A 70,877-nucleotide genomic window follows, 5' to 3' on the forward strand; every position below is an offset into this window, starting at 1 on the left:
GCCTCTGGCACCACTCACTGCAGCAAGCCAACTGGGCTGAAGAATAGTTTTAGATTTGGGGGGACCTCTTTGTGACAGCCTGCCTTCCCAAACTACATGCAGCCATGTCCCTTGTTATAGCTCAGAGACTTCGGTGTCCCCAGCTGTCATCTGCTGTGAGGATCTAGAGCCGGCCTGCCAGGATGGGGTGCTACCTTTCACTTACTAGCTCTGTGACCCTGGGTAAGTCACTTTCACCTGTCTGTGCCTATGTTTTCTTATCCCTAAGAGGGGACTCACAGTCACACTTCCCTTGTAGGTTGTCACATAGATGGTATGTCACTTAGATGGTAACTCACTTATGAGTTAATGTACGAGTTAACACAAATGTATGAATTCAAAATTTATATAAAAAGCGCCCCAACCAGTGCCTTGCACATAGTAAGACTAATTATAAGTGATGAATCATCATCATAATTATTATTATCCATTTTTTACCCCAGTTATTATTCTGGTCCCATTTCCGCGACTTTCTCACCATAGCCTCAGGGCCTGGCCCTATCTTCCCTAGGTTGCTACTGCCACGAACACCCCGAGACTCATGGAAGCAGGGGTGGAAGAGAAGTTGCCTAAAACAGGTTGGGATGGAGGACTGAGAAGGTGATGAGGCTGGGCTCAGGGAGGGTAGGGGAGCAGACAAAGGTCATAGAAAGAGGATGAGGGGACAATGCCTGGGCTAGCATCTCAGAGGCTGATGGCCCAATGCAGTAGCAGAGCATCTGTGGAATTGGTGCCATATCTAGGCTCCCCCAGCACCTGCCTTAATCTGACTTTTAGTAACGTGTGTACCACAGTGGTGTAGAAAAAATTCAACTCTCCAAATACTGAGCTCGTTGAGGGGAAGTCTCATCTTTGCCTTTCTTGTGTAAGGTGGGAACTCAATAAATGGCCCTTAAATTGAACTGTATTTGAAAGTTAGTGTATTCACCACACACCTCCTCCCTTGACTTAAGGTGGAAGGTTGAGATAACTGGGGCCTCTTGGTCCCAACCCCAGGCCTTTTCTTAGTGCTTCTGCTACTGTGCTGGACCTGCAAGGGAATCCAGAACCCCTGAGACACCCAAGCGAGCTGTGAGACTCATGCTAATGTGCCAAGGCCTACGCCACTTCCTGCTGTCACTTCTTACCCATCCTATGGCCCTGTGCAGGATCCGTGCCAGGTGAACCCAAGAGACTTGAAATCTCCTCAAACGATATCTCAGAAAAGCAAGGCCTGATTCAGATGTTTTTAGATCCCTCCAAACTCCCTCTAGATGTTGAAAACACCCCAATCCTCAAGATATGATGTCAAGGAAGGGGGGCAGGAAAGGCCTGGCTAGTCTAACTGCTGCCCCTCTTCCTCTCCCTCCTCTGCCTCTCCTCCTGACCCGGAAGAGCTTTCTGCTGTCCCCTCCCACCTGCGGGAACTTCCGTCAGGTTGCCTTCCATCTTTTCTGCACTGTAGCTTACAGTAAGTTCCGTTATCAGACCTCCTGGCTCTGCTCTTGTAATGGAAAAGGAAGACTTTAAAATTTACGATTCATCAAGAGTCAGCGTGGACCCTGGAGGCCGGGCCGTGGCCCATCGTCACAGACGGTGTCCCCTCCACAAGAAGAAGCCATAGCACAAGGTGACTCCCAGGGAAAGGAAAATACAACAGTTTAAGATGTTCATTGGTATTGCCCCAGCATACCTACGAAATAAAACAAGTATCATGATGCTACTTCTGTATAATTTGACATATCATTTCATACTTATGAATATCTATTTAAAATAAATGGGAAGGGCACACAGCAAACGAAAGTGGTCTTTCTTGAATGAGAGGAATAGACATAATTTTCACCTCTTTCTTTCGGCTCAAGCATGTTTCTGATTTTCTATAATTAATATATGTTACCTTAGAGTAAAAATAAAAAAACAAAATTGAGAATTTCTTAACATTTTATGTGAAATTTTATATAAACATGTAAGAATACATATAAAAAGGATTCTATATCCCTCTTCATTTATATAATTATATATTATGTAATATATAATACAGCATAATATAATATATATTACGTACAATATACTATATACTATGCATTGGTATATATTATACTATTCATATATAGGTGACTATTCATGAAGAAATATTGGAAAATAATACAACAAAAAACTATCAATAGTTTCCCAGTTGTGTTTTTTTCTGTATTTTCCAAGTTTTCTGCATTGGGCATTTATTGTTTTTGTAATTAGGAGGGAAAAAAAGTGTGTGCACATGTATGTGTATGTGTGTTTTGCTTTGGTGAAAACAAAAGTTTTCAAGTTATTTTTAGATCATTATTTTTGTTTGTTTTCCGGGTACAGGATATTTGCTTTCCTTTTTCTTTTTTCCTCCACTTATATAATGTTTTTTGTTTGTTTCTTTGCGCAGTTTTTGTTTGTTCTTGGCAATTGTACATTTTTTTTCATTTAAAAGAGAAGAAAGCAGAACTCGTATGCTTCATATCCCTCCATCATCATCACCAGTAAATCCATTTTTACCCCTTGACTAACCTAAATTTAGAGGATAAGTATTAACTAGATTTTTTCCCTTCCAGTTTTATTGAGATATAATTGACACACAGCACTGTGTAAGTTTAAGGTGTGCAGCATAATGACTTGACTTACAGACATCAGGAAATTATTATCACAGTAAGTTTAGAGAACATCCAGCATCTCACATAGATATGAAAAAATGAAATAGAAAAAAATATTTTTCCTTGTGTTGAGAACTCTTAGGATTTACTCTCTTAATGACTTTCATATATAACGTACAACAGGGCTATATATTTACCACGTTGCCGGGTATCAGCTTTTCTTGGCATGAAACAGGTACAACTTTTTTCCTGTTGGCTCGCTTCTGAAAGTCGGGCTTAGACTCTGAAGTCCAAGCAGGATCTGATGTTTCAATTTGGCCAGATCTGGCTGGTCCATAGTGCTGGTCAACATGGGGGGTGAGCATCCAGCATTGTTTACAAACAACGAAAAAACCACAGTCGAGAATGTTCTGGACTTAATTTCCAAGCATGAGGAGCTCTGTTTTGTAGGTGCTGCCTGTCTGGGGATGGGGGTGGGAGAATGTATGGATGATGAATCCGGAGCTCTTTTCACAGTCCAAAGCAAGAGAAAGGTGAAACACTCTCCGAAGGGGGATGGTGAAGCTGCATCCTGGCTGTCCAGGTCCCTGGGGAGACCAGCATGATGATCTCATGGTTATTTTCCATCCCCTATGATCTATGGGACTTCCCTAATGCTTGTGTAGCTGTTTGTAATTTGTTCTTTGGCTAGTACTTTCTAGATTGCTCTGAGGGAAAACACTGATTTCTCCATTTGTATTCTGGGCCATATAAATAGTAGTTTTAGGTTCCCACCCTCTGTTTATAGATTTTCCTCAGGAAATTTTATCCAATATAAAAATGGTCTCGAGAGAAAGAAAATTCTTAAATAGGTGGCTCTAGACATTCTGGACCCTCTGGGCTCAGATGGGTTCATCTGCAAACAAGGACTTACTGTTCCTACTTCCAGCCCCGTTGCCCTTGGAGTTCTCTGAGGGCAGAGAGGCCTTCCTCTCTGCCTAGAATTTTGAAATTCTCTGCTGGAAGTTTCGGTGTAATGGCAAATGTCATTTTGAGGCCTAAGAATGTTTTCCACTAATCACCAATCATCCTTCCACAAAGCAGTTTTTCAGTCCTTCCCTAGCACTCGTAAGGATTGAGAAACAATAGAGGTTTCATGCTCTTGTTCAAACTGCATGGAAAGTTCCAGGGGTTACAGGAGGGAAGGACGGGGAGGAGAATAAAAACAGAACGTCAGGGTCTCAGGATGTCCAGCTTAAAATATTAGCCTCTGGGACTCACTCACTGCTTCAAACATGTCACTGAGTCTATAAATACCTTTCTCATCACCTGGAGTTGTGAAGCTAACATTGCTCAGCTCTCTCCTTTGCATTTATGGTGCCCTTGTGTTGCAGAACACTGTTCACCCAACCACCACCTTCCATGGGCCTCTGTGGGATCCTAGGACTATCAGAGGTCAGCCTAAGCAGGACCACCTGGACCCACACTCAGTTTCACTGAATATTCTATCATTCTTCCAGCTTATGTATCTTTCTGATCACTTAAATTCCTTTTTGGATAACCAATCAAATCCCTAAGTATTGTCTAAGGCCCAACAGTGTTCAGAGCACTGGGGAGGTGTCCTTGGGGCAAGAATTTGGGGGCAAGACTGGGGACACACAGGGAGACAAAGGCCAACACATCTGAAAGAGAGAACATATGGGATGGTCATCCATGAAGAAGTCGACTGTGTAGAGTAGACAAAAAGTGCCACAAGCGGAGAAGGAGATGGGTGTGGGCTCCAGGCTTCTCTGAGGTTTGACCAAGGGTTGGGGTTTGGGGCGAGGGCAGGCTTGGAACAGGGCCTTAGAAGATGGGCAAAATCTAGATAGATATTGTGAGCAAAGGGAATGGAGGGGGCAAGGACAGAGAGCAGGAATGAGCAGGATGTAGGGTGGGTTTGTATGTCTGGCCAAGATGGAATTCAGGTGGGGGAAGGCCTTCAGAGCAGACTGGAGCTGTGGTGGGATGGGGTTACATCACGGAGGGCTTTAAAAGCTTCTTTTTCACTGTGTTCCTGTGTGCTGTTTTCCAGATAAAGACATGTTGCCAGCAATGAATGGCTTGTCCCCAGATCTGACACTTGCCCTGGACTTCTTCCTCCTACCTCCTTCCTTATACTGGCCCACTAGTAAACCCCCAAGCAATGACCAACCCAGGACAAGTGGTTTGCCCAGTTATCACCGGTGCATCATGGGCAGAGTCCAGGCTGACTTTTCTTCATCAGGGAATTTCATTTTGCCAGCAGATCTGGACTGGGAAGAGACTGGATCAAGGTTTTGGGCTGTGTCTCCCCAGGCTACCATCTTGGGAGGGCCAGTGGCAGATGCCAGGAGCTGGCTGGCATCAGGGTGCAATCTGGTAGCCACAGAAGAGACCCTCATCCTTGGAGGGTCTGTGAGCCCACAGACAGCTGCTTGGCTTGGCTCGACTTGGCTGGGAGCATTTCAGCAGAGATGAGCGGGAAACGGATGGCTGGTTGAGAGCAGACAGTGAGAGGGGGAAAAAAGGGTCTTCGGAGCTGAAATGAGATATGCGTGAGCCCCTATCTACAAAAGGGCAAGACTGGCTTTGGACAATGCTGCTGGCAAACTTGAATCAAGTTTCACTGTTGCCTGAAGCTCCAGGGGAAGATGAGGGTGGAAGGTACCTGCCAGTGCCGCTCTCCACGTGAGAGGGAAGATGAAAAGGAGCAAATGGCCGGGAGGGCCAGGTGGATGCTGTAATGAGACAGAGGATGTGAGGTCAGGATGTGAGAGGGAAAGTCACGGCTCGGGATGGCTCCCAAGGATGGGAACTATGGCAGCAGTTCTCGGGCCTTTTCTATGTCTGCGCTCCTGGCCCACTGTCCTCTACATGGATTCGTGAGATCAAGAAGCAAAAGTAAGGGAAGAAGGACTTTTCAGCAGAAATTCCCCATAAACCAAGACTTGCTCCCACCAGCAGAGGTGCAGCAGGCGGGGGCACTTGCCACTCCTCCCTGCCTCAGGACCATGACTTTCTCGCTCAGAGATGTCCATCTGTCCAGCCATTTCGCCAAGCCCTGGAGCCCCATGCTGATTTCCTTTGGAAGAGCCCCAGCTCCTGGGGTGACCTCAGCAGCAGCAGGGCCCACGGATGGCTCCGATTCCAAACCTCCCATCCTGGGCAAGGATCGGACTGGTCTGTGGAAGTTAAAATAACACACTGGCTGTTTATGAGCGAGAGCCCTCAGTAAAGTCATAGAGATGGTTCTCTCTGCAGCGTGTCTAATCTTCCCTGGCTGCCTTTCTGGGCCCTCGGCTCCCGATCTATTTTGGTCTCTCTCTTCTTTGACTCATTCTGGGACTTCCGTGCCATAAATCTGAGCCCCCTCCAGCGCTTGGTCCCAGCAGCAGGCAGACAACTCAGAATTAGCTGTGGTCATGGTTGTCCAAACTGACAGGCAGGGAAACTGAGGCACAGCAGGCTACAGGGCCTCATCCTGCCTCCCACAGTGACGCAGCGGCACAGCTGCCAGCAAGGCCCAGGGTTCTGGCTGGGGCTTTAACACTGGAGTTTGTGGGGAAGGCTGGGGGCCATGCGACCTGTTAGATGCTCTTCCTGGGCCACACTTGGACACAAATCCCAGGGCTGTGTGGCAAATGGGATTGCAGTGTGGTGTGTGTGTGTGTATGTGTGTGTGTGTGTGGTGTGTGTGTGTGTGTGTGTGGTGTGTGTGTGGTGTGTGTGTGTGTGTTTGTGTGTGTGTGTGTTTGTGTGTGTGTGTGTGTTTGTGTGTGTGTGTGTGGTGTGTGTGAGTTTGTGTGTGTGTGTGTGTGGTGTGTGTGTGTGTGTGTCTGTGTCTGTGTGTGTGTCTGTGTGTGTGTGTGTGTGTGTGTGTGAGGCTTGATGGTGCTGTTTGAAATCCTCCCCATGCCTGGAGTTTGACAAGCGAAGAGTAGAGAAGGACCAGAAAACCCGAAATAATGGGAATGAGAGAACAAAGAGCCTTCCCAAAGCCATGGTTCAAGTTGTGGGCAAAATATCTTCCTGTTTCTCATGCAAACCACGCCACCCCCACACCGGCCAAGGGCTGGCTGGGCTGGTTTGGGCAGTCCAAGGCCAGCGCTGAACTCCTGATTGCAAGCCCTCCTGCCTCTCCCAGGCCTCCCTGGGTGCAGGCCCTACATGCTCTGGAGAGGGGAGTTGTGGAGTGGGGGAGGAGGGGAGGCTGTCAGGGTTTCAGACACTTTCTAGGTGCCTCGGGGGACCTACGTATTTCCTATGTAAAGTTCAGTCTGTTTGCAATGAGGCCTCTCTTCTTTGCTTATTTCTGGAGAGATTAAAAATAGTGAAATCAGCTTAATCTGGGACTCTCTGAGATCAACAAGGCCACTGTTTCCAACAGTATGAAAATACCAAGCAGCCCCACCCACATGCATGGGTCATACGGCATGGCAGGCCTAGTAGGCTTTCTGTAACGGAGGAACTTTAAGTTGCATGAATTCTCAACAGATAAGACTGTTTTTAAACACCAGCAAGGATATCTTCAACTAAAATGGAAAGGATTCCACGCGGGTTAGGGCCTGAAGTCCTCTCTTTCTTTCCTTCTCACCGAGCTCAAAGCTGTGAAAGCCTTTTCAGGAGAGCCTACTGTGGTTCAATTACTTCACCAGTTTGAGACTTTCTGCAGGGATCTGGGCACAGAGTAGATCCTGGGCAGCTGTAGACACAAGGATGCTGCTCCTGACCTGCTACCATCAGCGCAGAAGACGTCCAAGGTTGTTCCCTCAGAGGTTGGGAGAGATGCTGGGGAACAGCCCCCATCTGTGAGATGGCTCCCTGTGCTGAGGAGGGCCGTGGGTCAGAGGAACACTCCTTCCTATGCTCTGCATTAGTCAACATGGGCAAGGCTGTGTTGCAGTAACAAACACACCCTCACATCTCAGTTGTTACGCCATCTGAAACTTGTGACATCAAGGTTGCTGTAGTCAGGGAAGACAGAACAGGAGGGTTCCTGGGATGCTTTTAAGGGCCTTTAAAGTGGCTGATATCACTTCTGTCCATGTCTCTTTGGCCAGAATCAGTCACGTGGCTTCGACCTAACTGCAAGGGAGTCTGGGAAATGTAAGATTTGGGATGAGCAGGCATCATTGGAGGCCTTGACCTGGTATCATCAGCCGTAGCACCAAAGCCTAAAGAACATCCTCAGAAAAACCTCTTACGAGGCTGTAGGCAGAGCAATACTGTGGACCGACAGGGCCTGCTGATTGCCCACCACCATTCCCTCCTGGTGTGGGAATATAGCTGCTTCAAGGAGACATCCTGGAGCATAAAGCAGGGCTGGATGCCAAGATGGAACCTAGAGCAGGTAACCGGAGAGAATAAAAATAAGTACCTGGCTTATAGTGTAAGTAGATGTATCCTAGACCTTCAGAAGGCAGGGTGAGGCCCTTTGGTTGAAAGCACAGGGATTTGTAGTAACTTGTGCTTATGGGGACCACAGGTCAGTTTCCCTAGCAGACCCAGGCCAGGTGAAATGTCTTCTTCATGTCTGCTTCACCTGAGGCTCTCCTACAGGCAGAACTCATGGGGCAAATGCTTTCTCCTGCTGGAGGTGCCTCATGCCAACACCCCAAGGCTGGGTTGCCTTCAACTAGGAAACAGCGGTCACATCCTCAGCCACTGGGGGGCCATGGGGCAGGGCTCAAGTGCTTTTCTGGGATGGTGTTAGGAAGGGAATTCTGCAAACAGTGAAAAGTAAACCAAGGGAGATTTAATAAATAAGAGCTAATTTACATACTTTAACAGCAACAGAAGTACTAAAGCATTCAGTCCAGACTGAACTGAGTGATCATTATGGATTTTCTATGCTGGGAACTAATAGAACTTGGACAAGAGCAAGTTATTTGTAGAGTCCACCTTGGTATTGGCTTGAGAATCCAGAGTTGAACCCTCACTAATATGTGGATGAGCCGGAAATATTGGCTCAATCTGGGTGTGATGGTTAATTTGATGGGTCAACTTGGCTAGGCTGTGGTGCCCAGCTATCTGGTCAAACACTAGTCTAGATATTTCTGTGAAGGTATTTTTTGGATGTGATTAACATTTACAATCAATTGATTTTAAGTAAAGCAGATGACCTTGCATAATGTTGGTGAGCCTCTTCCAGTCAGTTGAAGGCCTTAAGAGCAAAGGCTGAGGTTTCCTGAAGAAGAAGAAGGAATTCTGCCTCCAAATTGCAACATAGAAATTCTGCCTGAGTGTTCAACCTTTGGACTCAAGACTGTAACATCAACTCTTACCTGAATCCAGGCTGCCTGCTGCCAATTAAGAAAAAACTCTCACTCTCAATCTCTCTCTTGTCTTCTATCTCTATCTCTATCTCTACCTCCCGTTGGTTCTGTTTCTCTAAAGAACTCCGATAAGTACAATGAGGGAGAAGTCAGATTAAATTAGAAGTCATTTCATGGATTAATAGACATTTTTATTAATTCATAAAGAAGAGGAGTAAATTATAGGGAATTACAAGTTGTAACGATATAAACGGGGGAGTTTTACTAAAGTAGCAGTATTTACTATTGCGTTAAATACACAAAGTGGGGTGCAACACAGACTAAACTCAGTAGAAATGGTATGGTGTTTTAGTAATTTCAATTCTAAAGAGGTGGTGTTTGCTGGGGGAGCTTCCTGTCTGGGGCTCTTCCTCTTCCTGTCTGAGTACATCCTTGTGTGTTCTCCTCACATTAAAGCATGTGATAAGCCTCTGTCTGTGCACCTGAGCCACAGATTGTGCTTGCAAATTACAGGCCTAGTGCTGGCTCTGCCTCCTTTCTTTTGGTTCCATTTAAATCATATATGTCCTTTTAAACAACTGTCAACTAGGGCCAGAAAAATCTGCCTCAAACTGCTTTAGGAAAAGGAAATCTAATGGTCCCTGCAACCAAAAGATCCTGAGGGCTAGCATCAGACACAACTGGATTCAGGGCTAAAAGAATATGTTGTCAGGACTTGATTACTTTCCATCTCTCAGCTCTGCTCTCTGCTATGTTGGCTTCAGAATCAGTCTTCACATGACAGAAAAATAACTGCAGTTCCAGGCCCTACACCTCTGAGATTTGAGGTTCAAGGGAAAAGAGTGAGTCTCTTTCCCAGAAATCCTAGGGAAAACCTCAAGGGATCTTATTGAATCTGTCTGATCAGATGGCACTTCCTAAACTAATCACTATGCCCAGGAGAACGGGCTCCACTGATTGGCTTAGGCCTGGGTCATGTGCTTCATCTTGAGCTGCCCTGGAATCTCATAGACCGAGAACAGAGGACAGGGTGGGGTTCCCCAAGAAGAAAAGGGGGCTTGGGTACCAGAAGAGTAGATGAATGCTGAATAGTTAAAAATGACAAATGAGAAAGCTTAAACATTCATAATCTATTTATTTATGGAAAAGCACCTCTGGGGGCAAGGCCAGCATGAAGTTGCTTTATCCTTTTTCTGACTGCCCCAGGATCTCTTTCCATTAGAGCTTGGTGCAACTGCCGCTGCCAGGGTGATGCAAGTTCTATTAGTAAAGTGTCCTTCCCTTAAGCCCTTTCCCAACACCCAGCTCTATTTCCAGAACTTGATTATAGACATAGCTGGGGAGGAGGTGGGGGGAGTATATTTCTGACGAAGTGATGTTTCCATTTCACACATATGACTAATAAGGAACTTGGCCAGGAATAGTTCTTTATACAGTTTTGAAAACGCTGGCCTAGACCATAAATCACTGAATGGAGCTCTATCCACATCCTTTAACTTGAAACTCAGTTTCCATCTGCCCAGTATCCTGCCTGAAGAGTGGAGGAACAGAAGAGCTGACATTGAGTCTCCAATGGTGTCATCCCACTGGGATAGCACCCGGGCCTGTGGGGAGGTCACCTTCCCATGGCATTGCCCTCAGCAGCAATCTGGGGTCAGGCAGAAACTCTGAGCTTGGTCCCTCACTCCCTTCTCCTTATGCCTTGCCAATATAAGCCTTAAAAGTCATGGAAACATCTCTGGTGTTCTAACTCAAGGGATTCCAGCAACAGAGGTCAGAGAGTGGAAGGTCACATAGGAGTATGTGGAAGGGCAGATATCTCTGGGCAGGAAGATGCTTGCCCTTGATGTAGCCATGTGGGAGTAAGGGGCTGAAAAGACAGAGGGGCATGGCCGAGCTTGGGGCTCTCAGAAGAGAGAAACAAGGAGTGAAGTGCACTGGCTGGAAAAAGAAGTGTGTTCAGGTTGAGACTCCAGAAACCCGGCAAGCTTCCAACACAGGAGCTGGAGGATAACGTGGCACGAGATGGTCCACAGGATGAGTTGACACATTGACAGCTCCATGGGAAAGGCTCAGTAGTAAAGGCTGGGGTTGGAACAGCAAATAAGCAGACCAACCCAATGTGATCAAATGCAAGCAACACAGAGCAGGTGGAAGATTCGTTGGTAGCAAATGGAAACCCTGGGGCGATGAAGGAAGGAATTGTTCTCTCTCTTCCAACAGGGAGAGCTGTATTCCTCCATCTTGGCAGAATTTCCAACTTTCACAGGGCCCAGATCTTTGGGGAAACTTGTTTCACCCTATGCCAGCTAAAAATAGTTGGGTGAAATGTGACTGACCAGAGAACCTTTGACCTCTCTTGGGCTTAGCTTTTGGACAGAGTTAAGAGATTCTCTTCTGAGCCTTATTTTGGTAAGAACATCACTGGGGGGAGGATGGGGTGGGAGGAAGCTCTGCAAGGGCAGGCGAAAGGACACCACATTTCTGGGGCTTAAACACGTAGGAATCGTGCTTTGTGGTTGGGGGACTTTAAGATCATGCCAAATAAGGGATGGGAAAGGGGTTCAGATAGAATGTAAAAAACAGCCTCCTAGAGTGTTCTTTGCTAAAACTTCTCTTGAAAATAAGTAATAGAACTGACAGCTTCTCCAGCTACTAAAATAACAACAACAAAAATGTTTATGTTTTCTTTCTCCTGTAGTGTGTGGGCAGATTACCTGAGGTCCAAATTCCCCTGTAGCCATAGCTAGTAAAACCTCGTGGCAAATTGCTAGCTCATCCTAGTGCCAAAGCAACACCCTCTATGGGCGTTGATGGATTTTCTCTTAATGTAATCTAGGATAGCTCTCATTAATAGAGTGATGCACTGTAATTTGATGCTAAACTCAGTGTTTTACAAATATAATCTCATCAAGTCCTTGCAATGAAATTGTGAGGAGGGATTACTGCTCCCATTTTACAGAAGGGCAAGCAGAGGCTCACGAAGTTAGATAGCCACAAAACGAGAAAATGGTGGAGATAGAATTCAACCCCATTTGGTTAGACAACAAATTCTGTGCACTTAACCACTATGCTGTTCTCGCCGACACCTACACAACCCCCCACATACCTGAACACTGTCGTCCTAAGTCTTTAGGCAACGTGATTCAGAATAGGAGTGCATCCATCAGCATCCTGGCAGGAGAGAGATGGCACACTCCAAAGGGTTAATTGAGGAGAATTTAGAAATGGGAGGACTTACAGGTTGAGTAAGGTTAAAGGAAACTAACAAGACATGGTGAAGCCTTCTAGGGCTGGCAGGAGTGAGGGCCTGTGTGGACAGGGGGAGAGAGGCATGAGAGAAAGTGCCTTGGAAGGGAGCTGCCCAAAAGGAGCTATGGTCTTGGGTAGAGGGGCAGTAGAGGGACACAGCCAAGTAGGGGCTGGTAGAGAGAAACCGGGGGAATACATACCCCTAACGTTGCCCCACCCTCCTCTCTCTTGGTGCCTCTCATTTGCTGAACCCAACTGAAGCCAGAGGGCAAGGGCACCCAATGATGCCGTCCTCAAAGTCAGCCTCCTGGGGCACAGAGCCGGGGGAGAAGGACTGAGAGGGGATCTGGAGTAGAGATGGACATGCCCAGCACAATGAGCTAACAAGCCTGGCTGTCTGAGGGCAGCTTCTTCTTTGGGATTCAGGGATAATCTCTTTCATCTACAGGTAAAGGAATGTCTTCTAAAGACTTGAGAAAGAAAATGCTGGCCATTAGGAATCAGCATGGAGTCACCAAGAAAAGAGATGGTCTACCAGTTGCCCTTTTAGGGAGGGCATGGGATTCCTAAGCTGGGAGTTTATGGCATTGCAGTAGGCAGCAGAGCAGGTACCTACGGCACTCCTGAGGACAATGAGGCCTGGAAGACAGCATATGTAGAGCGGCTGGGGATGTGCTGAGTGACTGGCCCTAAAACACAGATAGATGAATGTCAGCCTGGACAGACGGTCCCACCAGTGTCCCAAAGCTCTCCCATAGCCCTTACAATTCAACAGTTCCACCAGAGACTAGGAAGAACCATCAGAGATCAGGCTTACCCACTTGTGGCTAGAAGTAGTTCATATTTTGGATTAAAGAATTAAAATCTCCCCAAATCCGGACAGGGAGATTGGATGCATTCTGGCTAAATATAATATGATGAAAAATAATAGCGTTAAAGGTACATCTGGAACCTTGGGGCCAAAACAAATGGAACTACAAAATCTCCGATGGGAGGATGTGAAAGACTTGTGGGTTTACGTTGATGGTAAACTTGAGATGAGTCAACCTACATGCTTACCAAGAAAATTGGTGTGATTTAAGGTGACATTAACTGAAGAAGAGCATTGAGGACAGGGAGGAATTTCTCTTACTGGACCCTTTACTGGTCCGTCCCATCTGGAAGGCAAGAGGGAGCATCACTTTTTACTTTTTTTTTTTTTTTTTTTTGCGGTACGCGGGCCTCTCACTGCTGTGGCCCCTCCCGTTGCGGAGCACAGGCTCCGGACGCGCAGGCTCAGCGGCCATGGCTCACGGGCCCAGCCGCTCCGCGGCATGTGGGATCCTCCCGGACCAGGGCACGAACCCGCGCGCCCTGCATCGGCAGGCGGACTCTCAACCACTGCGCCACCAGGGAAGCCCGGAGCATCACTTTTAAAGGAGAAGCACAAAGAAATGGTACTGCATTGGGGAGAGGCCTGGGGATGGGGGAGGGTGTCTGAGAGAGTATCACGTGAGGAACGTGTGAAAGAAAAGGAGCGGCAGATAAGAGAGCCAACAAGAGAGAGGTCTTCAAGGTGCCTTGTCTGTGTTGTGCAGAAAGCAAGCACTGTGCCCAATGGCTGAAGCCTAAAGAGAGGCAGATCGGAGCTCAGCCTGCCGGCACTCAGAGTGGGGCGTGAGCTCGCGGTGCTGTCTCCCTAGAGATGTTCCAGCCGAGGGTTGGTGCAGAGGACACAGAGGCACCGAGTGAAAAGGAGGCCTGTATTGTTTCAAAGGATCTCTGGTGACTCCAAATGCCCGGCTGCATGAGTAATGTTTGCAAACTGTACTTCCTTCCCACCAACAATCCATCAGCCGTGATCACTGATGACGGAGCACACTCAGTAACTGTTTGAGAACCTTCGGGAATGCAGGCTTTCCCAGTGGAATGGAAAGAGCCTGGGCTTTGGGGTCAGGCCGACCTGGGTTGGAGCCTCCTCTTGGCCATGTTTGGCTTGGAGACTTCAGACAATTCACTCAGCTCTTGGGTGTGGGCCCTGTGCAGGTGAGCAGAGGTCAGATGCTGTTCCTGTCCTCAGGGAGCCTGCTGCCCTGTCTGTCTTCTGCCCTGCAGCGTGTTGTGAGGCATACAGGGGCTGATATGGGTGGAGCCTGGGGTCAACCCAAAGTTGGTTTCCTTTTCCTTGTCTTCCTTGCAAGCAGCTCAAAGCTGCGGACGTTGGCAGGAAACCATGGGTGCCCAGAAACCTCGTGGGCCCTTATGTGAAATCTGTCCCCTTTCCTTCCCAAAGGTTGCTGAGAACCAGGCCTGCCTATCACTCCTTCCTAAGTGGCAGCCTTTCCTCCATGGCCTGTGCTCGGCTCATCCCCTCTCCACCCCCCGCCCATAACTTTTCCTTGAAGACCCTACCCATAATTTGGTGGCAGTAGGGGTGGGGAGGTGGGTGGCCCTAGCAGGGTGGCCACTTTTTCTTAGCAGGCAGGGCCTCCTCTTTCTGTGCTTCTGGGTCCTGACTCTGTAGGGTTCTCAATGTCCTGGGTGGGGCGAGAAGCCTTCCAGTTTTAGAATTCACCATCAGCCTGAATGAGCGGGTATGCCACCCATTTGCTGACGTCTGGGAGGCGGTGCCTGGTTTCTCCCCATCCCCTGAACGTTTTGTACCACACAGGCAAGTACTGTCAGGGTTGGTCTCCTTTCCTGCGTCACTGTGTCTCCCCAACCCCAGAGCCAACCCACGAGGGCTGGGACCATGTCATCTGATTTTCTGAATCCATCACAATGTTTAGCTCCATCTTGGGGAGACAGTAGGCACCCAATAAAAGCTTGCTGCTTGATTTTTTTTCAACCTTCCTCTCACAAATCTCTTTAATTCAAGAGAAGGAGGAGTAAACAGAAAGTGTTCATTCAGTCACTCATTCAACCAACATGCTGCAAAAGACTCAGACTCGTGATTCACAAACTAAAACTGCCCATAGTCATGTCTCATGTGGCCGATAGTGAGTTTTGTTGATGTTGTTTTGTTTTAAACTACTGCAAACATTAGAAAAAAAACAACCCCGGAGATTTTACTCTGAATTTCTGGGCTCTCTTAAATGTTCGGCTGTCACTGAGCTGTGGCTGGCCCTCTTTAGACAGACCCTCTCCAGGTCATGGCAGTCCACCCAGCTTCACTCCTCTGGGTTCCTGCCAGCCCCCTCAGGCATCTGAGTTTCGTTTAAGAGCTACTGACATCAATAGGAATCCTATGGCATTTTGAGTTCAGAGACATCTGACTTCCTGGATTTATTTCCCCGATCCTCTGGACGATGTGCTCCTCCAACCCAATCCAGCCCAAGATTCTTTCTCCTCTTGGTGCAACCAAATCCCAATTCTCTTGGCGGGTCCCCCTGCCTCGCGTCGCTCTTGCTGACAGAACTGCTGGAAGCAGGCTGAGCATCCCTGCCCCCAGGCCTCGCCCAGTGGGCGGGCAGGTGTGTGTCCCAGCAGGGCCCGGCTCCAGGTTGAGCCCAGAGGCCCCAGAAGCTGCTTTGCATGTGTCAGGTACCAGGCAGCGGGGAGGCTGTGTGAGGAGACCACCTACTCCAGGGACCACTTCTCTAGAGCCTCCTTTCAAAGACACCCTGGGAAGTGACCCTCCGCTTGGCCCGGTGCAATGACCCGAGGTTGCCCACTCTCTGAGGGCAGTAGGGACCCTGCCGAGGGTCTGTTTCCTGCCCTCCGCAGGCCCAGATTTCAAAGCTGTCGATTCACTCTTCCTTCTCCTCCCGCCCTCCTCTCCTCCCCAACATTCTTTGCTTCTTGTTTATATTGCAGAAAACATCTGCGAGAGTAAATGACTGAGATGAAAGATCTTGGCAAAGGGCTATTTTTCTTTGCTTGGCTTAAAGGGGGACAGATGAAGACTTCAGCCTCACCCTCGCCCTCCCCAGTGTGACTCTCTCCCCCACCTCCCGGGGAGGGGAGAAATGGGATCTGAATGAAGACAGACCAGAAGGTGGCCCAGCCGGCCCCAAGTCCCCAGGCAGGGGAGGTTGTTTTTCCAGTGGAACAGGCTGGCCTGGAGGAAGAGGTCCTGGAAAGAAGCTCCGCAGGCTTCTGCTTCTGCAGCTGGTTCTTCAGCGTTTTTCCTGCCGGCTCTCGGCTCTCTGCGTGCACTCGCTCCAGGCAGCACGGCCACGTCCACCGGCAGCAGACTGTGTTCTGGGCTCCGTGGCACGTTATGGAGGAGAGACCACCCCACCAGCTTTCCTCCCTCATGCTTCTCTCTCTTGACGGCTCGTGCAGTTTTGCAGGGAGTGACAGCCTGGGCTTCACATCTTCTCTCCCACCTCAAAGGAGATGTGTGATTCTGGATAAGTTAGTAATTTCTCTGATCCTCAGTTTCTCCATCTGTGAAATGGGGATAATGATACCTACTTCACACAGGATGGAACAGTATAACAAAGCATGCTCCACACAAAACTGGGCACTTCATAAATACCTAGTAAATGGTGATGAGGGTGGTGGTGGTGGTGGTAGAGATTATGACCCTATGGGAGGTGGGTGGGAGGGAAGGAGAAAGCCGATGCTGAGTCTCTAGGTGACTTTCAGGACCTCTGTCTTCCCCTCTGTAGACGGAGTTGAGTTCTTTCCCTCTCCTCTTTGTAGAGGGATTGGGATTGTGAAGTAGGGGTGTGCAGATACTCTTGACACACCTGAGATGAAAGGGTGATGGGGAAACCAAGCTTCACCATTCTTAGCACCATAAGGGCCGTTTCTCTTTGTGTCTTTTGGCTCCCTGGCTCTTGCCAGCTCTCCTGCCTGGTCATCGTCACTAGTGGAAGGAGGTCAGGGGTCCTTGTCATCTAAATGAACCCCTGTGCCATCCACCATGAGGACAGGTCTGTCAGTGCCGGCTGGGGCTGAGTGTCCCGAGGTCTCCAGGATGCTGGCTCAGAGGCTCCCATGGGAAAAGGCAGAGGATGAGCCTGCCCTCAGAGAGTGGCTTGGGGAGCCCTTCCCACCCCATCTCACCTGCCCACCTGGCCCAGAACCTCCCTCCTTTTCCACATTGCTTGACACTCCTTCTCTTGGAGTCCTGCAGTGGCCATGGGCTCCTTGGAAAGCCCAGGGTCAGATCTTAGGAAGACATCAGTATCTGGGACCAGGGTAAGGCAATTGCCACTTGGGAGAATAATGAGCAGAGTCTTACCAGGATGCACGTGGGACAAGTAAGTTTTGACGCGAGTATAGGAAAAAGAAAAGTTGGCACAGGAGGAAAGGCTTAGGAGGAAAGCAGCTGGCAGCAGAGGACCAGGGAGGGAAAATTCCTCTTAGCCTGATCACGGTCCAGCCCGGGTACAGCAGGCTCGCCAACTGAGTCCAGGGACATTTGTTCATGGAGGACCAAGCAGGTGGACACAGAGCAGAAAGCCCGGGCTGGCAACCTGTCCCGAGGCTCCCAGACCTGCCCTGTCTAACCTTTCATGCCCCATGGAGAGGTGACCTTCTCCTGTGCACAGGCCTCACTCCGTGAGGTACAGACTTAGGAGGGAGAAGGCTGGATCTGTTTCCTCCTCCCAAACTCAGATGCTGAAGCCCCCAGACTGACCCGTGCTGGGGGAGGATGTGTCCTGGCCGAGGCAGCTCATCTCTGCTCCTATGAGCTAGCCCCCTGGGGTCGGTGCCAGGCTACTCAGAAGCCTGGTCTCCACCAGGCTCACTTAGTATCATTATTCAACCATATATTTAATAATGGGGAAACTGAGTCAGAGAAGTCAAGCAACACGCCTCTGTCACACAGCAGTGAGTTACAGTCAGGATGTGAACCTGGTCTGTGTGGCTTCAGAGCCTCAGTGACCCCTCTCCACTAGACCAGCACTGACCAATGGGGACGTGCCTAGCCCGGCGACTCGATTAATTCAATTAAACAAAAAGCTCAGTTCCTCAGTCACATCAGCTACATTTCAGCGCTCAATAGCCATGTACGGCTAGCAGCTGTCAGGCGGAGAGGGTACATATGGAAGCTTCCATCTTCACAGAAATTTCTATTAGGCAGAGCTGTGACTGGGCTGTGCTGACTCACTATCATTTTTAGCCATGCCGTCTAAACCATTTTATTCAGCTACAAACTCAGCTAGTCTCCAAACGCCTATGCCCTATACCCTCTCCCTGCACACCTCACCAGTCCCCGATGGGTGGGTGGTAATCATTCACTGGCTCCGGGAACGAATGTGAGCCCTGCAGAGCAGAGGGGTCAGGGGCCAGGCGTGCAGCCCTGTCCTCGGGCCCCTCTGCACCCTCCTTGCTGTGTCTGTGCAGAATCAGGGCCCGGCCGATCCCTCAGGGTAGCAGGGCTGTGCGGCCTAACTCCCTCGCCCACTGAGGCAGGCCCAAAGCTCGCCCTTTCAATCCCTCGGCTCTCTGACTAGGCTCTGTGAGTGAGCTTTGTGCAGGAGCGCGGAGAAAGCGGCTCTGTCTGGGAGCCCGGGATCTGCTCCGAGCCCCGCACAGAGGCCAGCCCTGTGCAGCTCTGCCCAGAGAGGTCGGGGCCGGCGGGGTGGGGGTGGGGGGCAGGGGTGGCGGCAAGCTCCAGCATCACACGTGGGCCTCCCTGTTCTCACACTGGCTCGTGTGGGACCGACAGTCACCCTCAGTTACCCGACTGGGAAAAGGGGGAGCCGAAGAATATGAGAATTAGACAAAGCTGTGCGCTTTGCCAAAGAGTCGTGTGCACAGTCTTACCTGAGTCTCGCCGCCATCCTGGGAGGCAGGTGGGACCCCCGATGACCATCTCCTCTGGTGGACTGAGGTGACTGATGGGCATGGAGAAACTGGCCCCGGGTCACCCAGCTAGATGGTGGCAGAGAAGGAGGCTGCCTGAAGCCTGGTGAGCAGGTCGCCAGGTCTCTCAGAGGAACTGAGGGTCTCAGATCTGGACTCGCCCTGACCGAGCCCCTTCGATCTGTGCTAGACGCGTGGACCTCTTCCTTTGGGTTCTCCATTAACCGGGGCTCCCTGAAGGCAAGGACCTTTCTCTGTTCCTTGCTAAGAGCCAGTGCCTGGACCGTGCCTGGCACTAAGAAGACCCTGAACAGACATTAGACGGACGGATGAATGGTTGGGGTTGAATGTGGCTGAACGCAGGGACAGCAGTGTCACCTGGATCCTGTCTGCTGTGAGACAGTTAACTGCTTGGGAGAAAAAGAGCTGATGCTGGAGCTGGGAAAGTACCACCACTATTCAGCATCATCTCTATTCCCTCCTTAACAAGACACCAGGACGGAGAGAAGAGACACCACTCATTTGTACAACCAGGCCCACTGACATTGGTACTCCCCCAGGACCCCCAGATCTGAGGGCCAGCCTCCGGCTCCTCTCCTGTCCCTTGGCCTTGGTGGTTGGTTGGAAGTCAGAGGCTCGGTCCCGGGGGCTGACTTCCGGTGTGGGCTAGAGCCTCAAAGGCTCCCGGCAGGCAGGCCAGGGCTGGGCGGAGACTGTAACTGGAGCAGGAGCTGCGTGTCAGAGGGGCCGGGGCTGCACGAGAAGACCTCAGCCAGGATGAAATCAATCTGCCCATCTCCCCCCACTCGCCTGCCCTCTCCGCCGACCTGCACAGGTTTGCAATTCATCCGCCGTCCTCAGATGCTGTTCCTGCTATCAGATGATGAAAATGGAGCTTCGTCTCGAAGAAAGAAAGAAGTAGCTCACTTCCCCCCTTCCGAGTCCATTCGAGCCCCCTCCCTCCCCCCCTCGCCATGTGTTCCTGAAACCTGGGGCCGTTCCAAGTCCTAAATGTGCTGGAAAGTATATCCCTGAGCAGCTGCGAACCTGCTCAGGCTGCAGTGGCCCGGGGTGAATCAGAAACCAAGAGACAGGCAGGCTAACAATGCAGCCCCTTGTTCGTGCATTGAGAGAGATCACCATCAGTGCTGGGGCTCCTGGGAGCGAGGGGCAGTGAGCTCACACACACACACACACACGCACACATATACCACATACTCACACCCACCATTTCCCTCCCGGTACCATCCACCCACCTTGCAGAGTAGCTGCCAGGAGAGGGGCTGCATAGCGGGCCTGAGCCCATCATGACTGGCCAGCTGGGCTAGCCTCTCTCTCAGCTGCTTCTATCCCAGGTTGCTCTTTCCCTTCCCTCTAATTTAACTGGGAAGGCAGTGAGGGGAGTTGGACGGGAGGGTTTGCATGAAGCCAAAGGGAGTGGGATTGTCTCAGCTTCTCACTGAGCTGGGGGACCAGGAAGGACAGTGGGAAGCACAGCCAAAGGGGCTTCTTGGAGCCCGAGAAGGTTTGGGGAAGACTGTTTGCAGGAACCAGACACTCTGAAAAAAAGAACTTGCAGGCAAGTCTCAGAGCAGGCTGGTCACGGAGCTGGCAGCTGCTCAAGGCCGCGGTGGAGTCAGGGGCCTTTCCATCAGGCCTGATTACAGGCACTCACTGCAGGCATTAAGTGCCAAGTACCTATGGGGGTCCGAACCACCCACAGAAACTGCCCTATTCACACTCACCACATCCTGGTGCGGCGGGGGGAGGGGCGGCGGGTTCTCCTTCCATCGCAAATGGACACACTGAGACTCAGAGTCATCTGACTGCCCGGTGCTGCTGGTGACAAAACAAGAAGCTCGGTCCCTTAAACCCAATTCCTAAAGGTTGGGTTCTTTCCACCAGATACCTCCCACGAGCCTGGTCTAAAGGCAGGCGAGGAAGAAGGATTAATGTAAACACTCCCCCATGTAAACGTATTTCCAAGGCTTCATCTTCCCCTGGGAGGCGGGCACTGTGCAAACTGCAGAGTGTTTCCAGGTTAGAAAGAAGGCCTCGATTCTAAGACTGACACAGAAGGATTCCATCCGCTCTGAAGCACCAGGGTCACGTCCAACTTTATTCTCTCTCTCTGTCCCCCATCTGTTGTGTCTGAGACCTGCATGTTCTGTCTCAGAAAGAGCTCCCAAATCCCGCCTCTTCCTTCACTTCCAAAGCACCGCTGCCTTAATTCAAGCTCACATCATCTCTTCCTGGACTACCACCATAGCCTCCCCCCGCCCACCATCCCGTCATGCCAAACATGCATCTGTTCATGACGTTCCCCAGCTTAAAAGTCTTGTCTTCCCTCGTCCCTAGGATCACGTGCAAGCATCTTACCCACACAAGGCCCTTTATAAACTGGGGCCAGCCCCAATTCATCCTCACCACCTGTTCTTCCTCAGGTACCTGCCACACCAGGCATGCTGAACTGTTCTCTGATGCCCCTATGCCTTCGCACGTGCCATTCCCTCCGCCTGGAATCTCCTCCCCCTAATGTTGTCTCTACCCAGAAAACTTGTATCCATCCTTTCGAACGCAGCTAAAATGCCCTCTTACTCCACGTACAGTCCTCTATTTATGCCTCTATTGTAAGGCGTCTTTGAACTGTAACCATCAATTTCATATTTGTCTATCCCCCAGGGGTGATTTTGACTTCAGGGGACATTTGGCCATGTCTGGAGACGTATTTGATTGTCACAGCTTTGGGGAGGACTGCCACTGGCATCTACAGGGTGGAGGCCAGGGATGCTGCTAAACCTCCTACAATGCACAGGACAGGCCCACAGCCGAGAATTATCCAGCCCCAAATACTAGTCGTGCTGAGGTTGAGCCACTCTGTACTAGAATGTGTGTCTCTTGAGGTGAATTCTTATTTCTATCTTTCTACCTGCAGTGCTTGGCTGAAAGAGCTATCTAACAAATAAATGAACAGACTGACTAATAGTATTATATAATCCCCATCTCTGTAGCATGTGGGTCACTTTGAGCCTGATAGTTAGAATTTAAGAAAGCTGACCAATAGTGAGCGAGTATGTTGAAAAGGATGGAATAAAATACATACTTGTATTAAAATTTGCTTTCACTGCGGAAAAGAACCTATATGATACCATTGGAGTAGGTGTCAAGCTCGGCATGAACACACATCTCCACTGTAGCACCTCTTTTTTAATCAGACAGAGGCCTGTGATTGAGAAGTATCGGGTGAATTCCTCCAGTACACATGCACAGCAGGGGTCAACCTGTATTAGGGCAGAGGACTCAAGGCCCAGCTTCATATCCTACTGGCGAGATACGGCTAACTTGGAGTCGGTACAGACAGAATCTATGAAAATGATTAAAGCTCTGGATGCCTAGGCCTGGTGATGAAAGGCAAAGGAATTTATATTGTTTAACCTCAAGGAAGCGATGGCTGAAGCGAGTCCTAGTGGCTATTCTTCAGTAACACAGGAGGTTCCGAAGTGGAGGAAGTGACCAGCCAGCCACTCTTTGGAGCCCAGGACCCAAGAAGAAGCCCAGAGGGGCGTAGGGAGGGATGGAGGTGAAATGGCCCCTGGACAGAGCAAGTAAGTGAAGGGATGGCAAGGACTCTTGGGAGTTCATTGCTGAGGGTCCTAGAGGACTCTGTGTCTCCTGCCTCTTCCTTTGATTATATCCCCACTCCACTGCTAGCACTGTTGGAGATCCGGGGAGAGGGCTGGCCAGGTTCCAGGCCTTGCTTCTAGAACTTTCCTTTGAACTGGGGAAGCAGGAAAGACAAGAGGAGCCTGGGAGGCAGAGGGTAGGAGTATCAGGGAGGAAAAAAAGGCGAGAAAGAAGGAGAAAGGAAAGCAAGAGCTGAGAGGCAGCTGGAGAGACATCAGGAAAATGTCAAGACCTCAGCATCTGGAAAAGAGACCGGGGGCTATATTTAGACTGCCATGACTTGCAATAATTTGTGCGAGGGGGGAAAAGGAAAATGTGAAGTTGGTGTCGTTTCAGGGAGTGAATGAGTTATAAGAAAAGAACGGCTTGATAGGGGAGAGCAGTGCACGAAGCCTCATCCCCAGGCCCTTAGGAAAGGGCGTCTGAACAGTGCAGGCCGTCAAGAGTGAGCGATGGTGTTTACCGAGCCTAACCCAGCTCATGCCCTTGTCCCTGGACAAGCCCTGTGCTCTCCATCAAGAAGGCGGGTGCATTCCCGGGCATGCCCATGGGCCACGGCACCGAGATGTGTTGGCGAGGAGGCAGGAGGCTTTCTGGAGAGTGAGGGCTGAGGCAGGGGCTCTGCATGGGGGCTCAGAGCTACGTGAGCAGCACTCTGTAAATCCTAGGAATTTGTATATATTGCCGAGGCCTTTCTCCAGCTGGATTATAAATAGAGGATTAGTTCAAAGGCAGGCAGCCTTTTAAAGAGATGGTGCCAAAGGAAGCCTGCAAACCAAATACAGTAAAACCTCCTTAAGCCCCTGTTGCTTTATTCCCAATAGTACATAAGTCAAGGCAACAGCATTTCCCCGGCTGACTAAATGCCCCACTGCCCTTTAGGAAAAAGTCTAGAGGGTTCAAATGGAGCTCTAATAAAACTTCAGTTATCCAGAAAGCAACGTATTATTCTGGTTAGTGGAGCTTTCCAGCTAGCTAAAGGTTTGCCCTTTGAAACATTACATTTAAAATGTAATCATTTTGGATGGAAATCTTTCTAAAAAACAAAAAAAAAACACATGCCTCCCAGGTTTTAAGATGGAATATGCTGATTTTAATTTAACATTGTTGTTATGCTTAGAATAATTTTGATAAACTTTAGTCACCGTGCTGTTATTTCCAGTGGGCCCCAAACCTTTGAGACATGTGTGGCCATTTGTCTCGATCCCGAGTCGCTTCCGACTGCTGTGCTTTGGGTGTTCCTGGGTCTACTTTTTATCACGGAGCATATGCCACTTTACTTCATGACCTAACTTTTTTTAGCTTGTTCTGGGTTGAGAAACCAGATATGCAAACTTATTAAAATTCTGTGTAAACAGAAAGTAAACAGAATATGAGCAAGGAATTTAGCCTTTTCTGTTCCTATAGGATTCATCCAGTCTTTCTTAGAAGGTAATAGTTCACCTAGTTCTCTGAGGACAGTTGCTTTGAATTATATGCTAAACCAGTATGAGCCTATGCAGATAATTTTGGCCGCTTGGACGTCACTGGGCTCGTCCCCAGGTTCTGGTCTGATTTTAGATAGTGAGGTGTCCGGGTAGCTGTGTTTTGAGTAGATGAAGCCTTACTCTCATTTGAACCCTATGTTCTCATGGCCCTTGCATTTGAGGCCAATGGATTTTTTGCCGGCCTATACGTGAGGCTGGTAGTGTGATTAGACCCAGCACAGGAAAAAGACCACGAACAATGACCCTGCCCATTTGTTCACGAATGTCTCATTTTCTATGTGCTGGAAGATGATGGGGATTTCCTGGCAGGATGCTGAGCAGAAGAGCTACATGTAGCATCAAAAAATGGAAGGAGAGGGCTTCCCTGGTGGCGCAGTGGTTGAGAATCCGCCTGCCGATGCAGGGGACACGGGTTCGAGCCCTGGTCTGGGAAGATCCCACATGCCGCGGAGCAACTGGGCCCGTGAGCCACAACTGCTGAGCCTGCGCGTCTGGAGCCTGTGCTCCGCAACAAGAGAGGCCGTGATAGCGAGAGGCCCGCGCGCCACGATGAAGAGTGACCCCCACTGGCCACAACTAGAGAAAGCCCTCACACAGAAATGAAGACCCAACACAGCCATAAATAAATAAATAAAATTAAAAAAAAAAAAAAAAATGGAAGGACAGTGACTCAAAGGAATTGGGTTGTATGCTGATTCTAGGTAGAAACTGGATATTCAAAATGGATGCAAACAGGCCAGGCCAACCTGGGAGGGCCTAAAAGTCCTTGGGTTGCTTCTGGTTAAGCAGTGAAACTCTTTCTGTGGTTAGTGAGATTTGGTGTTTTGTAAAGTCCTCAAATAGCTGATCTCCCATCAGCAAAGTTCAGACAGAGAAATTAGGCTTCACCAGGGGAAGTGACTTTCTATTCTCCCAGGCCAACAGGCCAGAGGGGACTCTCAGAGGCGCTGCAGGCCAGGCCACCGCCTCAAGGCAGAGCTCTGTCAGGCTGCCTCGAGGCAGGAGGAGTCTCACATTATTTCAAAGAGGGTCGGAAGAAGTGCTATGACAACTTTCTCTTGTATTCGAGCTCAGGGTCAGACTTATTTTATTCTCCTATCAGTGTCAGATTAAGACAGTTGGTCCCTTTGCTGAAGACGCTGCTCATGGCTGGTCTGCCCACATGCTGATCTGAGGAAATGTGCCCTAAACAGCCTGCTCCAAAGCACATGACCCATCTCCCCATCTCACATGATTTGACTAAGGGTGGGCACCCACTTATTGGTGACCCACCAACAATGACCAGCGATTGGGATGGCCTGACTCAAAAACATGAGCTAGGATAAACAAACCCTTTCAGGGGAATCTAGGATTGGAAGTAGACAGATTGGGCCAGTTGGACACTGATGTTGAAAATGTGAAGCGGGGGCTGTGATGCTCGGCTGTGAGCTGACCTTTCTGCATCGAAGTGGCAAGCGTGAGTAAGAAGTGGAGAGCAGAGGTTTGGAGAACGTGCAGAACATAAAGTCACTAAGGGAGGGCTGGCCGAGCTCCTCACAGCTTTCTGTTCCCCTGAGTCCTGGTGACACCTGGGTTTCTGACTGTGGATTTCTTTGATCTAGCTAGAGTAGGTCTCGTCTTTGCAGCAGAAAGTGCTTTGTCTCAGACTGCGGCAATCTCTTTAAAACTTTCGCTCAAACGCCAGGAGCTCGAGGCTAGATCTATCTTAATATGCCCTTCTTTAACCCAAGGAATTCCATGTGTTTAACTTTTCCTCAGAGGACCCATTTTCCAAGGCTTTAATCCTTATGATGTCTTTCTCTGATCCCTCCTAAAGATTTCCAAATTCTTCATATCCCATTGCTTTGATTGCTGCCAGGGTTGCCCCTGGGGATGGCCAGGACTGATTTTAGCGCACACTGCGCCCCTGGTCATCACCCCTAGAACTGCACTCTGCTTGATTTTCTAATAACAGAGCTGTCCGGCTGACTGACATGCAGACCTGCTTCTCCCCTAACCCGAAACCCGCCCAGGGTCATCACTGTTACAAAATGTCAGTGCGAGAAGGGGCTTGGCAGTTATCTAGCCTAACCCTGTCATTTTAGTAATGAGGAAACTGAGTCCCAAAGAGGCTACATAACTTGCACAAGGTCAGGCAGAGTTGAGTACCACACACAGAAATGAAGACCCAACACAGCCATAAATAAATAAATAAAATTAAAAAAAAAAAAAAAAATGGAAGGACAGTGACTCAAAGGAATTGGGTTGTATGCTGATTCTAGGTAGAAACTGGATATTCAAAATGGATGCAAACAGGCCAGGCCAACCTGGGAGGGCCTAAAAGTCCTTGGGTTGCTTCTGGTTAAGCAGTGAAACTCTTTCTGTGGTTAGTGAGATTTGGTGTTTTGTAAAGTCCTCAAATAGCTGATCTCCCATCAGCAAAGTTCAGACAGAGAAATTAGGCTTCACCAGGGGAAGTGACTTTCTATTCTCCCAGGCCAACAGGCCAGAGGGGACTCTCAGAGGCGCTGCAGGCCAGGCCACCGCCTCAAGGCAGAGCTCTGTCAGGCTGCCTCGAGGCAGGAGGAGTCTCACATTATTTCAAAGAGGGTCGGAAGAAGTGCTATGACAACTTTCTCTTGTATTCGAGCTCAGGGTCAGACTTATTTTATTCTCCTATCAGTGTCAGATTAAGACAGTTGGTCCCTTTGCTGAAGACGCTGCTCATGGCTGGTCTGCCCACATGCTGATCTGAGGAAATGTGCCCTAAACAGCCTGCTCCAAAGCACATGACCCATCTCCCCATCTCACATGATTTGACTAAGGGTGGGCACCCACTTATTGGTGACCCACCAACAATGACCAGCGATTGGGATGGCCTGACTCAAAAACATGAGCTAGGATAAACAAACCCTTTCAGGGGAATCTAGGATTGGAAGTAGACAGATTGGGCCAGTTGGACACTGATGTTGAAAATGTGAAGCGGGGGCTGTGATGCTCGGCTGTGAGCTGACCTTTCTGCATCGAAGTGGCAAGCGTGAGTAAGAAGTGGAGAGCAGAGGTTTGGAGAACGTGCAGAACATAAAGTCACTAAGGGAGGGCTGGCCGAGCTCCTCACAGCTTTCTGTTCCCCTGAGTCCTGGTGACACCTGGGTTTCTGACTGTGGATTTCTTTGATCTAGCTAGAGTAGGTCTCGTCTTTGCAGCAGAAAGTGCTTTGTCTCAGACTGCGGCAATCTCTTTAAAACTTTCGCTCAAACGCCAGGAGCTCGAGGCTAGATCTATCTTAATATGCCCTTCTTTAACCCAAGGAATTCCATGTGTTTAACTTTTCCTCAGAGGACCCATTTTCCAAGGCTTTAATCCTTATGATGTCTTTCTCTGATCCCTCCTAAAGATTTCCAAATTCTTCATATCCCATTGCTTTGATTGCTGCCAGGGTTGCCCCTGGGGATGGCCAGGACTGATTTTAGCGCACACTGCGCCCCTGGTCATCACCCCTAGAACTGCACTCTGCTTGATTTTCTAATAACAGAGCTGTCCGGCTGACTGACATGCAGACCTGCTTCTCCCCTAACCCGAAACCCGCCCAGGGTCATCACTGTTACAAAATGTCAGTGCGAGAAGGGGCTTGGCAGTTATCTAGCCTAACCCTGTCATTTTAGTAATGAGGAAACTGAGTCCCAAAGAGGCTACATAACTTGCACAAGGTCAGGCAGAGTTGAGTAACTTGCTTTTCCCGTGTGTGTGTGTGTGTGTGTGTGTGTGTGTGTGTGTGCGCGCGCGCGCGCGCGTGCGCGTGCTTTTGCAATTATCGAGCTTAATCCCACTGGCTTAAAAAATTCTTCAAGCTTCAGGGGGTATTTTGAGTTGTGCATATTCAAATTTAAATACGTTATTTGTTATCCTTGGTGACTGATAGAGATGAGTGTGCAGATGGTCCACAGAACTCTGTATTCGCCGTGGTGGAATGAAGCCCCCAAATATCCCACTAATACTCATCTTTTATATGACTGCTCTAGGAAGTAGGGTATGTGCAAGCTGATTTATTGGGGTAAGGGAAAAAGATTAGAATGTCTATGTTTAAAATTTTAATTTGTTGTGTTTTGCAGTGTATATATTATAGTAAATATGCACATATATGCATATAGTATATGCTTATTTACTATAATATATACATTGTAAAACACCACATATGTATTATATATATATAATATATATATATATATTTGGGGGCGTCCTCAAGTTTTTTTATTAGTAGGCATGTGCAATCAAGACTTTAACACATAGTTCAAGCTCAGAGTTGCTGCTCACAAGAGTACCATATAATATAATGTGGTGGAGATTGTTTGTATTCACCCTAATTCTGCCTCATGCAATTCCATAAACAAGCAGTACTTGTACTTCAAATGTAAAACTATATTTTAAATTTATTTTTATTAATTAATTGACTAATTTATTAATTTGGCTGTGCTGGGTCTTAGTTCTGGCATGTGGGATCTTCGTTGTGGCATGCAGGATCTAGTTACCTGACCAGGGATTGAACCCAGGCCCCCTGCATTGGGAGCGAGGAGTCTTAACCACTGGACCACCAGGAAAGTCCCTCCCCAAGGCTATTCTTAATGTCACAACATTAGAAATAGTATCATTAAAAGTGGAGATAAAATAAGAGCTATATAAAACTATACAGCTTTATTATATAACTATCACTTGAAGTTTCTTCCAATGCAACAAGACATGATACAGCAGTAGGAGGTAGAAGTCCTGGAAAGGGATGAATAACATTAAGCTTCAGTAAAACAGATTATCGGAAGACACAATTAAAAACCAACAAGTGAAGCAAATTATGTCCATTTCCTCCAATGATCTGAGAATAAATAGACAGAAGTTCCTGTATATGTAGAATTTTAATGCTGTAAGAAATCTTAAATATGTACCTGACCTGCAGAAGGTGCTCAATAAATTTTTTTTGAATACATGAATGATTAAATGACATGAATAAGGTCACTTTTAAGAAAAATGGATTTTCCTTTATGTATACGATTAAGAGGTACCACAAATCATTGAGAAGGGAAGGATTTTACTCAGTGAATAGAGCTGAAACAAATTAGAGATTTGAGAGAAAAATTAATTTAGAAACTCACTGCACATCATTTCCAAATAAACTCCAAATGGTTTAAAGAGTTAAATGTAAACAAACAAACAAAAAACAGGTAAAATAACCTACACAGACTTCTAGAGGAAAATATAAGCGAATAGATATACCTAATCTCTAAACAAGAAGGGACTCTAGACTCAAAGCAACTGGAAGAATCATGAAAAAACTAGAGGTTTGACCACATAAAATGTTTAAATGCCTTACTTTGAAAATTATGGAAGCATAATTAAAAGGCAAACAACAAGCTGGAAGAAGTATTTACAATGAAACGTGAGAGACACAAGGTTGTTATCCTTTAAGAGTTCATAGAGTTTGACAAGAAAAACAAAAAGATAAATGAGCAAAGGCAGGGACACATAGTTTATACAAAAGGAAGTGCAAAAGACCAGCCTTGGGAAAGGAAGGGCCAGCTTCACTGATAATCAAAGTTTTGTGAATGATCATTTTATTCCTATCAAAGAAGCAAAGCTTTGCTTATTTTTAAATGAAATAACTCAAAGATGCCAGTTCTGTGGGGAAACAGGCATTCTTACTCACTGTTTGGAGAGAAAGAACTGGCATCACCTTACTGAAAAGACCTTTGGCCATGTGCATCCAGAACCTTGAAAGTGTTCATCAACTTTGATACGTTAATTCTGCTCCTGGGAAACTACCTATGGTAAAGTGGCTAGATTTAGCAAATAAAAATATAGAATGCCCAGTTAAATGTGAATTTCAGGTATACAACAAATACGTTTTAAGAATAAGTTTGTCCCTGGCAATATTTGGGGCAACTTATACTAAAAAATCATTCATTGTTTATCTGAAATTCAAATTTAACCAGGCATCCTGTATTTCATCTGTCAATCCTTGTTTACGGAAATAATCCAAAATGCTGCAAAGATTTATGCACAAATTTTTGTTACAATTTTATTTATGATAGCAAAAATATCAAAAGAAAAGGAATCCTAAATTTCCAACAGTAGGAGAATGGGAGAGGGGTCTCTGTCTGAAGTTTTTAATGACAATACTTACAGTAGAGAGTAAACTTAAAAAACAAGCAGGCGCTTCACACCCATTAGGATGGCTACTATCAAAAAACAAAACAAAACAAAACAGAAAATAGCAAGTGTTAGGGAGGCTGTGGAGAAGAAATGCGAAGCCTGGTGCACTGTTGGTGGGAATGTAAAACAGTCCAGCCAATGTGGAAAACAGTACGGCAGTTCCTCAAAAAGTTAAAAATAGAACTAACATATGATCCAGCGATTCCACTTCTGGGTATATACCCCAAAGAATTGAAAGCAGGATCTCGACGAGATTATTGGTACACCCATGTTTAGAGCAGCATTATTCATAATAGCTTAAATGTGGAATAAAACAAAGTGTCTATTGAGAGATGAATGGATAAGCAAAATGTGGTATGTACCTGCAATGGAACATTATTTGGCCTTAAAAAGGAAAGAAATTCTGGCATGTGCTACCACGTGAATGAAACTTGAGGACATTTTGCTAAGTGAAATAAGCCAGTCACTAAAAGACAAATACTATATGATACCACCTATATAAGACACTTAGAACAGTCAAAGTCATAGAGACAGAAAGTACAGTGGTGGTTGCCAGGGGCTGGGGGGAGGGGCAGTGGGGAGTTACTGTTTAATGGGTACAGAGTTTCAGTTTTGCAAGATGAAGAGTTCTGGAGATGGAAGGTGAGGATGGGTGCACAATGTGAATGTATTTAATACCACCGAACTGTACACTTAAAAATGGCTCAGCTGGTAATTTCTCTGTGTATTTTACCACAATAAAAAATTTTAAAACAAGTGAGGCCAAAGTTGTGATCTCAAGTATTAATACATAGAACAATAAGCACAGGAGAGTAACACATGACATATCTAGGAGGGTCTGAACAAATGACACTCTGAGGTGAGATGGGAAATGGATGGAGAGGTGATGCCCCTTCTAACACAGCCCTGCTCTTGAGGCAAAGATTCGTGAAGGAGGACAATCCTCAGGGTGGTTTGTGGGCTTCAAAAAGCAGCAGAAGAAACCTGGACCCTGTTTCCACTCGGGGCCGCAGGAAGGAGTCCTGGACTCACAGAAGATCTGCTGCAGACAGTCCCTAGATGGTGTCACAGGGAAGGATTCCGGGGTCCCTAGGGGGCAGAGAAGAGGCGTAAAGAGGTAGTTCCTCCAGCTGGTGACCAGGAACAGGCCCTACGGTAAGGGTCCTAGGGCTTATCCTGGCACCAGAAGAAGGGCAGACCCCATGGCCCTGCAGAACCCTCCCCTGTCCCCGAGACCTTAGGGGAAACGTTCCTGTCTGAGCATTCAGTAGGCACTCATTGTGTGAAATGAGATGAACAGGTAAGTGTTTGTTGCGTGAATTAGGATGGAGCGGTGCCCAGGGCACGATCACCCTCTGAGAGCGCTTCTCCACTAAGGGTCAGCCGGTCACCTCCTCCAGCAAGGCAGGGCTGGGTCTCCCCGTCTAGAAATACCTCCAATGGAGCATTTATCATGCTGTATTTTAAGGATCTGCTTCTGTGGCCGTCGGCCCTACCAGAGTATTGGCCTCTTGAGGGTAAGAATTTTGTCTGGGTCCTTTAAATACTCAACACCTAATCAGGTTGCCTGGCTCCCAGTATGCGCACAAGAAATGTTTGGGGCACGAATTGCCAAATGCTGGCGCCAAGCGAAGTGCTTTACACAGCAGATTACTTCTAACCCTTCCAACAGGCTTGGAAAGTAGGTAATAGTAAGGAAACTGAGGCTTAGAGAGGTTAAGTGGTTTGCTCAAGTGAAGGTGACTATGTCTGACTGCAAACCCAGATCTTCTGACTCCAAAGCCCGTATTCCTGCTGTGGCTCCAACAGAAAGTCAGTAGTGATGTGAATGTCCTACCAGGGGTCACGCACACCTAGTTCAGGGATGTGCTCGTGGCTAGTCCTAGGGAATCATTGCCAGCTGCTTCCCTGAGCCTTGAAATCTGGCTCGGCCTACCCCTCCCCCAGGCCTTGCAGGAGTCAAATCCAAGGGCTTCTTCCTCAGTCCCCCTTCCTTGAAGTCTCTGCGGAACTGACCCATTCTCTCTCTTTCCCCTCAAGCTGCCTCCCTTTGCTTCCTTCCCTGGCTTCTCCTCCTCCGAACTCCTCAATGTGGACATTCTGCCCTCTTCCCCCGTTTTCATTTCTGTTGCGGACATGTTTCTTCAGCTCTGAGTCCCCCTTCCTTGTCCTTGTGGCCGAGATGACCTCCAGACTATCATGTTCCGAGAAGCATGGCCAGCCGGCGACTACCCATCGGGGCCCCTGCATGTGGCTGGGGCCGTGTGGCTGAGGTCTGGCCAGAGGAATTCCTCGTTCATATGAATAAACCCTGTGCCAGGTGGATGTCAATGGCAGGGTGACCGGTCGCCAGTGCCACATGCTGAAGGTGACAGAGCCTTCCTCAGCTAGGATCCTTGAATCACTGTAGCAGCAGAGCGTCACCCCTCAGCCCCATGCCGAGTTAGCTTTATGTGAACAAGAAATAAACTTCTATGGTGTGTCTGAGGTTCAGGAGTCTGCTGCAGCAGCTAGCGTGCCTCAAAGACCTCAGAGCCCTCACTGATGTTTGTGTCCCTGGGCTCTCCCCACCCCAGAGGCACCCCCGTTCTGCTCCACCCTACACCTCATTGTCAAAGTGACCTTCCTTCAGTCTATCTGGGTAGTGTCGCTGCCTTCCCCCCAAGTCTTCAATGGCTCCCCTTTGTCTACAGACTCAAGGACAAGCCTCTGGGAGAGGCATGGAGGCTCAAAGCCCCTCCCTGCCACTTTCTCTCTCTCTCTCTCTCTCTCTCTCTCTCTCTCTCTCTCCCTCTCCCCCGTTCTTGCGTTCTTGTACTCTTGTCAAATCCAAACGCTCAGGGCCGCCCAAATGTATACTGTCCACTCTTGTCTCTGCTTCTTCTTGCTCTCTCTCCATCTTTGTCAAAATCCTATCTAAAATCCTTTCTTCTCCAAAATGGGCTTCTCGGGTCCTCCAGCCATGTGGAAGGATGCTCACAGCCCTCCGCTTGCCTCTCGAGCGGGGACCATCCTCGTGCTGCAACGCTGTGTGCCTGCTCAGCCCTGCCGCCCTCCCTCCCACTGGACTGTGGGCTCCCTGAGCACAAGCCTGGGTCTCCACGGTGCCCACCAGGCCAGGCAGAGCCCAGGTACAAGGTGGGTGCTTGCTTCCCTACCCCCTCCCCCAACCCACCATCTTTCCTGCTGGAGGGCGAGGCTGGGGATTGCAGAGTATACACAGCAGCTCATCCATCTTCTTCCTCCCAGCACACTCAGAGGGCTAACTGCGTGACCTTTTGCATCTGTGGATTCCTCTCTCCCCCGCTTCCCCCTCTTTTTCTTTTTAAATACAGGGCCTTGGAGCTTGCTTGGAGCCCTGGCCGAGCTGGGAAGAAGTTGGCTGCTCGGTTATATTTAGGCTAGCAGAGACATCAATCTAAGGCTCTTTAAAAATAAAGGCCTGTTTCAGCTGGATCCCCAAGCCATGTCCCCACCCACTCTGAACAAGCTCGTTCACCTCCCGTGGGTCCCCAGTCTCAATGACAGCCCCTTTCACGTGGCCCTCACATGTGTGACCATGTAGTAGAATGTCAGCAAACAGTTGCCCTCCCTGGCTCGATTCAGAGGAGGATTTCTTTCTTCTTCCAGGCTTTCCTTCGCTGGGGCTTTCCTTTCCGTCTTGCGGACTTTGTGAATTTCTTCCATGCCTCTTCCCTCCCAAACGAGGCAGAAGCAAACCTTGTGAATGAAGAAGATACTGCCTCCTCCAGAGTTTCTGGGTCCTGCCATTCTCTTTCCCCACAAAGCTGCCTTCACGGGAATGGGAAAAAGCAAACAGAAGACAAAGACCAAAGATTGAAGCAGAAAGCGGGGTTTGCAGTTGTGCTAGAATGTGTGATGGAGGCCTCTGAATGAACAGTCCTCCCGGGCAGCCTAGTGTGTGCTGGCGTGCGTGTGGGTGTGTGTGCAGGTGTGCACGTGTGTGTCTGCGCCTGTGCACGTGTGTGTCTGCGCCTGTGCGTGCGTGTAGCACACTGTGGGTGCATGAGACGCAGCCCGTGGGAACGTCGCGGCCGACCCTTCCTACTCCTTGCCTTGGCTACCGCAGCCCTGGTTCTTTTCCATCCCCACTGATGAAGCACTTCTTTATGTCTTATTCACATCCTGTCTTGACTACCACAATTGTCTCCTTGCCGGGCCCATATGTCTCTCATCACCAACGGGATCCAAATGTTGCTGACAAAATCATCTCACTGCCTTTGTGCTGCAATCACATTCCTCCACTTTCTCAAATTCTTCTCTGTCTCCCATTACTAGGGGAATCACACACACAGACCACCATCTCCCTCTGCGTCTTCACACCCCTCCCTGCACCCACCCCACCCCTCTCTGCCTTTCCAAAGGGCTCGCTCTCCTCCTCTTGCTATGCCTGAGACCACAGCTCTTTGGGGGACTGCACCACCTCCCAGCACTATTCATTCAGTCAACAAATGTTTACTGAGAGTGACAGGCATTCTCCTAGGCACTGGAGTGCAGCAAGAACCAACATGAGGACAGTCAACAAAGAAAAACGTAATAGCATGTTGAGAATTAGAAAGACTACGAAGAAAAATGAAGCAGAGAGAGGGGGCCAGAGAGCAACTCTTACACAGGGTGGTCGGGAAGGCCTCCCCAGGAGGCCTGGAACCTTTTCCCCACCTTTTCTCCATGTGAGGCTCACGGCTTTAACATCCTCCTGCTTTGCCAGAGGGCTCCCCTCCCATCCTTCTCTTTGCATCGTGTTTACCTTGATTTTAAGAGCAGGGGAGGCACTGGGTATAACTCAGCTGCCACGGGAGACCTGCCACATTATTAACTCATTAGAGACTCACCATGGGCAGAGGAACCACGCACGTGCACAGGAATCACTAAACACAGACCCGGTCCTCTCTGGTTCCCTGTTCAGAACACAACTGGTCATTTAAATATGGTGTCTGGGGCTTCCCTGGTGGCGCAGTGGTTGAGAGTCCACCTGCCGATGCAGGGGACACGGGTTCGTGTCCCGGTCCGGGAAGATCCCACATGCCACGGAGCGGCTGGGCCCGTGAGCCACGGCCGCTGAGCCTGTGCGTCCGGAGCCTGTGCTCCGCAACAGGGGGGGCCGCAGCAGTGAGAGGCCCGCGTACCGCAAAAAAATAAAATAAAATAAATATGGTGTCTGAATGACTAGTAGCAGCTCTGCCCGAGTGTCCTGTCAATGTCTGAATTGTGTCTCCTCCTTCCTAGAATCAGGGTGCATCTATTGGCGTTGGTGACCCCAATCTGGCTGTCTACTCCAGCCAGGACTCCCCCCTCTTCTGACAAAGTACAGTGGAGCTCATCCATCCATTGGCATGGATGTTTGGTGCCAATCAACACCATCTTCACCTTGAAAACAGCCCAGAGGAAAAGTATCTTAGTGATAGAGGCTTCAGTGAACAAGTTTATCAGCAGCTGAAATGACTAACATTAAATACACAGCAATAAAAGTTGCTACCACTTAGGGCCTTACCTGGTGGCATAGTGGTTGGGAATCTGCCTGCCAACGCAGGGGACATGGGTTTGAGCCCTGGTCCGGGAGGATCCCATAGGCTGCAGAACAACTGAGGTCGTGTGCCACAGCTGCTGAGCCTGAGCCCTAGAGCCCGTGAGCCACAACTACTGAAACCTGCGTGCCTGAAGCCTGTGCTCCACAACAAGAGAAGCCACCGCAATGAGAAGCCCATGCGCCGCAACGAAGAGTAGCCCCCAGCTCGCCGCAACTAGAGAAAGCCCGTGCGCAGCGATGAAGACCCAATGCAGCCAAAAAAAAAAAAAAATTGCTACCACTTAAGAAAATTGTTTTGAATGTGTGTTTTCCTTCCTGGGAGGGGAAAGGCTAGTGGGGTAGGAAGATGGATTCTGGGTCTTGGTTTTGACTGGGAACAAACTTGTGGATTGCCCACCTTCCCCCAGAGCCTCTCGCTGGCAGCCCGCTCAAGGGTGATGGTCATGCTGCCCATAACAGTCTGTCCTGGCCCTGGCTTTCTGAGTGTAATCTATCTAGATCCTCCCAGACCAACACAATAGCCACTAGCCACAGGGCCTACAGAACACACTTTGAATGTAGCTAGTCTGAATCGACACATGCTGTAACTGTAAAACACACACCAAATTTTGAAGACAAAGTACAAAAAAATGAATGTGAAATACCTCAAAAATCTTTTTTTTTTTTTTTTTTTTTTTTGCGGTACGCGGGCCTCTCACTGTTGTGGCCTCTCTCGTTGCGGAGCACAGGCTCCGGACGCGCAGGCTCAGCGGCCATGGCTCACGGGCCCAGCCGCTCCGCGGCACGTGGGATCTTCCCGGACCGGGGCACGAACCCGTGTCCCCTGCATCGGCAGGCGGACTCTCAACCACTGCGCCACCAGGGAAGCCCTCTCACTCAGCGGCCATGGCTCACGGGCCCAGCCGCTCCGCGGCACGTGGGATCTTCCCGGACCGGGGCACGAACCAACGTCCCCCGCATCGGCAGGCGGACTCCCAACCACTGCGCCACCAGGGAAGCCCCATTTTTATATTGATTACATGTTGAAGTGATATTTGGGGGCTCAATAGAATGTATTATTATACTAACTATAGTAAATAACTATTATATGATTAATCATAATTATAAATGAAATGTACTCAAAATTAATTTTACCTGTTCATTTTTACCTTTTTCATATGGCTATTAGAAAGTATCAAACGGCACGTGGGCTTGCAGTTGTGGCTTGCCTGACATTTCTATTGAAAAGCCCTGGTCAAGTATCAGATCTCTGGTTTTAAAGCATCATTTAAGGCAGTTACACTTTGTCCAATGAAAATCTTATGCAGAACTCGACTATACAAAGCAGGTAAAAGTGGAGCTGCCCAGGTGGAAGTGGGAGAGAGGAGGCTGGGGTTATATGGAGGGGGAATGAGAGTGTGGAGAGAGCCCTATCCATTATCAGAGCCTGGTCTGGCTCATTTATTATTGGATTGGACCGTTCATTCATTTGAAATTGTGGGGGAAATACCCGGAGGAGGCCCCCATTCAATCATCCTAAGTGGAATCTGATCTTTATCTTGGGATAAACATTCCGAATGGAAGGTGAGTGCTGGGAGATAAGGAAGATAAGGAAACCATATGGCCCTGTCAGGAGGCTCCCAGGGCCTTATTCTTGAAAGGATTAATGAATCCAAAGGGGGGATCATCTTGGTTCTGTTTTGAGGAGGCAGAAGCCCCAAAGCCCCCAGTGGGGATGGGAACTGACCCCAGGCAGGGAGAAGTCGCACTCAGAACCCTCTCTTGCCTTCCCTGGGCTCCCCGCCTCCCCGCCTCTTGTCCACCCCCCTTCACAACAGAGCCCTGTGGGCTGCTATAAATGGACCCCCAATCTCTAAACTGCACTTAGCACCCCAGGCCTGTGGAGTCCGCAGTTTGGGATCTGGATCCCTGCACTCTCTTGATTTGGCAAAATTTCCAGCGACTCCACCCCTGTGCACACCCGCCCCCTGCCCGACCCCACCCCAACTGGCTGTTGGTGGCTGCCAAGGTGGGCACACAGGAGAGAGGGGCTTTTCTGGCAGGGGTGGGGCTTTTGGTGGGCCTGCTGGAACTCAGGCCACGCGGCAGGGCTGAGAACCGTCTGTGGTGGGGAGGGCAGGTAATATGAGCCCCGAGAAAGGGATCTGGGGCTGAGGGGAGGCGACGGGCTTTTGAGCACGTTCTGTCCTCCCCTACGTCACGAGGCACCTCATCCTTCATTCCTCTGGCACTCTGGTCTCGCACAGCTGTCCTCTGACCCCCAACTGGAGATTGTCAAAGGCATTCAGTGTAGGGACAAAAGTGGGTGCTTGAAGCAGAGGGGGTGGCTTTAGGATGGTGTGATAGTGGTCACAGACAAGAATAAGAATAATGCAAAGCATAACCAGTATTTACGGAGGGCTGTGCCGGTGTCTCCCTTGATTGTCACGTTAAAAGCCACAATAGCTCTATGAGGGAGGTGTCATTTTACCAAGGAGGAAAACTGAGGCTCCGAGAGGCTAGGTCACTTGCCCAAGATTGCACAGCTAGTAAGAGCTGCAGCCAGGAGTCAAACCCAAGAGGCTGACCTTTGGAGCCCAAGTTGTTGATGCAGACAAGACCCAGCACACGATTGTCGTTGTCACACTGCTGTGGTCAGCGACAAGCAATTGGAAGAGACTCTCCCGTCCACGTCGTGGCCCGCCCGAGGTAACACGGGCAGTTGTGCCTGGGCTGTGGCCTCACACCTTGCTTGGTGGAACAGCCCAAGCCCACTGTGGTCCAAAGAGCCCTGGCTGAGAAGAGGCCACCTCCTCTGCCCCAGCCCCAGCAGTGTCACATCTTAGGGAGAGGTGGGAACAACTGTCGAGGGGAGAGGAGGCCCACAGAGTTCCAGCCTCAAGCTGGCCCTGGCTGATGGCCTTGGTGTGGGGCTTTTCTGTGCTCTGAGCACATCTCAACATTTGGAGAAAAACAAGAAAGTGAACAATAGACGCTTGTGGGCTAGAGGACAGGGCCGACTTCCCCCTGGGACCCAGCGCTGTTCATAAACTGCCCCAGCTGCACTCTGAAGGCTGGGATGTCACAGGAGCCTGGCTGAATCACAGCCTTGTCCTCACTGGGGGCCGGCGACTGGCTCCTTTTATATAGCGTTGGGAGGATGCAAATGCTGGTGCGGGGAGCTAGGCGCTGGCGGGGGGAGGCATGCTTTCCTGCCTGACTTGGGGAAATCACACAGAAAGGATGCATCCGAGCCCTGGCACTGTAGCTCTGCCAAGTCGCCCCCTGACTGACTTGTCTTGATCAGAGCTGTTTGCCCCACAGGAAAGGAATCAGCTTTCTATCAAGTGGACTCTGGGCTCCACCCCAGAGAGCTTGCACTCCAGAGGACTTGAAGAGTCAGTGGGACTGACCAGTGCTGAGAGCAGCTTAGCCAGCTGGCCAAGGCGGCCCGCTGGGCACCATGCTGCGTGGGGTGGGAGGTGGGCCAGTGGTGGGCTTCTCTGAGCTGCCCTCCACTGCTGCTCAGGCTTTTCACACAGTTGCTTCCCACCATCACAGCCAAGGGCAGCCGGGCGAGATGTGTTAGGCCAAGAAAGAGTCAGTGGGTGGAGAGGTGCAAACCGGAGCTCAGACCCCCTTTTCATTCATGGCCAACCCAGTGAGGCCAACCGAGGCCCAGTCAACTAAGTCCCCTGATTGGGTGCTCCCCCATCTCTCCCCAGGACCCCTGACAACCATGAGGGATTGACATGGTGCGTCCCCATCTGGATGGTATCGCTGCAAAAGGCTGGAGTGTTTCTAAAGAGGCTGTTCAGACATCACATCACAGTCCCAGACAGCTGAGAGGTTCTTGCACTCACTTGGCCGCCCTCGCTGGGAAATGCTTTGTATCAGACAGCATTTCTGGGTTGTTTTTGCCTGAGGAAAGTGGTAAGAATTCAGCAAGAATCCTATGGTTGGAGGAAAAGTGAGTGGATTTACTTAATAAAAGTATTTGTAAAGAACCATGGAGGGGGGGTGGTGAGGGGAAGCGTTACAGGGCTGAGACTGAAGACACCAGCGTGGGCAAGAAGGCCCACAGATGAGGGCAACTTGGGGCAAAGGGAGAGAATTTAGAGACAAATGGTTTGCCATCTGGAGGAGGAAGAAAGGTTGTTTTTCTTGTTTTTTAAGAGTGTGAGGAGTTCAAATGGATGTGCTAGTAGCCCCTGCAAGCACCCACGTTCAAATGGATGTGCTAGGTCGTCCCTGCAAGCACCCACGTTCAGATGGATGTGCTAGGTCGCCCCTGCAAGAACCCACGTTCAAATGGATGTGCTAGGTCGCCCCTGCAAGCACCCACGTTCAAATGGTTGTGCTAGGTCGCCCCTGCAAGCACCCGCGTTCAAATGGATGTGCTAGGTCGCCCCTGCAAGCACTCACGTTCAAATGGATGTGCTAGGTCGCCCCTGCAAGAACCCACGTTCAAATGGATGTGCTAGGTCGCCCCTGCAAGAACCCACGTTCAAATGGATGTGCTAGGTCGCCCCTGCAAGAACCCACGTTCAAATGGATGTGCTAGGTCGCCCCTGCAAGAACCCACGTTCAAATGGATGTGCTAGGTCGCCCCTGCAAGAACCCACGTTCAAATGGATGTGCTAGGTCGCCCCTGCAAGCACCCACGTTCAGATGGATGTGCTAGGTCGCCCCTGCAAGCACCCACGTTCAGATGGTTGTGCTAGGTCGCCCCTGCAAGCACCCACGTTCAAATGGATGTGCTAGGTCGCCCCTGCAAGCACCCACGTTCAAATGGTTGTGCTAGGTCGCCCCTGCAAGCACCCGCGTTCAAATGGATGTGCTAGGTCGCCCCTGCAAGCACCCACGTTCAGATGGATGTGCTAGGTCGCCCCTGCAAGCACCCATGAACAGTCTGGTCTTCCCGAGGGTCTACTGGCCCTTCAGTTCCTCCGTCACTTAGCAGACACTTCCTGAGGCCCGCTGAGCCTAGATGCTGAAGCTGTGAGGGTCTCCTTGCCCTCAGAGCTCTCCCAGGCAAGCCAGTGGCGGTGTGGAAAGAGCAACAGCGGAGGGTGGACACAGAGTGCGCAGTGGGAGGGAAGAAGCGTGAGCTGAGACTTCACGGAAGAGCCGGGAGTCAGCAGGCAGCCCAAGAGGAAGGACAGCTAATCCACGCAGAGGGCACGGGCTGGGCAACTGCTGAGAGGGGGGAGCATGTCCCCGCCCTCACCCCAGGGACAGCTGGGACAATGACTGTGAAAGGAGCCCGTGCCCAAAGAAGACGAGGCCAGCCTCACATTCTTTGCTTTTGACTCTCATGATCTTCTGACAGCTGGGCACATGTGGGCTGCGAAAATCTCCTAGCATGAGGGCCTCTGTTGAGTTCCATCCCTTCCGGCACATTAATTCAAGGCCTTGTTCCCAACTTTGGCATTGGGGTGACCCCCATGGTGACCATGTCTATAGGTCACCCTCTCCTTTCATACCTAATGCTTTCCTGAAAATCCACTGCTCTGACACGCAAGAGGCAAGCAGCCGACTTGCATGTTCTAAGGGAAGGTTCTGTTCCCAGGAAGTTAAATATTGTCAGTTTAATTAATATTAATATAATATTATTTTCTGGATTTCTAGTCTCACAGAATCTCCCTCACCCCAGCTCTGAAAATCTGCAGCTTTAGAATTCAAGAAATATGGTAAATCCCTGATCACATCCGACCTTTAGATAGACTCTTTGACAGTGTATGTTCAGAATTTCATATATACTCTCTAGTTTTATTCTTTTCCTTCCTGATTGAACACACAGTTGACTGGCTCACAGCCAGCGAGCAGTTGATTGAGGCTAAATATTCCCCATGTTTGGCCTGCCTAATGATTTCCATCTTTGTCTCAATTATATTAGGTTTATGAGACCTGCCCTTCTTATCACTAGCATCGGCACTTCATTTTTCCATTTTCCACTCAGTCTTATAAAATAATAAGGTCAAAATGCAATAAAATATTCAAACACTTGCACAAACACTGCTGAATGGTCAAAAGGTGACACTGCTGAGATTGAATGGTTGGCTGCCAAGCTGCGTTTCCATGGGATGGCTTGAAACGTTAGTTCATCCACCAACCTGGGAAAGCCTGAAACCAGCATTTGGCTCAAGGGGGAGGGGGTGGAATGGGGGCGGGGTGGGGATGGTAGAGGCCAATGCAGGATAAAAAAGAGGCTGTACCAAAGTCAGAGGTACAAGCTCAGGGTCATCTAAAATGATCCCACCCTCTGAAGCTCAGTGGGGTATAGGTCCTGCCCAATTGGGCAGGCACTGCCACGCAATGCAGGCTGGTGATGGCTTCTCTCCAAGCACTTCGTATGGCGTCACAGACATCCTCCAGTAAAACTTCCAACATCTCTGAGGCTGTAGGTGCGTGAGGGAAGGGGGGGCTATAGGGACCTCCATCCTATTTTGCAGCTGGAGAGATTCTGTACACTCATCACGGGAGGAGTCAAGTTCTAAGTACAACTCATGGCAGGCTGGTCTGCTGGCGGCGGGGGGAGTGGGGGACTGGGGGGAGGCTATCACCTCCAGAGATAGGGGGCTTACCGGCCAACAGGGTGGTGAAAGGACACTCAGTGTTGCTTGAAGAAATTCCTCAGCAGACTGAAGAGTTCCTGGAAACAGACACCCAGGATTTCTCTGCCACTTAGTAACCCTGGCAGCAGAGCATGACTTACGTCTCTAGGCTTGTAGCTAGTGTAGTCCTGGCAAACTCAGCAGTTCTAGGGGATATACTGAGAAGCGACTCCTAGTCTCTCCTCAAAGCTACTACCTGAATGTCAAGAATCTTTCCTCAAAGCTTCTTACTCTTGAATCAGAATACTTTACTGGGAAAGGATTTTGTGTGGAAGCAATAGGTGAAAACCTGGTCTTTTAGTCTGCGACTAACTAGCATCTCAGAGGGGAAACAATCCAATCCTGAGCATAGGAGACTTGGCCCCCAGGGCCTGCCTGTGCCTTGTCTTTCTGAGTGGCTCTGAACAATTTCCCTCATTTGCAAAATAAGAGGGTTGGTTTGTATGAGCTCTTGGCTCTAACCCTCAAGAGTACCGGTGAAATGAGACAACATGTGAAATGTGAAAATTATAAAGCATGATTCTAAAAAAATATATCTCAGGAAATATTTATGGTCTTCACAGCTGAGAAATGTGACCAAGGCAATGTGAGTCCCTCCCCGAGATTCATAACAAACCATGAAGGAGGATTTGGGGGCCCCCAATTAGGCCCAGAACAGCCACATCAAAATTACAAAGCCCTTTGCTTCTGAATCAAATCCTCCAACCCAGTTCCTCCTACTTCACCTGCCCTGGACGGAAGGGTCACAATTTCCCTTCAAGACTCTGAGGTGTATGGGGGGCTCTGGTCACAAGCTGGGATACAAAAACCTCCTTTTGATTACACTTAAGACCAAGCACACTTTTCCGAATTGCTAAGGCCCACATTTTGCGTTTTGCTTTAAGTTTCCAAGACCTGGTCAGAAAGGCAGTGTTTTCCCTACCTTTAAAGAAGAAAATGGGAAAGAGAGGTGGGTTTAGTGATTGTCATTTTGCAAACCTCCCCTCCTCCTTCTCAGCAGGTAAACAAACACCTGATTTGGGAAGAAAAACTACCTGGGAGTCTGCAGGGAATGCCAGCAAGACAAGGGAGGGGCAGGGGTAGGGCAGGGCCAGCTCTCCAATAAGCTGAAAGCCTACTTTTGTTTGAACCCCATCCCAACCTTCATTACCTACCCTTGGGAGAGAGAGGCCACACCAGGGAGGGCATGATTTCCCCGGGGTGGGGGGGTGGGGTACAGTATTCCTAAAACGGAGCGGGGCACCTCGAGGGCCTGAAAGTGTGGGTGCAGACAGTCCGGGGTGATGCCCTTCCGGGAGCTCCTCTTGGGCAGCGAGCTTGGAGGAAGAAAGGATCCGCCCCACCCCCTCTTCGGGTGGGTTTGCGCTGGAATGCCACGCTTTTCAAAGCGTCTGAGTGATCGGCACTTTCTAAATATGTACAGCGATGGAGAGATAAGAAACCCAGCGTCTGGCTTCGAGGGTTCGCGGCCCTCCTGGCAGCCCTGGGGCTCGGGCTGGGCCGGCCCCCACCCCTGCTGCTCGGCTGAAACCTCAGCACCTCCTCCCGGGCCTGCTTTGGAAACGATTCTGCTCGTTCCCAGGGTCCCCAGGTCCCAATCTTTACGTCTGGGACTGGAAAAAAAAAAAAAAGACGATGAGCTACCCCCGCCCCCTTCCTCTGCACCCACCCCCACGACTCAGCCCGGGTGACCCAAATGGCTGAGTCAACTTGGAGAAACAGGAGCGTCCCCAAAGGGGCGGCTGCCCCCAGCCCCCTTCGCCCCTCGCTCAGCCCCACAATGCGCCCTTGTGCCGCGCCTGCAGCCAGGCCGGGGATCTGGCGCAGGGGTGGGGCGAATAGCCGTCAGATATTTAAAACAGAGCCGAGGGAACAAAGCAGGCCTTTGTGCACCAGGCGGCCGGGAGCGGGGAGCCGCGGGCGGGCGCGCGGAGTGCTGCCCCGGCGCATGCGCGCGGCGGGCCGGGCCGCGCTCGGGTTACCGAGAGTTTTCCACCCCGGTCCGCGGGGCCGTAGTTAACCCCTTCCCGGGCCGCTACCCGGGCCAGGCGGAGAGAGAAGCTGGCTTTCATCTGCTGACCGTTACACGTTTAATTGAAAAAAGAAATAGTCATTTTCCATGTTTCTATAGGAAGCACAGATCATTAAAGTAAAATATACCAATTGGGAACCCAGATTTTAAATGAACAGGATTTAATGGGACGCTTGGGCCATGTAAAAATCGAGGCATTTCGAAAAGACGCCTTCTTCGGGCGCTAGCGAAACCTTTTTAAAGGCCTAGTTTCTTCTGTCTTGTGTATGCTGGGTGACTGGCTGTCTCATTTTCCTGTTTACTGTCACTTGGGATTTGAAAGATATGTTGGTTATTGTCAAGACCCTGGCTTTTGTTTGGGGTTGTGGGCTGGACGATGTTTATTTTTTTTTAAATAACTAAATAGAAGTGGAGTGTGCGTGGTACAAAGATAAGACTGGGTCACGAACCAAGAAATGTAATTCATCCAATCTATGCACTGGAGTTTCTGAGGGAGAAAGAAAGATAGTAGTTATTAACCATTTTGTTCTTTGAGGGGAGGATTATTGAAGAGGTCTCCCCAGTAGAATAGACTAGGAGTGACTTGGTGGGGGATGGGATGTGCAAAGCACCCCATCTGCTTTATACTGGCAATGATGCCCCCTCACCCCGCCCTCCGTCACCCCACGTCATGGAGGAGTGACAGGCAGGGGCTGGGGGAAGCTAACTGCAGGCTTAGAATTGTGGGTTATTATGCTTGAATTATCCAGATGGATGGGAAGGGCAGTCTCAAACCACCAGGTGATTCGGCAGCCTTCCAAACAAGGGAGGTTAGATGCACGCCCCGTCAGAGCAAGTCAGGGGGAATGGAAGGAATCAATGGGACGTCTCATAACTTGTATGCTGGGACTCTGTGCTGCAGCCCACTCTGCTCTGCCTGTGGACACACATCTGAGGAATTAATGGCTCTTTCTCTTTCCTTCATATCTCAGTTACCAGGTGGTCACAAGAAAGCAAAGAGATTTCTATGTGAGATCATCTTGGCAACAAGCTCCCTCGCCATCCTTGACCTCTGGCTCTCCAGGGAACCATTACTGGGATGTCGCTGGCACCAGATTGTGTCCTGTAAAGGCTATGCTGCAGCAAGGGCAGATAATTTTGTGGCAACAGTCACGTAGCAAACTCATTCTCAGATGAAGGCTCGTTAGTTAGGATGATGTAAGTGGTTTATTTTCCATTCTGGGCCTAGGACATAGTCTAAGAATGTACCTTGGGATGTGAGGTAAGAGAACAGTGTGGGGAGGGACTTGGCCAAGTACCTTCTTCTAGACACAGGGAGAAAGTCTCTTTCCTCTTGGCTTCCTTAGCCCGGAGCTCATTTCCTCTCCCTCTTCCAGCTCAATAAAGGAATTTTATCTTTATGTAAAGGACGTTGTGGTAGACAGTTTCCAAAGTGGCAGCCCTCAATCTAGACACCCTCCTGGTGTCTGTGTGCTGCTTTTCACCTCTTGAAGTTGGGCTGGCCATAGACACTTGCTTGATCAACAGAATATGGTGGGAGTGACATTATGGAACTGTTAAGGCTTGGTCATGAGAAGCCTTGCGATATCTGTCTGCTTCTCTTAGAAACTTCACTCCTGGGACACTTGCTCTAGAAACCAGCCACTATCCTGTAAGAAGTCCAGGCCACACAGAAAGGCTCTTGTCAAGAACCCTAGCTGAGCGTTCCACCAACATTCACATCTCTGCCAGCTTTGTGAATGAGTGACCGCCACTTGGCTGTCCAGCTCAGTAGAGCCTTCAGATGACTCTAGCAGGAGCCACCATTTGACTCTAACTGCAAGAGATCCCGAGTGAGAACCAGCCAGCTGAGCCCAGTCGGCAGAGGTGTAAGAGATAGTAATAAATTGTTTTAAGCTGCTGAGTTTAAGGGTGGTCTCTTATGTAGCAATAGGTAACCGAATGGGAATGAAGTGCTGGATGGAAAGGGAAGAAAGAGGAGAGGAGCTCGTGATAACTCAGTCATTTCAAGGGGCTCTCAGCTCAGTCTTTTCTGTCCCGCTGTGTGCCCCCAGTGCGACCCTTCCTTTCTGAGCTATGCTTTGGCACACAGCACACAAACCTTGCACTGCTGCTAATGGTTCCATGTGCATTTGTCTCCTCAGTGCCATGGTGGACATCCTGAGGGTAGGTTCTTACTTGATTCTTACCCTCCCTAGCACTGACAGATTTGTCAAGCTGTTCTAGTGGATAAACTTGGAGAATAACAGCATCGCAAGGTGCTTAAGTGTCTTGGCTTCTGATCTCTGACATATGATAGCTGATGTCTTATATCATGGCTGCCTGGGCCCACCTGGGAACCAGCCACACCGTAGGGGAGTCTGAACCCCACCAATACTGTGGTCACTCAAGGGGAAGAGATCAAGGTCGAGGGTGTAGCTGAAAATCTCCTGCTTAAATTTGCACCTCTGGAGGCTTTGGAGCCAGGGAGAGGACACACATGATAGCTCTGGAAACCAAAGGGAGGTTACAGCTGTGTGGATGGGAGAAAACCCTGCAAGGCTGTGAGCCCCCAGGACTCCCCATATGCCCACCTATGGGCTTGTGTGTTTAAGCCATGCCAGGGTCAGTGGTGGAGATGCAGGGCTGCTTGTGTAGAACTTGGTGACTGCTCAGGGGCCCTGCTGAGCCCAGTGCAAGCTCAGAGCTTGGGAGAGATGGGGGAGAAAGGCAGAGCAAGGGCAGCTAGAGGTTCCTTCATCCCTTCAATAAACATTCTCCTGTGGGCCCGGCCCCGCCCGGCTCCAGGCACTGGAGATGCCATAGGGAGTAAGGCAAAGTTCCTGTGCCCAGGTTAAACAGCTTCTGGGAGCATTGTATCTCAGATACGCTTGTCACCTATTTGGTCAGTGCTTGGCTGGCAAAGAGAGTCAGGGGAGCTGTGGTCTTCCCTCCTTGTTATATCTCAGCCTTCCAACTTCATTAAAGACCTGGAAGTTCTGGCGCTTCGAGGTGGTAATGTGTATGGGCACTAAAGCCACACCATCTGAGTTCGAGTCCTGACTTCACCACTTACTCGCTGTGTGATCTTGGGCAAGTTGTTTAATCTTTCTGAACTTCGAGTTCCTCAACAGCTCTCTGGGTTGTCTGGGGATTTGATGAGATCCTGCTGGCAAAGCGGGCACTCTGCTCCATGCCTGGCACCTGTAGGTGCTCATGAATTGTTGGCTCCTGTCATATGTGCTTCCCACAAGGCACAGGAAGGCTCTGGATGTGCAATAATCTGCAACATCCTGACTGAGGTAGCACGAGTGGCTTTTGCTTAGAAGAATCAAAAGGGGTGATGGGGTTAGAGAAGGGAGTCTCACCTGGGAATGAAATTGCCCCGGGTCCTGGCTGTTCCAGTCATCTGCTTCCTGAGAGGATCACACAGGACCCATATGCTATTAGCCTGATCTTCCTGGCCAAGATGCTCTCACAGTGTCCCGCCACCAAGGACCACTCCTGCATACTGTGAGTTTCACACGGCCTTGGGAGCCTAGGCTCCTCTTCCTGAAACCTGGGATAGGCTTATCCCCACTAATCCCCCCAGGGGTCATTCACAGGGAATTGCGTGGCCCAGGAGCCATTGAGTACTTGGGGCTGTGAGAGCAGGAAACTGAGGTTTGGGGGTCCCCAGAGCCTCAGGAAGCATTTTAGTTCCATCCCTTGACCCCACTTCAGGCTCCGGCCTGTGAACATGTCAGAAGCACTAGGAGAGCTGTGATTTGCGGGCCCTGCTCCTTCCTCATCTTTCCTCTCAGCGTCCCCAGCCCATAGCTCGTTTTTTGACCTCCAGGAAGACTGGGCAGATGGGCAGACCCCAAAGGAGACCATGCAGGGAAGACACTTCTGAGAGGGGGCAGCTGCCCCTGACCAGGGTTATGAGTTGTCTTTGCCATACATCCCTGCAGTGTAAAGCAGCGAGCAAGGGGGACCGCTGCCCAATCTTCAGCCTCCATCAAGCATTTGCTGGAATCACAGTTCTTTTCCCAAGTGGCACATCGTGTTAGGCCACTGTTCAGACAGCACTGTCAGCGAATCTTTCTCAGTATGGAGTGCGTTCTCTGGTGAGAAGCCTGGCCCTCCATGGGGAGGGTCATTTTCCTGAGAAAATGCCCACTTTACCTCGTCTTACAGGGGCCTACTTCCTGACCAACAGGCTTAAGGTACGTGAAGCTAGAGCCCAGTGTCTGGGAAAGATTCCAAAACGCTGGTGTTTCCAACACAGAAGGTTATACTTACTGTAAATCTTTACTCTCCTTAAAGTAGTTTAACAGAAAGAAGACATTCGATCCTCCTTTAGTACATCTCAATAGTTCGTTTTCACTGTCATCTGAACTCAGGACACAGAGAAATAAAACATAAAGCCTTACTGGACTTACTGGTTTATCCATCATATTCTATTACCTTCTAAGAAGGCTGCCCTATTAGCATATCTAATCACTTGAGGAACACCTGGTTAGACTAGGTGGTGGCAAGGGAAAGATTGGCTTATTTCCTTCCCCAGATGTAATTCTTTGTGTTCTCCACCCAGAGTCACTGCTCGCCCTGCATGGCACTTATGTGCAAATTAGAAAAAGCCACCCCTTCCTCTGTGTGGATGTAACCAGGCCAGGGGGCACAGCTTGGCAAGAAGAGTAAGGCCTGGATTTCAGCGCCCCCCCACCTCTTGTACAGTGAACAGCCTGTACGACTGGACATGGTGGTCCTGCCTCCACTCAATGTCACTAGCTTCAGTTTCTTTTCTTGGAGAGATGTTTGCTGCAGAGGGAGGGGGAAGAGGATGCTTACTGCTGTATGTTAGACGGGTTCCTGGAGGCCCAAGAGCAATACCTTAACGTGGGCATGTTTTGAGGTCTGGGAGAGTTTCAGGGCATTTCACAGTAAGGCCCACTTTTCCTGGGACAGACAACCTAGTCTTTGAAGTTAAGACAGACCTGGGGGATGGAACAGCTGGCCAGTCTGCCTATAATCCTGCTGGGAAACCTGACAACAACCAGCCCTGGATTTGCTCATTTGGATGCCTTACGGGAATTTCCAAGAACGCTTCACCCTCTTCTGAGAAAGAAAGGGTAGGCCCGTGGAGCTAGTCTCCCCTCGCCTCCTCTTGAGCTTTGGTCTGTGGTTAGGACATCTGGACACAGGGAGTTTTAACCCATCTCTGCTTTCAGATCTAAATCCAATCACCTGTCAAGGGGCTGGCCTTCCCTGCTTTGATGAGTCCATTTGCAGTTCTCCATGGTGTGATCTGCGGGGGAGGGGGTGAGTCCGGAAGACTTCCTGTGGAATCTCAGGAGTATCATCTTCCCCAGCTGTGACCCAGCATACTCACCTCTAAAGCGGACTGGACAGCATGCAGCACGTCCATAACATGAGTAGACCTCATGAGGACTCATGACTTCAAGTTCACTTAGATTGTTCTGTAAATGGATACATTAGCAGACCCAGCCCCAAATCCTGCGCAGAGCCAAGGGCTCTCAAGAAACGTGGAGACATTTGTTCATTTCCTTGTTCATTCATTCAGTAAACATTTACTGAGTATCTACCATGTGCCAGCTCTGTGCTAGGCTCGGGGTTAAGAGGCAAATGAGAAACATACTTTCCTGCCTTCTGTTTAAGTGCCATTTCCTTGGGAAGGCCTTTCCTAACCACCCCTATGGACAGCGTTGTACTTAGGTTGCTTGATACATTTCTGTTCTCCCCTCTAGACAGCTTCAGGAGGGGAGGGACCATGTCTACATTTATCAAATGCATCTGCACCAATCCTGGCTAAGCGTGGTCCCAAGTATTGTGTGTTTTGTTTTTGTTTTTGTTTTTGTTTTTTTGTGGTACGCGGGCCTCTCACTGCTGTGGCCCCTCCTGTTGCGGAGCACAGGCTCCGGACGCGCAGGCTCAGTGGCCATGGCTCACGGGCCCAGCCGCTCCGCGGCATGTGGGATCTTCCTGGACCGGGGCACGAACCCGTGTCCCCTGCATTGGCAGGCAGACTCTCAACCACTGCGCCACCAGGGAAGCCCTTGTGTGTTTATTGAATCCATTTGCTCTCCACCGAGGGGACCTGAAGTCAGAATGGCTCCCTCCTGTGTTTAGGAAATTCATCTCCTTTGGGGGGTCGAATCCCAAGCAGGGATTGCTCTGCTCCTGAGAGGGTTGGGACCAGATGATGGTTAAGGTCCTCATAGCCAGCAATTCTGGGACAGATGGGGCTCTGGAAGCCTGGACAGTAAAGGGGTAATCGGAGCATGGGGTGCAGGCCAGGTAAGAGGCATGCTTGCAGAGCCATTCTGGGTGCCCAGGCTCTGGTTCTGCTCCCTCTTTAGGAAGCAAAGCCACGAACTGAGATTTCAGCTCGGAAGAGGAGCCCTCATCAGTGGGCCTGATGCTGACATCAGCTGCTCCAAACCCACATCGACTCCACAGAGGCAGGATGAGAGAGGGGAGAGGGGGTGGTGCCTTGGCTGTGGACCTGCCTCCTGCACCTCAGAGCTCTGGGTCTGGTGACACTCACTGTCACTGTGCACAGAACCCAGGTCACCACTGGAAGGAGATTATCTGGGCCCTGGTTTCGAACAGCAGTCTTTTATTCTTGCCGGGCCACTAAATCCTAACCCTCTGTTGTTCTGTTGTCAATAGCAACAGGAAGAAAGGCAGTTTTCTCCATGTTGGGAGCTTATTTTTTTCTCCTGTAGATGGGCTATAACCAGCCCAGGGGCCCCCGCACAGAGGCTAGATACCCTGGGCGCCCCAGAGAAGCCTTAAAATCCAGACCCTGGTAGCCAGTGTGGAGGTCAGCTTAGTTCTGCCCCAGGCAAACCGGAGGTGGCTGGGGGAGGGGGACTTGTGAGGTGGGGGGGGGGCTATCAGCTCTTCTAGGATGGGGCTCAGTGGCCTCTCTTTAACTTTAATGGCTACGCAATATCTACGGGGCTGCCTTGGGTAGGCCTAAAGCACAGAGAATGGAGAAAAAAAAAGAGAGGAAAAAAGGAGAGAAAACAGAAAAGGAACTTGAGAGTAGAAGAGAAGGGCTAGGGAGGGAATGAGAAGAGGAGAAAGGTGATGTGGAGAAGTATGGTGACACGGACAGCAGACTTGGGCACCCCTGGGGGTGTGAAGCCAAAGTGGGGTGGGCCCACAGGCCTGGATGAAAAAAACAGGGTTACTTGCTAGCAAGGGGGCTTCACTTCCATCGGGAGGGAGCTGCCATCATGGGTGGGTGGATGGATGGATGGATGAATAGGACAAAGACCAGTGGGATAGGATTTGCCAGGAATTGAGTGAATTAAAAGGGGGAGAAATAGAGTCAGCAGTGAGAGAATCCAACAGTGGGTGAAGCCAGTTTTGGCAGGGACTGTCAGCTACAGTGTTGGTGCCAAGGGGTGGTTTGAGAAGGCCTTCTCCCCTCCATCCAGTCTCTGTCCTAAACAAACAAGAAGTCTAAGTGAAAAATAGTGTTTACTGTACAAACAGCCTGAAGAAAACCTCCCTAGACTCTGTATCACCCAGATTCCACATCTAGGTCCTCCTTTACAGAAATTCCAGAACTGCCACTCGTCAGTGGCAAGGCATTGTGTCTACTTTCCCCCCAAAATCCCTCCCCAGACCAAGTGAATGAGGCTGTGGACAGACAGGTGAGGGCCTGAAACATGATTAGAGGAGGCGGGGTGGGGGTGGTGTGGGGGGGTGGGGGGGAATAAACTCCAGATTAGTTTGAGAATAGGCAGAGTTAAAGAGCCTTAAGCCTTTCAGTCACTCCTACTCGGGGATTTGGAGTATTAATTACTCTAACAATGGCAAATCATTGAGTGGATTGTCTCTTCTCTCCCTTCAGTAAAAAATGTTAAGTATAGGCTTATTCCCAGGGAAGGCCCAGTGGGAATAGTTCATTAGGATCAGGGTCAGGGGTTAGGGGGTCAAAGGGTTACACCCTCCAAGCTGTGAACCAATAGCGTGGGCGGCTGGTACAGGGGTGAGCGAGGCTTCTTTCATGGAAGGTCTTTATCCTTACAGAGGGACACTGTGAGTCAGATTACAACAGCTAGGTGATGGGGGCGGGTGAGAAGGGGCGTCAAGCAGAGGCTGTATGGAAGGGGTGCCATTCTAAGGATCCTGCTACGTCAGGGCCCTATGGACTCACTCAGGAATCCCAGAGCTCCTGGGTAGATCCAGTCCAACAACGTGCCCGGGTGTATTCTCAGGTAAGTCTGTGTTGCCGTTAATGTCCACAAATAACAGGAAAACATTGGCCTTTTCTCTAAAAAAAGATGCAATGTCATGTTTAAGGCTATGTAAGAGTAAGGATGAGGAGGTCTCATTCCCAAAGAAGTGTAAACCTTACCTGAAATCTTGGAAGGAGCCTTAGAGGGAAGAGAGAGAGGGAGGGACTGACCCAGGAGCAGTGGCCCCGGAGGCTCTGGCACTGAGTCCCAACGTGGGCAGAGAAAAGGTGCATTATATTTGGGGCAAGGGTCAAGTGAAACTCTAGGAAAAATGTCAGCCCTGAAGAGTGAATAGGCTTGTCATGTTAGATGCCTCAAAGGGGGCTTAAGTGTTCCTTTGATCAAGGGGAAGACACAAAAGGTGCACTATGCAGAAATAACCTCCCCAGGAAGGCAAGTGGGTTTAGTGGGTTTCACAGAATGGGGGAAGGCCACTTCATCTTCACTCTCCCAGGAGAGGAAGCTGGTGGGATGCCTGCCCGAGAGGTCGTGTGTTTACTTATAGGGTCTTCACTGGAGCTGAAGGTCTTTCAGAATAGACTGCCACCAACTCTGGCTCCTCTTGTCCGTGGATTCCTTCCACCGTACCTTTGGTGTCCATTTCTAGATCTGCTTCAGCCTGCAGGAGGCTGCAGTGACCAGCTCTGTCTAACTTGCTTTATTGACCTTTATTGCTTTAGGCACTGACTACCTTTATAATACACTAACCTTTAAAACTCATGACTTTTCCCTCTTTTTATTTAAAACCTTGAACTTTCAACATTTTTCTTTACTCATTCTATTCATCTGTCTTTCTAGTTAAAAACTAAAAATAAGTCTTTTCCAGGAAGTATGCGTCAGGAGGAAAAAGAGCCTCCGATTTGTTTAGCCCTACTAGTCTGGGCTAAAAGCTGTGTAGCTTGTATGAACTTGACCTTGACTATGATCCCCACTTGATGGTCATGTCCATGTAAGTGGTCTTCATGTGGCCTGCTGTCTTAGCCCTCTGCAGGTTGTATCTGTTGCTAAGAGCTGGAGGGAGGGACTTGGATGACCATATGAAGCAGAGCAGCTAAGCCAGGAATTGTAGTGTGGGAATAGGGGACAGAAAAAAGGTAAGGGGTCGCTATTTGCCCCAGGGCTGCTGCTGTGGTGCAGCCTCCTGAATTAGGGCAAATGGATGGAGTCAGTAAAGTGATCTGCCTAAGGTCATACAATTAGTGGACAGTAGGTTGCTTACATTTAGGGACAGCATCAACAACTCTGTAGTATCAGTCAGGGTCCTGGTGGGGAAAAGACAGGGAATTTAATGAAGGGATTATTTAGCAAGGTATGGGCAGGGTTTAGGGAACTGACAAAGGATGGTGTGATACTTTTGGTTTAGTAACTTTGAGGCATTACCATCCCTAAGTCTGAAGGGTCAAGAAGAGGGAATAGTTAATAGAACCCAGAGTGAGTACCTGTAAGAAGAACGCTGCCTGACAGGACTTGTGACCTTTGGTGGAGACACAAAACTGATCCACGGTGATTGGCAGGGAAGGAACGAGGGGAATAAATAATCTTCCTGCCTTCGAACTTCCTGCTGTTACCTCCCTTTGCCTGAGCATGACTAGAGACGAGAGGTCAAGGAGCCCCAGGGATGCTATATGGACAGGTTAATCATCTGTGGTACAGGGTAGGGTGAAGGGTGGAGGCTGGATCTGGAGGAGCACATAGAAGCTATCCAGTCACCTAAGAAAACAGGTAAGGTTTGTTCTTAGTAGCCTACACATTTTTTCCTTCCTTCTTTATTGTCATACCTGTTCCTACATGGCTGTCAGTTGCTAGAGTTTTCCTGGTCCCTTTCTATACCCTGGCACCCCCAGCCAAGTCATCAGTGTCTAGTTTTGGGGCCTACCCTCTCTCACTATTATTTCTTTATCAAAATCAGTTCTTACAATTTCTGCTTCTAGCCATGATAAAGCAACAGGATCCAGATTTACTCTCCCACCATCAACAACTAGAAAACTAGACAAAATAAATGTACAGACAGCTTCAGATTCTGAACAGGGAGTACAGGACTGTGATCCTTGAGATAAAGGAAATAAATGAGGTGAGCCATATGATTGGAGACACATTTCTGGATTATACAGTAGGGGAAGGAGTCCCAAGCAGCATATGGTAGTTTTGTTGAGTTGAAAGACAGAAAAGGAAGGTAAAGGAGACTTTGGATGGAAGTTATGGGGCAGAGTTCTAGAAAAGAGAGGACTATGTGGAAAAAGCTCCAAAAATCTGCATAAAGGTCCTCTTGAATATTTGCTTAATACTAAGAGGTACACACAGAATGAACCTCCATAAGGCAGGGCAAAGAATGACCAGGAGCTGAATAATTCACAGACTTCACATGGGACTGAGAAATGTTCAAAATGTCAATCAGCTTGATCACCTAGGGCATTTAGTAGAGACCCCATAAGGGCCCTGCCCAACCAGTAGGTCTAAACTGTCTAGCCCTAGAGAAAAGGAAACTTTAGACTCACTCTAAAAAAGCTTAAAACAATCTCCTAAGAATCAGTCTTATCGGTAAATAGCCTAACCGCCTGCCAGATAAAAGTCCAACACTATTTAAAGGAAGGTAACAAAATAGCCAACATCCAATTAAAAAATCACTAGACTCCCCAGGAAGCAGGAAAATGTGACACATAACCAAGAGAAAAATCAGACAATAGAAACAGACTTGAAAATGACAGAGTTGATAGAATGAGCAGACAGGTATATTACAACATTTATTATAACTATGCAAAATGTATAGAATAAGGAAAGAAGGGAAGATTGTGTGTGTGTATAATATAATATATATATAATATAATATATATATATAAAACCAAATGGAACTTATAGCAATGAAAAAATATGATATCCGAAATTAAAAGTCAGTGGATGGAATTTAAAGCGAACTGGACACTACAGAAGAAAAATAAGTGAAATTGAAAACACAGCGCTAGAAACTATCCAAAATGGAGTACAGAGAGGAAAAAGACAAAAAATAGATATAAACAGAAAGAAATGAAGAAAATCTCAGTAACCTATGGGGCAATATCAAGTGGGCTAACATATGTGTAACTGGAAAGGAGAAAAGGGAAAGAACAAATTTTTGATAAAATGATGGCTAAAACATTTTCAAATTTAATAAAAACTATAAACACTGTAGATCCAAGAATCACAATGAAGACCAAGCAGGATGCAACAATACCATACCAAAGCACATCATAATCAAATTGCTAAAAAATAACAACAAAGAGGAAATCTTCAAAGCAGCTTGAGATAAAGATATATTTTATAGAGGAACAAATATAAGAAATACTGCAGACTTCTTATCAAACTGTGCAATCCAGAAGACAATGGAATGCTATCTTTAATGTGCTGAAAGAAAAAAATCAACCTAGAATTCTATATCTAGTGATAATATCCTTTTTAAAATGAAGGCAAAATAAAGACTTTAAGACAAATAAAATCTTAGAGGATTCATCACCAGCAGATCTGCAAGAAATGTTAAAGGAAGTTCTTTAGGCAAAAAGAAGATACTTGGATCTACACAAAAGAATGAAGAATGCCAAAAATGGTAAACATGGGTAAATTTAAATATAAAAGACTTTTTTTCTTCATTTAAAAATCCCTTTAAAATATTAAATAAAAAATAATAGCAAAGTACTGTGGAGTTCATAACATATGTAGAAGTAAAATTTATAAAACAATAGCATAAAGAGCATGAGAGTATAGCTAATAAGCCAATGTTGTAGACACAATTAAAGCATAAAAAAGAACTGTCAACCCAAAAGAAGGCAGGGGAAGGTGAAAAAGAGAACAAAGAACAGATGGGACAAATAGTAAAATGGCATACCTAAACCAAACATGTTGTAAGTACATTATATGTACTTGTAACTAAATGCAAATTGTCCAAATACCCCAATTAAAAGGCAGAGATCACCAATTGGATTAAAAAAAAAAGCATGTTAAATGAAACCCTTTTTAAATGTAAAAACATAAATAGTTTCAAAGAAAAAGAATGAAAAAAGATATCCATACAACAATTATAAGAAAGCTGGATAACTATATTAATAACAAAAAAAGATTTGAGGAATATTACCTCTTTATCAAGAGGGACAATTTCATAATGATAAAAAGAAAAGTTTTTAAAGAAGACATAACAGTCCTAAACATGTGTGCATCCACTAACAGAGCTTCATTAATATGTGAAACAGAAACTGACCAAATTGAAGGAAGAAATAGAAAAATCCACAATTATAATTTGGTATTTCATCATTTCTCTCTCAGGAACTGATAGAACAAATAGGCAGGAAAAAATAGAAGACCTGAACAACACTGTCAACCAACTTGACCTAACTGACATTTACAGAACACTCCACTTAACAAAAGCAGAATACGTATTTCAAGTTCCCATGGGACATTCAGCAAGATAGAATACAACTGGGGCCTTAAAAAAAAAGAAAAAGACTAAACAAATGGTTAAAATTTGAGATCTTCACAAAACAATTAAATTAGAAATAAAAAACAGAAAGATGTTTGGAAAATACTCAAATATTTGGAAGTTAAACATTATATTTTAAATAACCCATGGGTCAAAGAAGACAATGCAAAAATAATTGAAAATTATTTTTTGTTGAATGAAAATGAAGGCATAATGTATCAAAGTTTATGTAATGCAACTAAAGCAGTTTCAGTGGAATTTTTAAAAATCTTATTTAAAACATATTTATTGAGGTATAATTTACATATTATAAAAGCTCCCTGTTTTAAGTGTACAATTCAATGACTGTAAGTAAATTTACAGAATCATCCAACTGTCACCACAATCTAGATTATCTTCTTACAGTCCCTCAAAAACTACTGTTATATTGCACCTGCAATCAAGTTATAATTGTCAACTTTTTTCCTTATCTATGAAAAGAGCTTAACATTTAAAAAATTGAGATCTAATTCAGATAACATAAAATTCACCATTTAAAGTGTCTAATTCAGTGATTTTTTTTACTATATTTTACCATATTCATTATGTTGTATCACCACTATCTAATTCCAGAACATTCCCATCACCCCAAAAAGAAACCCCATACCTATTAGCAGTCAGTCCCCAAATTTTCCTCCTTCTACCCCTTGGAAATCATTAGCCTGCATTCTATTTCTCTGGATTTGCCTATTCTGGACATTTCATTTAAATGAAATCTTACACTATGTGATCTTCTGTGTCTGGCTTCTTTCATTTAGAATTCAGATGAAATTTTAATGTTTTAAATGCTTATATTAGAAAAGAAGACAGATCCATTTTTGACATACTTACCAAGAAAATTCAATAGGGATAGAATAGTCTTTTCAATAAATAGTACTGAGACAAATACATATGCATATGCAAAAGAATGAAGTTGGACCCATACTTCACACTACATACAAAAATTAACTCAAAATGGATCAAAGACCTAAGCATAAGAGCTAAAAAATATAAATCTCATAGAAAAATATAGGTGTAAATCTTTGTGACCTTGGATTCGGCAATGGTTTCTTAGCTGTGACACCAAAAACACAAGCAAAAAAAGGAAAAAAAAAATTGGACTTCCTCACAATTGAAAACATTTGTGCATCAAAGGATGCTATCAAGTGAAAAGACAACTCATGGAATGGGAAAAATATTTGCAAAGCACATGTATGGTAAAGAACTTGTATCCAAAATATACAAAGAACTCTTACAATGCAACAATAGAAAGATAAACATCCCACATTTAAAAAATAGGTAAAGGATTTGAATAGACATTTCTCCAGAGAAGATATACAAATGGCCAATAAATATGTGAAAAAATATACAATATTTTTAGTCAGGAAAATGCAGATCAAAATCACAGTGAGATACCATTTCACAGCTCCTAGTATGGCTATAATAAAAAAGACAGACAATAACAAGTGTTATAAGAATATGAAGAGAATGGAACCCTCACATATTACTGGTGAGAATGTAAAATGGTACAGCTGCTTTGGAAAACAATTTGACAGTTCCACTAAAAGTTAAACGTAGAGTTACCATATGACCCAGCAATTCCACTGCTAGATGTGGTCCCAAGAGACCTGAAAATACATCTCCACCCACACTCGTACATGAATGTTCATAGCAGCACTATTCATATTAGCTGAAAAGTAGAAACAGCTCAAATGTGCATCAACTGATGAATGAATAAACAAAATGTGGTATATCCATACAATGGAACATTATTCAGCCATAAAAAGGAATGAAATTCTCATACATGCTACAACTTGGATGAACCTTAAAAACATTATGTTAAGTGAAAGAAGCACCTGCAATCAAGTTATAATTGTCAACCAAAGGACATATATTGTATAATTCCTTTTTATTTATTTATTTATTTATTTATTTATTTTCTTGACCATGCCACATGGCATGTGAGATCTTCCCCAACCAGGGATCGAACATGTACCCCCTGCACTGGGAGCACAGAGTCTTAACCACTGGACAGCCAGGGAAGTCCTAATTCCATTTATAAGAAATGTAAAGCATAGGAAAATCCATAGTGACAGACAATAGATTAGTGGTTGCCAGGGGTTGGAAGGAGGGAGGCATGGGTAGTGACTACTAATGGATATGGGATTTTTTTTCTGGGTTGATGAAAATATTCTGAATAATAGTAGTCATCATTATAAAACCTTGTGAATATACTAAAAACTACTGAATTATATACTTTAAAATGGTGGACTTTATGGTATGTGAATTAAAAGAAAATAAGGAATCTGATAGAAATATATCAGTGTTGATACTGATAAAGACTTTATGTGCCGCTCTTCTCAGGAATATCTGATTTAGCTTGACTCTTCCCCTCAAAGGCTACAGAATCTATTTTCTCAAAAAGTCTAGCTTCTAGGACCTTTGATTTTATTCTCAGCTGTGGATGCTACTGGGCTGCCTCCAAAGCCAGAAGACTCCTATAACAGACAGCGCAGGTGAACATGTATTTTAGGGTCTATGCAAACTTTCCTGCAGTGTGAGTTCTTTAAAATCCATTGCTAATTTGTTCCCACAGCCAGGCTTGATTAAAAGGATAAAGATGGTAAAGATGATGATGAGGTACTTTACTGTTTACAAAAAGCATTTTCATATTTACCGCTCTTTTGATCTTAGGCATTTAAATTTAAATTAAGCATTATGACCGGCCACACAGGGGCAGGCCCTGAACTCTAGTCCCAATTTCTCTCACCCCAAAAATCTAGCCTTTCTTAGAACAACTGAAATTCATTTTTGAACAGGTCATCCAAGCCCTCCAAGAATATTATGCAGGCTTTTTGGCATTTAAACAACAGCTTCCACTGAGAATCTTCCATTGGTTTGCATTATGAAGAATGACCTCCAAACTAGTCATGGGAAGCCCAGACATTAAATGGCTTGGTCCAGAATGCTCGCCTCCTTGACTATGCTGTTTGTACTTCCATTTTCACTCCTGCAGGGCCACACCTCCCGCAAATGCATGTACCTGTGAGTGCACACATGCGCACACACACACACACACACACACACACACACACACACACAACCTCTTTAGAGGTGGGAATTGAGAAGTTGACTGTCTTCTCTCAGCAGTGCTATGACCAGAGCTGAGTCCCCACTTGTATTTCTTTTGTTCTTATTTTACTGTGGTAAAAAATGCATAACATAAAATGTACCGTTTGACCAGTTTTAAGTAAACAATTCTGTGACATTAAGTATACTTATATTGTTCACCATCCATCTCCAGCACTTTTTCATCTTCCAAACTGAAACTCCATACCCATTAAACACAAACACCCCATTCCTCCCCCACCAGACCCTGGAAACCACCATTCTACTTTCTGTCGCTATGAATTTGACTCTTCTAGGTACCTTATATAAGTAGACTCATACAATATCTGTCCTTGCACAACTTATATTTCTTGCTGGCAAAGTGGCATCTGGTTCCAGAGCTGGCCCATAGGACTGGGGGTTTGATGGGGTAACCAGCCCAGGAAATGTGATAGGAGAGACCAGAGCACAAAAACAGCCCCAGTCAGAATCAGGAGGGCTCTCTCACCACAACAACAGCTGGAAATTCTTTCTGCTCTTCTGTAAGTCGGCTGTTACCAACAGGAGCCTTTTCAAACCCAATCCCAAACACAGGAATTCTCCCCTCATTGGTCTGTCTCCTGGGCCCCATCAAGACAGCTGCACTTCCCATGCAAGTGAAAGCATTCAACTGTGAGTGCCCGTTCCTGGGTCAGCCTTCTCCCACTTACCTTGAAAGAGAACATAAGCTCCTTCAGAGAAATGAATATTTTTCTGTTTCAAGTTACATAGAATGTAATGTGGAGGACTTTCAAAGTGTCCTTTGCTGTGACTAGCAGTGGTTGATGCAATCTATGCCCCGGTAGGTTGGCATGACAATGGTATTTACTCAGCCAGGTCTTTGAAATTCACTGCAAAGATATGAGTCTCATGAATGATCCTTCCACCAGCTTTTGTGAAGATGAATGAACCAACTCCTTATTACTGAAAGAGAGAAACTTTCACTGGATTTGAGGTAAGGCCACAGATAGACTGAAAGCAAGGAGACGTGAAAATGAAGGTGAATCTCACAGACACTGTGATGTCCAGGCCAGATCTGGTGGTGGAGGGCTGAGTGAGTTCTGGGTGGGGATGCCTAGGCACAAAGCCATGTAATCCTTCGCCAAGTGAAAAAGCTTAGCTTTCCCCAAATCCCCCATTTGAGAACTTCAGTGTGACTACCCAGTGTAGACAGCTACACAGATAGGTGGTACCCTACCTGACTTTTACAAAGCACACTAATTTGTTTATTTTTGCATGGTGCATTTCCTCCTAGGAGCCTACAGCTTCAGAAGTCCTCCTGTAGTGCAGATGATGCTGTTAGGAGGGCAGGAGAAGCTCTTCCCACCTCTGCAGAAGACCTGGCCACAGGAAAGGAGATTGATCATGGGTGTCAAGGGTTGGAAGGGTAGGAGAAAGATTTAGAGGAGATGAAAGAGAGATTTTTCACTGGAGACATTGTAAGAAGATGATGGCCTTGGCTGAAAAAGTTGAGAAAGCAATTTCCCTGGAGGTTAAGGAAACAGGATTATACTCACTGTTGGCTATTCAGTGTAGACCTGTGGGTGTCGGAAAAATAAGGCTGGGTGACCCCTGGCTGCTCCTTGGCTACACACTGAGGTCTTTCTGTTCTGCTCCTAGTCTGTCCAGTTTAGAGGAGGAAGAGAAGAGCTGAGGACAGTTGGATGCCTCTGTAGAGGGCGTGTGTAATCAGACATTGGGCAGCTGAGCCTGGGATTCCTAATTTCCTGAGTTCCCCACCAGGAACCAGGAGATTAGGGCTGGGATTTGATTCTGCTGCCAACTAGCATCTAAAACCTGGGGCCCCTCTGGCCACAATTTTATCATCTGTGAAATGAGGGAACAGGACCCGATTCAAACGCAACAAACTCTTATTAAGTATGTGTAGGCTACAAAGTTGAATAAGAACTATTCTTTGGCCTGTAGGACCACACAACCAGGGAGATGAGACACACACACATGTGTTTGCATGCGGTTGTAATAGGAAACAAACACTTCTGTAAAGGAGAATGGGGAAGGGGAGAGATTGAGTCTACCTCTGGAATCTTATAGGCTTCTTAGATGAGGTGGGCTGTGAGCTAGGCCATGAGTATGGTTGGATTAGGTGCTGACAGGTGGATATGGGAGCAAAGGAGAGGAGGCGTCTCTGGCAGAAAAACAAGTGAACAAAAAGAAGAACCTTGTAAATCAACTATACTCCAATAAAATTTTTTTTAAAAAAGGACATTAAAAAAAAAGAAGAACCAGCAAACTGGGTGAGGGCAGGGTGGTAAGTTCTGGGACTAGAAAGTAGGCAGCTATGACTAGAGCACAGGTGCACATCACACAGTAGGTCCTCGGTCACTATCCGCTAAGTGATAGTGGCAGCAGTGAGGACTGGGCTGGAAGGCAGGCCGGGTCTCTCCCCGCCAACCCCCCGGGGAGCCATGAGCAGTGTGGGGTCCACATGGGTTTCTGAAAGGGAAATGGACCACTATGGTCAGCTCTGTGTTCAAGGGCAGGTGGACCACGAGAGGGGAGCCCAAACGTCCAGGGGAGACTTGATAATGGCTTGAATTTAGATAGCCACATTGGGGTGGGGAGGGATATAAAAAATAGTGCAAAAGAAGACGCTGCAGACTTCAGGAGGTTGATCAGAAGGGCAAGGAGAGGGAGAAGAAGAAGATGAGGACAATTTTGAGGGTTTTGAGCTTGGGCAATGGGGAGAGTGGAGATTCATAAACAGAGACAGGCAATCTCAAGAAGAGAGATGGGTTTAGAGAGGAGATGACCAATTGAGTTTTGTGCAGAAAGACTCTGATATGCCTACAGGGAGTCTGTGTAGAGATGGCTGGCAGGCAGGCAGAAATGTGGAAATTTGGGTAGCTAGAGATTTGGGGCTCATGGAAGCAATGGTTGAAGCTATGGGCGGGGATGAGATAGACAGCAGGTAAAGAGCACCGGACGGGAAAACGGGAGCCTGGCAGGCAGTAACCAGGAGCCTGAGGAATAAATCCCAGTGGTAGGAGGAGGGCCAGGCCATGTGAGGAGGAGGACGCAAGGTGGCTCCTGGGCCACTGTTGTGAGGAAGGCCTGTGAAATGGCCCTGGAGCAGCGCCAGTTGCCAAGTCCTGAGGAGAGGAGGTAGAAGCAGAAGGTGTAAAGGACCCTATAAAAACGTTTGTAATAAAGGGAACGAGAACAAAAAGATGGTAAGCTGAGAGGCATCAGGGCCAAAGGAAGTCATTTTAGGATAAGGAAGATGTGGCCATGCTTCTCACGCGTGAATGTACATTCGGATCACAAGGAATCCTGTTAACATGCAGCTTCTGACCCAGAAATTAGGGCAGAAGAGACATGGTCTGGAAGAGATGGGAGCCCATGGTGCCATCTTGGACCAGGAAAGTAAGTTAGTTGTGCAAAGGAGGCGGGGATGTCAGCTGCACTCAGACCGAGGGAAGGGTGATGTGAAGGAGCCGTGAGGTGGGGGAAAGGAGACTGAGGGATTCCCCGTGGAAAGGCCTGGACCTTCTTGGTCAGGTGGGCGGTGAGAAATTCTGTAGGCAGAAGGTAGACGTGGGGCCTGGTTCGGGGGGTGGTCTGAGGACAGTGAAAGCTCAGGGACAGTGGTCTGGCTGACTTGCTGGCCTGAGAGCAGAGCAGGACTCAGGTAAGCTGGGTGGCCAGGGTGGCAGCTGTTCCCCCCTCAGGGCCTGGTGGGAGGGCAAGCTCCTAAAGGGACATGGGGTGGGGTGCGGGGCACAAGAGACAGGGTTAGAGGGGAGAACAGGAGAAAGGAAGATGTGAAGGGGGGAGGCTGTGGTCTGAGAGCCATCAGCAGAGAAGGTCTCAGAGGTGGGTGGCTAGGGGCAAAGAAGGGGACCCGGCGGAGGCCAGAGAGATGAGGAGCGGCCACAGAACAGGGGAGGGGAGGCTGGTCTCGTGGTAGAGCGACAAGTGATGAGGAAGAGCCAGGGCCCAACAGCACCGGCTGGGGTGGAGCCCAGGGCCTGGCCTGTGAAATTGCTGGGGAAAGTCCTTCTCCTCATGTGCAATAGCACCTGTTTGGAGGCCAGGATGGGTCCTAGAGGCAGAGGAGCCTGCCCTGTTCTCATTGTCTCAACCCCTATTCCTGAGGCTCCTCGAGTGAGGTCTTGGGCTGGGACGCTGAGGCCTGAGTTTCACGTGTTTGGACTGTGACATGGAGGGGAGGGCATGAGAGGGGACTCCTTCAGCGGCCGAGCCACAGCCCCGGAGCCTGCTCAAGGGCACTCTGCGGTCACCCAGCCACCTGCAGCCACTCTCCTGGGCCAGGGCAGATTAAAACCCCGTTCTCAGGTTAGGCCCTTAGGCGCTGAGGTTCCAGCAGGTCCCACTTTCCCAGCCTCTGGGATCTGCACCCCCGCCCCAAACTCTGAGGCCCATTGTGCGGCCGGTGAATGTCCCCTGCACACCCCCAGCCAAGGAACTCTGCTAGGACAGGCTGTCGGCTCTTCCTGCCTTGGGAGGACCAGCCAGCAGCGTGGCCGGATGCCCGGCTTGCAGGTTGCTTTGCTCAGTTGGATTCTCTTTCTCTCCCTGGTGAGCTTCAGCTTGTGGTTGTTTGCTCTTCATCAGCAGTTCGGGGAACCAGTGGTGTCTGGGGAGGAAAGAGGAGGGAAAGGAACTCCAGATGCTGTGCTGGTGCCCAGCCGGGCCCTGGGACCTCCCAGTCGGCCTCCCCAGGCCTATGTGGCCTCCACGGGCACATGCCCATGGCCAACCCTCAGACCCTCAGCCCTTGTCAGACAGCCCCATGTGATCCTTTCCAGGTCCTTGGGACCACCGAGCTCATACCACCCCTGTCAGAAACCATGGCTCCTTCCCTCCAAATGAGAACCAACCTTTCTTTATTCCCTCCACTAAGTCCTGGGATTTCTTTGCCTTTCAGCCCAGCTCTTCCTCCCTGTGGAGGTCTTTGCGGGAAGGGGGCAGGAAGTTGGGTGCTGGCTTTCCTTTGGCCTAGCCTCCCCGGGTGACCTATGGCCAATCCTGTGTCGCCAGCCTCACTCTTTCTCCCCAGAGCCACAAGGGACGGCCTCTGGCCCTTCTCGGGGTGTCCTCCCCTGTGTCCGTCTGTCCGTTGTCCTTGTGTTCCTTGTCCCTTCCCTGCGCCCCCTCGTTATGTGTCCACAGGAGGGGAGGAGAGCTCAAGAGGATTTCTGCAGAGACCCCGGGCAGAAGATAAATGGAATTTGCAATAAATCCAGGAGCAAAGTTGTAACTTGACTTAAAAACAAACAAAAGGGCCAGAACTGCACTTAAGCTCAGCAGAAGCTCATCTCTCAGTATAAACAGAAAAGGGCAGATGTGGGCTGCAGAGCCTCGCTCAGGCCTGGGACAGCGAGGGAGGGGTCTGGAGCGGCGGTTCGCCCACTTCCTCTGGAAGGGACGGGCTGTGGGGAAAGGTCTCTGCGGCCTCGTTAAAGGAGAGAGAAGATGCAGGCACTGCTCTTGTTTGCTAGTCGTTTTTCCATGCCTTACCATTTTGAAGAGACACTCTCAGGATTGGGCAGGAAGGTCGTTTAGGGGAAATGCTTTCGTAGCCTGTTACCGAGGCCCGGGGCTGGGCAGGTAGAAGTTTGGACCCGTTGAGAGCAAAGTGAAGCATGGGTGTGAGCTCCCAGGCCTCAGCTTGTCCTGGGACGGGAACATCGGGGAGCTTGCCTGGACCTCTCAGCTGGCTCAGAGGGCCAAGTGGCACCACACTGGTCTTCCTTCCCTCGGGCAGTGGCCTGCTCGGCATGACCCTGGAGGGGTCTCTGTTTCTGGAGCCTCCATGCCTCGTCTAGAAGTGTTAGGCTATAATTACCACAATTACAGCAACTTGCCTTTACGTATAATTTTTTTTTAATTAATTAATTAATTTATTTTGGGCTGCACTGGGTCTTCCTTGCTGCGCGCGGGCTTTCTCTGGTTGCAGCGAGCGGGGGCTACTCTTCATTGTGGTGCGCAGGCTTCTCATTGCGGTGGCTTCTCTTGTTGCAGAGCATGGGCTCTAGGTGCACAGGCTTCAGTAGTTGTGGTGCGTGGGCTCAGTAGTTGTGGCTTGCAGGCTCTAGAGCGCAGGCTCAGTAGTTGTGGCGCATGGGGTTAGTTGCTCCGTGGCATGTGGGATCTTCCCGGACCAGGGATTGAACCCACGTCCCCTGCATTGGCAGGCGATTCTTAACCACTGCGCCACCAGGGAAGTCCATTTACATATAATTTTAAAGTGCCTCCACACACACCCTCTCACCTGAGGCAGAACAGATAGCATCAGCATTTTATGGGCAGGAAAACTGACACAGAGAGGAAAAGAGATCTATCCGAGGTGACAGAGCAAGTCAGCAGTTGACATAGGTGAGTGCAGTGGAAAACGTGGGTCCCGAGGTATAGTTCCCATTCAGTTAATAACAAACTGTGTCATCTTGGGTGAGTGCCTTAATCTCTCTGGGGTACAGGCTTTCCTCTGCAAGATGCAATTCCTTCCCAAGTTTAAACAGATCGGCTGCTGTTCCTTCTAACTCTGTGGCCGGGCTTTTCAAAGTCAGGAAACTCAAGGGAAACTAATAATGTGTCAAGGAGTATAAACATGGCACATCTTTCTGGAGCCTCATTTCTGTACTTGGATATTTCTGGAGGGGAAAAAAATCAATTTACAAAAAAATTGTAAAACAAGATGTCTATACTCTAGAAGAGGATGCAAAATTCAAACTTTAAAACAGGAATCGTCAAGGAAATTTTGTCCCTGCTGTCTGTTTTGGTTCCCCCTCCCTCCCCTGCAAAGTATGTACATATTTGCACTCTCCTGCTGCCTGGGAACGGGGTGGGAGAGTTTTCTACTGGGTATTCGGGCCGCCAGGCAGTAAGCTGCAGAAACCCATACTGCCGGTGAATGCGGGGAGGGGGCTGCATTCCCTTTGCTAAGGAGAGAGCTGTTTGCATCCCAGGCTTCACATTAGAATCACCTGGTGAGCTTTTGAAACATACCGAGGCCAGGTCCCACCTCAACGCGGTGAGCCAGAATCCTGGGCGTGTGTTTAGTGCCCCATGAGTCTGAAGAGCTTCCTGGAGGATTCTAATATGCAGTGTGAGCTGGGTGCACTGCCTTACAGTTCAGACTTGGGAGTACAGGAGACCCAGAGGGCCCATGTCCAAGGAAGGGAAACAGTGCCAGACAGCTTCCTCCCCTCTACCTCTCAACTGCTGCTTAGACTAGGTGAGACTGAGTTCCAGAAGCCCACAGCCCCAGCTAAAGGAAAGGGCAGTGAGGTTGCGGGGTCAGGGGGAGGTGAAGAACAAGACAGAACTTTGCTGAGGGGGTAGGAAGGCTGTTCTGGGTTGGATAGTGTCTCCCTAAAATTCATGTCCTTCCTGGAATCTCAGAATATGAACTTATTTGGAAATAGAGTCATTGTGGATGTAATTAGTTAAGATGAGGCCGTACTGGAGTAGGGTGAGCCCCAGCCCCTAATACAACATGACTGCTGTCCTTGTAGCAAGAGGAAAGAGACACACAGGGAAAATGCCATGTGAAGATGGAGGCAGAGATTGGGGTGAGGATGCAGCTATAGACCAAGAAATGCTAAAGATTGTGGGCAACTGTCAGAAGCTGGGAGAGGGGCCTGGAACAGATCCTCTCTCAGAGCCTCCAGAAGGAGACAACCTTGCGATACCTTGTTTTCAGACTTCTAGCTTCCAGAACTGTGCGAAAATAAATGTCTGCTGTTTTAAGCCAAGCTTTACCAAGTTTGTGATACTGTTACAGCAGCCCTAGGAAACGAGGGCAGAGCCTGATGATAGTAAATCCTTGCTATAGACGCTGCTCCTGAGACACTTGTGACAGGGACCGAGGCCTCTGCTCCAGCCAGCCTAGGGGCACCTGGGGAGCTGCAGGGTGTGGCCGGCTCCATGCCAAGGATTCTGTGAGGAGGGAAGGGGACACACGGCAGTGGGCGCATTCCACCGACAAGCTGAGGGGACAGAGTAAGATGTGACCTGTCCAAAGTGTCACTCTGTGAAGGTAAAATGAGAACAGAGGAGTCAATCCCGTCATTCACTCACTCACTCACTACTCATTAATGGAGCCCTACTGTGTGCTGGGCTCTGGGAACCCAAAGGTACAGAGCCCAGAGCCAGCCCTGCCCTGCGTCGGGGAGCTTGAACCCGAGTGAGGAGGTTGGGTCGACGGGCCCTAAGATTCCCTCCAGCTCTGACATTTGGTGACTAAAAGGGAGCAAAGAGGGCAGCCTGTCTGGGGGCCATTGTGCTGCCCCTGGGGCATTTTGGGGGCCACTGCTCTCTCTCTGCCTGGACAGGGCCCAGGAAGGGCTGCAGGGGGTGTACGCCTGTTAGGATGTGGAGCTGGGCTCTGCTTTCCTCTGCAGGCCTTACTGCGGGGTTGAAGTGGTCCAGGACAAACTGCCTTCACTGGCGGGATGCTGTGGGCGGTGAGACGGGCCTCGGCGGCCACCACTAATTGTACAAAACTGAAAAATCTCGAGAACATTTTCAGCCCATTTGCACTTATCAAATATCACACTGGAAACTCCAGCAATTTGTGCAGGCTCCCGTCCAGAATGAGGGGGATTTCACACACTTGGCCTGGTGCAGGGGGAGTTTCTTGGAATCGCAGCCTTGGAGCGGCCCTGGCCTCCCGGTCTGGGTCACCCACCTTCGCACACTAGCCCAGCTGCTCCCCGTACAGCTGGTCCCACGTCCAAGGCCGCTCTCAGACTCTCCAGCCACAAGGAGTCTGCATTCCTCGGGCTCTCTGGTTTCCCCTTCCCATCTTTGGGAGTCCCTGCAGCCAGGGATTCTGGCAGTCTAAGAAGTACAAAGTTCAGGGCCTGAGGCTGTGGATTTTTTTTGACGCTCCAGTTCATTTGGGCTAGAGGTGAATGCTTCCCTCCCGAGATCCCAGCAGGCGGGGCCTGAAGCAAAGTTCAAGGAACAGTCGCTTTCCCCACTGTTTGGTGGTGCTCCCCGGGCAAGACGCAGCCTGACAACACGCTGACAGGCGACTGGCAGGCCTGGAGGAGAGGCCCGAGGCGAGACGTGGGTACCTGTGTTCCCTGTCCTGTCCCGACAACAGTTTCACAGCAGCCGTAATCTTTAACTCCCCGAAGGCTTTTATTAAAAGTTCCATGTTACCTGACACTTGAACATAATCAAAACAGAACAACCGTTTGCAGTTCACTTTACCTTTTATGACCTCATGGATTTTTACAAGGACGTCCCAGAACGCTTTCTTTTCAAAGGCTGAGTAGATATGCTGAGGACCCCCAGAAAGTATCGAGAGCAGGACCCCCATCTCCTCATACTCATAAAGGAAAAGATGAAAGAAAAAACTGGTCCTGTTTCTTACGGTTAAAAAAAGTAACACATGGTCACGGAGGACACATTGGAAGACACAGAAAAGAATAAAAAATCAAATAGAAGCCACTCACATTTCCACCCCTAGAGACCACGGTCAATGTTCTGGGGTATATATCCCCTTCCTGAGTATGAAAATACCTCTTAACATCTGCACCTTAAAAATAAAAGTGGAAACAGACTGGTATGGCAATTCATAATTTCATAATGAGGCCCTAAAATCGCAGGTAAATTTGATATAGAGATCAGTAAAAAGGAATCAAATTAATTAATCCACAAGTAATTGAGGGCCTGCTTTGTCTAAAGTACTGTGGGGATTAGAGACATCTGCTGCACGGGCCTGGCCTTGAGAAGGTGGAGGAGAAGACAAGTGACACGTAGAGTGGCTTTTGATATTTGGATCCTCAGCTCCTGGCAAAGCGCACTGTAGGGCTCTCAGAATGGTTTGCTGCATTGAGCTGAGGGGTGCCCATCACCAAGGCTATTCGTTATTCATTTACTCAACAAGTATTTACCTTGTTTCTGCTATGAGTCAGGGGTGAAGGTGTTTAGGTTTTAGAGCAGGGGACCATTGTGATGAGAGTGACGTTTAGGAGATCTATATGCGCACTGGCTTACCAGGTGGGTGGTGTGATGGTTAATTGTGTGTGTCAACTTGGCTAGGCCATGGTACCCAGATATTTGGTGAAACAGCAGTTTACATGTTTCTGTGAAGGTAATTTTTAGACGAGATTAACATTTCAATCAGTAGACTTTGAGCAGAGCAGATGACCACCCATGATGTGGGTGGGCCTCATCCAATCAGTTGAAGGCATTAAGAGAAAAGCCTGAGGTTCCCTGAGGAAGAGGGAATTCTGCCTCCAGACTGTCAGGATGCTGGGAATGCAGCAAAAATGGATATGTGTGTATACACATTTGTGCCTTTGTGTGTGTCATTATGTGCATGCCTACTGGGTGTGTGTGTCTGTGTGTGCGCCTCTGTGCATGTCCATATGTGTATGTCTGTGTCTATAACTGAGTATCTGTGTGTTTGTGTATGTCTATACAAGAGTGTGTGTGTCTGTGCATTTTGTCTGAAGGTCTGTGCGGGCCTGTGTGTGTACCTGCATCTCTTTGTATGTTTGTGTGCCTCTGTGTGTGGCTATCTATGCAAGTATATATGTGTCTGTGTCTGTTGGGGGGATGTCTGCCATGGTATCCTAGAAAAGGACCTGTGTTG

The 70,877-nt window shown here is 48.5% G+C and overlaps 1 protein-coding gene across 14 annotated transcripts; it reads right to left on the minus strand.

Annotated features, from left to right (window-relative positions):
- Positions 1-2,238: 2,238 nt before the first annotated feature.
- On the minus strand, positions 2,239-42,411 carry LOC114487189 (ETV5-related protein Ets96B-like). Of its 14 annotated transcripts, none has more exons than XM_028496056.2 (6): positions 20,983-21,145; positions 20,656-20,749; positions 18,872-18,979; positions 12,779-12,855; positions 12,024-12,088; positions 2,239-3,226 (listed from the first exon to the last, which is right to left on the minus strand). In XM_028496056.2, exons 1-5 carry the CDS (start codon positions 21,072-21,074, stop codon positions 12,061-12,063), a joined length of 399 nt encoding a protein of 132 aa, XP_028351857.1. In that variant the 5' UTR covers positions 21,075-21,145; the 3' UTR covers positions 2,239-3,226; positions 12,024-12,060. The 14 variants fall into 14 exon arrangements, 7 of the variants coding, with proteins under 7 accessions (XP_028351857.1, XP_054944532.1, XP_028351856.1 ...); XR_003682014.2 differs by lacking the exons at positions 2,239-3,226; positions 12,024-12,088; positions 12,779-12,855; positions 20,983-21,145 and adding exons at positions 15,821-16,537; positions 16,629-16,842; positions 19,738-19,811; positions 42,376-42,411 and having other exon boundaries at positions 18,872-19,663; XM_055088557.1 differs by lacking the exon at positions 2,239-3,226 and having other exon boundaries at positions 11,866-12,088.
- Between the last annotated feature and the right edge of the window lie 28,466 nt (positions 42,412-70,877).

Source organism: Physeter macrocephalus, chromosome 11, assembly GCF_002837175.3.
Source record: "Physeter macrocephalus isolate SW-GA chromosome 11, ASM283717v5, whole genome shotgun sequence".
In the NCBI taxonomy this organism is placed as follows: Eukaryota; Metazoa; Chordata; class Mammalia; order Artiodactyla; family Physeteridae; genus Physeter; species Physeter macrocephalus.

Excerpts from the sequence above, each read along its gene's own strand:
- LOC114487189 (XM_028496053.1), bottom strand. The coding sequence starts at position 20,732 with ATGACTCTGAGTCTCAGTGTGTCCATTTGCGATGGAAGGAGAACCCGC. Across the intron at positions 19,217-20,655 it reads CCCCGCCGCACCAGGATGTG|GGTCTTCTTAGTGCCAGGCA; the intron begins GTGAGTGTGAAT and ends ATGTCTGTTCAG. Across the intron at positions 12,856-18,871 it reads AGGATGGCGGCGAGACTCAG|GGCCAGTCACTCAGCACATC; the intron begins GTAAGACTGTGC and ends TCTGTGTTTTAG.